Source organism: Ammospiza nelsoni, chromosome 6, assembly GCF_027579445.1.
Source record: "Ammospiza nelsoni isolate bAmmNel1 chromosome 6, bAmmNel1.pri, whole genome shotgun sequence".
Taxonomy (NCBI): domain Eukaryota; kingdom Metazoa; phylum Chordata; class Aves; order Passeriformes; family Passerellidae; genus Ammospiza; species Ammospiza nelsoni.
Window position 1 is genome coordinate 45,458,946 of NC_080638.1, and position 72,089 is coordinate 45,531,034.

Below are 72,089 nucleotides of genomic sequence, written 5' to 3' on the forward strand. Positions count from 1 at the left end.
TGTCCTTCCTCCTTCTCTTGTCCTTCTCCCACTGTGGTCTTTAGAGGGGAATGTGGGTGGGATTGAGTTTAGGCAGGCAGCCTGCAGGAAAAGGCTGTATACACAAATGTGTCCCAGGTGTCCTAACATGTCCTTGCCACACAAATGGTCACACTTGCTGTTGACAGGATGACAAACATCAGCCCAGAATCAGTGCCTGTAATAAGACAATGATGTCACTGGCTCTTCAGACTATTGTGTAAGAGGGAGTGGAGCTATGATGTGAATTCAAACAGCTATATTTTATTTCATAGGAAGATAATTTCATGTAAGAGATATTTTCTCTGTCTTTTTGTCTCCTTTTCACTATTTAATATATCTTCTTTTTACTATTGATTAATTTATAAGTAACATCATTCATATCTATAACTCAAAGTAAATAAACATGTATAAATACAATACATCTGTTCATAGTTCTCTGAGGGGTCTTTTTAAAGAGTAATAACTATCTCCAGCTTTTAAAAGATTTAATGTCTGGCCAAAAAACTTTGGATGTTGACATATGGATGTTGGCACATCTTTTGTTATTACACCTACATTTTCCAGGTTCCATAAAACACTGCCATTCTCTACACACTTGCCCTGCATTCAATTCTGTCTTGAGGGAGAGGTGGGATTTTATAGCATTTATAACACAGCAAGGAATATGGATGAGAACTTTGACAGACAGATATATAAAAATATATATGTTTATAAACACACAAACAAAACAATATATTTATTTTGGTCATTTATTCATGAAAAAAATGACTTCACAAAGGAGTAATATAGAAAATATGCTTTCAAAACTAGTTGTCATTATGGAGTTCATTATTTAACATATTTTTTTGTTTCAGAATGGAGTATATTTACAGAAATATAGCTCGTATTTAACTTGAATATTGCCCCATACAGTAATTTTTTTTTTTAATACCCACTCATTAACTGATTTCCTATGAATGCTGCAACAAAGGAGTTCAGAAAAAAGATGTGAAGGGGAGAAAGATAATAGTCCCACACTCCAGTCCAGAAAAAATATATTGTATGTAGGAGTTAACATGTGCTACACATTATCAGTGTTGCTTTTGTCTAAGTTCAGAGCAGGAACTGCATTTCATACCTACTATATAGGATACAGAGCACAACCCTCTAATGCACATCTATGAAATGGTGGCTTGAACAGAATCCCCACACCATGGCTGTCTGGAATAGTAGGATTGCATTTCCACAGATTTAACTGTCGAAAGATATTCTCATTTTCTTTCAAGTATACTTTAAGGTTTTGATTTCTAGGGCAGATCAGCATACTTTTGACCCCTGTAGGGCACTGCCAGTCACAGGGACACTGGATTCAGCCTGCCTAAAGGTGGAAATTCTGCAGCACTTCAAGCCTTTTCCAGGGAAAATCTTGCTGTGTGTACTGGTATCTTAGGAGTGGCATTTAAATAAATGCAGACACAGCTAGAAGCTAGCAGAGTAAATAGGACTGGCAGGAAGAGGGAAATGTATGGAAAAATGCTCTGCTAGTCTATAGCCCAGCAGCATGTAGGGAGACTGAGAACAGCTCTAAATGCAGTTACTTACAGCTCAGCATCTCAGCTGTCAGAGCTATGGGTTTAGAGCTGCTGTGTGAGGAATTACATCTCAAAGGTCAGAGGTGAAGATGTTGATTGCAGTATATTGGGAGTATCTTTGTCCCAAAAGTAAAAATTATGGAAAAAAACCCCACAGTCCCTTTTTTCTTTTCTTCCTAACAGTGTATACTCTCTAAATTCCTAACATATATAGCTTTAATATGTAACAAGTTTATTTTACAACATATTTAAGAATCTCTTCTTGAAGATTACTATGCATCTCAACAGCCTTCTTAGCAACCCAGTCCAGTTTGCAGAATCCACAAGAATAAATACAGTTTCATTAGAGAGCTAAAGTCCTTCTGGTGTGCTTGAAATTAACTGCCAGAACTATTTCAGTGTATGAAACTGAGGTTATAATCAGCTTTCTTTCCCTGTTTTGAGAAATGTTAGCATTTTCTACAGAATATATTTTATCCAGTTCATAGAGAATCTTTGGAACCAAATATGCAAAACTCACAAGTTTTCAGCTAAAAAAAAGAGCAATGCCAGCTCAAATTTTTTGATTGAGATAAGAGAACAGGGTTTACCAAAGTGTTTTGATTTTACGTTTTTAACTGAAAATGGAAGATGTATTTGGAAAGCACCACCTAGACCACTTCTGTCTTCCAGAGACATTCTAAATTATCATCCACTAAAGAAATGATAAGGTATCACACTCCTGAAAAACTCTGGTGCAAAGTTTTTACACACTTGTAGGATTTTCTATTTATGCATAAGAGCTGCACAGCTGTGAATTTTAAGTTGAAGCACCAAATTACGCTGACTTTCCATAAACTATTTTCTAGTCTGTTGTGTTCTGATAGAGGCAATCAAACCAGATATCCTTTCTGGACAAAAGCCCAACCAGAACCGCATTGGCTGACAATAATTCACAGGTTTCCAGTGTACACTGTCTCCTACACACCAGTTTCACTAACAGCTTGGCATGCATTCAGTAGTGGCATCCTTTGAAGGGGCAGAGACTCATAGGAAAATTTTTGTGCTAGATTCTGTTTCCTGAAACTGCTTGGCTTAAGGGATCAGTGCACAGGCTTCCTGGAGTTTCCTTTAATTGTTTGTGGAGATCTGTGTCACAGCTACTGAACAAAACCTCTGTGAAACAGATAACTTTTATGGGCTTTGATTTATTTTGACATTTTATTTTATAATTTATATGCGTAACCAACCAATTAGATTTAACTCTGTTGTGACTAGTCTATGTGTAGTGACTTCCTAGACCAAATGTGACAGGCTGTCACTGCAGACAGCTACCAATCAGTTCTTTGGCAGATCCGTCAGTAGCACTTGTACTTTTGATACTGTGATTGTAGACATTATATCTGTACTGCAGTCATGAGTGAGTTCTGTTTCGTACTTAGTTTGGAGAAAAATTTATTGAGTTGTCAATGTTTTAATCTAAATGTACCATATTAATGTCAGCTCTATAAGGTGGGACTGGTGTTTAGAAAGAGCTATAATTTTTGGGAAAGCCTAATTTGCATAGTCAATATGCCATCAGAACAAGATGTTACTACTGCATCTTTCTTCAATGTGTTTAGAAAACAGTTTGCAGCAATCATACTAAGCAATAAGGGAAATCTTTCCTCTTGTTTGCTTAATCCCACTCTTTTTGCAATGGTCCTTTGGGTCTTGTGCACAGGGACCAAAATCCATGCTAAATAGCAGTGTAGAAGTGAAATAAAGGAGGAGGATTCAGATTTAGCCAGATGTAGGGAGGGATGCCATACAAAGATTTATGTAACTAATACCCACATATCTCCTCAGCTGACCATTTCATTATTCTTCTGCCAAGGCTTTAAGCTCCTGACATACAGCTGGATATTTCTAAATGTTTGAGATTATGTTTCAAACTGCAGCTTTGCAATCTTTTTGCAACTTTTTTCAGCTGCCTTCTCTCAGTGCAATATTGGTGGAATAAGTATGCCATCAACATTTTAAATTGCTTAAAAAAGAAAAGATAAAAAAAAAAAAAAACAACACAAAAAGAGGTAAAGGTTTCACCTCTTCAAAGAGCAGATGATTTCTGACTCATACCACCATGCCCCACTGACAATACTTCAATTGTTTGGAGAGGGTTTGGCCAGCCTTCTAAACAATGATAACCTACCTTTACTAGCATCGAGTAGGCCAGATGTGAATTGAAGTACCCACTAGAGATTACTGCCCTAATCTCTTTTCCCCTTGGATGATCTGCTATTAAAGCACTTAAGAATGGTTCTTGTCACCATAACTCACTGGCTTACTCTCAAGGACCTGTCATCGTCCCAGAGTTTCCAGCCAACTTTCCTCTTGAAAGAGAAAAATAGACGGAAATACCTGATTGAAGTTTAAATTCAGCCTGAAAGAGGTGACATAAATGTTATTTTTGTTTAGTTTTAAGAGTTGTCTACTTAAAGAAAAGAATATATCTCATAATTTTAAGCTCTTGTGAATGTGAACAAAATTCTGTTCAGACAAAATATGATTAATATGATCCTGTGTCTACTACATATGAAGAAAAAGTTTCCATTTACTCTAATGTCACAGGATTAGGTTTTATTTCTCATTGACCACCACTGATTTAAAGATAAATTCTGCCAACTTGACTAACAAGGAATTCATCCCTATGAAAAGTCAAACAAGTTTTATATAAGCTGCTAAGATAGAGCAGGTAGGTAGCAATAAACTCAATATTGCTGTTCATTACAACATCTAAAGAAGTTCTCCATGTTCCTATCACAGGACAGTGTCTACTTGGATAATTATTCCTATGCAGCATAATAGACCATGCTGCAAAGATCCCTGAAGTGATGCTATCCTGATCATATGTACATGATAAGAAACACATTTCTGCTAGTAATTTATATCTGTCTCTAAGCAAGTGTTTTTTTAACAATCTTTCAACAAAAATACACTCTCTCTGATTCTTTTATATATGTAGAGAGAGGTGTAAATATTATTTAATCTGTGAGTTTGGGTTAATTCTCCAGCATATTATATGGCTGTTATATTAAAACCACCTGTGCCTGATTAAAGAGTGGGAGAAATGGTGACCATCATCCTGGCAAAAACAATACATAGAGGACTAAAGATAAAAAAATTATATATATATATACTTATTCAGATGAGAAACGGGCAGAGAAATCCAGACAGTAGATATACAAATTAAACAGGAAGCATCTATTCAAAAGTGATTACATAAATTGCTTGCAGACAAACTGTTACACTCACAATTGAATATCAAAATGTTTAAGTAGGAAATATATTTGCGGTACACTATTAGCTAATTCAGAAACAGAAAAAGAAGATAAATTTAAATATTTAGTAAAAGTGGCTTACTACTATGTCATGATTTTGTTAATGCTTTTGCAAGCATATTTCCAGTTCTACTTTGTGATAGAGAGAAATCTTGCTCTGACAGGCTCTACTATAAAATGATTAGGACTTTCCTTCATTGTTATTGATGGTATTGAGTACTTTAAATTTTACCTATTAATGGAGACTTACTATGGGTTTTTATTTCCAGCTTCATGGTGTCATTACAGTGTAATGGCTTAAGGGGAAGAAAGTTAACATTGGAAGAAAAAAGGTTTGTTTCACGCACAGAATGATTAGGTTGGAAGAGACCTTAAAGGTTATCGAGTCCAACCCATGTGCTAACACCTCAACTAAACCATGGCACTGAGTGCCACACCCAATCTTTTCTTAAACATATCCAGGGATGGTGACTCCACCCCTTCCCCAGGCAACCCATTCCAGAACGTTTGGTTGTGGGTTTTTCTGACAGATAAAAAAAATAAAGGCTGAAAAAAATGAACAAGTTGTAATGATCTTGCTGAAAGAATATTTAATCAGAAATACTGTTTATTTTCTCTCCCCATAGACCTTTATTCTATTGGTTTTAGGTTCCACAAGTAACCAAATTGCCAAGAATGTAGAGGACCAGCCTTTCCAAAGAGTTCTCACCTTTCCAAACAGTTTTGAAAATTGGTAAGAGTCCTGAAGTGGTTATCTTCAGTGCATCAGTTCAGTGACAGTGTTTTGATGCATCATCTTTGATATTTCATGACAAGTTTATATATATGTATGTATATATATGTGTGTGTGTGTGTGTGTATCATAAAACTTGTTTTCTCTACCACAGATCCAGATATGAAAGTCTTTTGAGCAAGAACTGAAGAATGTAGGAGTTTCCAGTAGCAACAGGAGCAATTCCCTCTGTGCTGAAAACTTGTGCTTTCACTAGAACTGAATGTATCGTCTTCATACTCAATATCAAGAACATCCAAAAAAGCCCAAATTTACGTCACTACAAAATAGTGTGAAGCTGAATGTAAGTAGAACCAGTCTTTCTGAGAATAAAAGAAAACAAGATGTTAAAAGCTAATTTTTAATTAGTGACATACAGCTAAACAGTCTATTTATACTTGTTCCATGATATTTGACATTGGCTTCCTTGGACACAGGACATCTGGGTTAATATGTAGCCATAAGGATTGCTAAAAGAATCCTAATCTTTATGTCTAATTTGTCAGTTATGTTATTTGAGACTTAAACATTGCTTATATTATTCATCACAGGTATTGAAAATAATTGAAGTATTTCCAAGGAAGTCTTGAGAACCAAACACCAAATCTTGAGGACAGGGGAGAGTTTGCAAATTTCAGGGATGCAGCATAAAGCTAATGAGCAAGGGATTAACCATTTTAGAGTGCAGTACACCAGAGAGGGCAAGAAGTACAGGAGAAAGCAAAAGTCATTACATGTTAAGTATTGAACTAGTGAAAGTTGTCATATGATTTCTGAGAGAGATGCATCTGCCATATAGTTAAATCTGTGTGCTATTGTACATTACTCATGCAAATCTAAGTGGACATAAATAAAATTCCAAATTCTTTGTAAGACTCATTTCACAGAATTCTTTTTTTCCTAAGCTAAAATAGTCATATATTTTGTTAATCTCCTGTCATTAATGATTACTTCAGCACTCTGGATAACATTTAAAACCAGGCAGTTTATGAAATAGAAGTGGCATTACCTCTTATATGGGGATGAAAAAACCTCCACCAATGATTAATTAAAAAAAAAAGGTAAATGGGTAAACAATGCAAATACAATTATTTTACCCCAAGAAAATTCAACTAAGTAGAGAGAACTAATTGCTTAGAAATAATTCATATTTATATTGCTGTATGCCAGGTATTCCCTACAATCCTGAATCACACTTTGTATTAATTTTTTTGTGTTAGTCCAGCCTTGAAAAAAACCTATTTCAATTTTCCATGCTATATTCAAGTTTCATATTGAAAACAAATGTGAACCTTCTTTAGAATAACAACCTTATGTTACTTTTTCCATAAGCTTTTTTTTCCCTTTCCCCTTTTAAGTCTGCAATTCTTTCTGGCTGATTTTATTAAGTGTGTGAAAAGGTAGACAGGCTGCCCAGGTCTTGGAAATTAAAGTTCCCTAAGTAGCTCAGGTGCCTGCATGAAATCCGGAAGCGTGACAGCTAACAAAGAAACAACATGACAGAATCATCCCACGTACAGAGAAAAATTGAGGACATCTTCATCTACTGTTATCTCTGTACAGTGGATTTTGAAGCTTGTTTATTATGATGATAAAATCAGGGAAATTATTCTTAAAAGCTGGGCATTCTATTTTGCATACTGCAGAGAAAGGAAAAGTCTCACAATTCCTTTTATGGTAGTCAGCCGAACTCAGATCCTCGGCCTTTTGAGTTCAGTGTAAACTGTTGAAAGGCAAGTGATTTTATTTTATTTATTTTATTTTATTTTATTTTATTTTATTTTATTTTATTTTATTTTATTTTATTTTATTTTATTTTATTTTATTTTATTTTATTTTATTTTATTTTATTTTATTTATTTTATTATCATCCTTTGCCTTGTTATTTGTCTTAAATGATTCATACATTCTAATAGTGTTCACAAAAGTGAAAAATTACAAAATTGTATTTTATGAAAAATGAAAAACCCATATGCAACAGTTTAATAAATAAACAAAACCAAAAATATGTTCAAAAACATGAACAAGCTTCAAGAAAAAGTAAGTTTCTTATATTTTTTCTCTGACTTCTAAAAGTATTATTAGATCTTTTTCTCCATGTGTTTCACCACTTCCAGCCAGTATATATTTTCATTTTCAGATTGAGTCGTTCTGGCCTGAGACTGCCTCATTTGAATTGCAAGCTTCTGTAGAGACTTATTTACTTTTTTCCACCATTAGGTTTGATAAATGAAAGTGATTGAAATAATTCAGTTTCAAGTTGTGTAAAAGTTAGTCTGATGATTTACTTGACCTCCCAGTGCCATGCGTCATTTGAACGTCACTTGTTCAAGTGCAAGTCATTATTGCATGTGAACATACATACAAACACATAAGATTGATTCAAAATCACCAAATCCAGCAGAGAGATAGAGGTGCATTTTAGATGTCCTATGATCAGGGCCACAGGCCTGTTTGTGCTGGGATTCCAAAAAGGGTCATATCTTTATGTGGAGGAATCCCTTTTTCATTTAAATGAAAATGCATACTGATTCACCATGATTTATAATATTTAGTTCACAGCATGATCTGGACTGTAGACAACAAATCTCTGAAGTATGAATTCTAATTTAGCATTTGTGTACACACACACAAATATATATATATGCATATACACACATATTTTGGTAAGGCAACTGTCTATAAATACAGAGCTAAAACCACTTAGTGACAGCAATAGAGGCATAATAATGAAAAATGACCACTGTCTCAATGCATATTTCTTCATTACTCTGATTATTTCTGTCTGTTTTTTCTGCTTTAGCAGCTGGGCAATTTATATGTTCATCCCTAGTTTACAATCTCAAACCTCTCATACAGTGGATTTCATTGTCATTAATTTTGAATATTTGAATTGTAATATTTATGGGCTCCATCACTGAATTGTAGAGTTGTCACACATTTTATTATAATTTCTTTCACATATTCAGCTACTGAAACTTCTGAATGGTATTGAGAATTAGGATAATGGCAAAATAAAATAGTAATGCTACTATTTCATATGCCATTGTTCATCCCGCTAGAGCTTAAATATTTGAAATATTTCTTATTCAAAGAGGCTAAAGTGAGTTAGAAGAATATTGACTACCTCCCTTTCACAATCTTCTTTTTTATTAAAATAAAGATTAGCACCATCAGCTTTCTTTCTCTTTTTATCTAGGTGGACACGCTCTGAGGAATAGAGCACATCATCTTCACACAATCCTAATTTACAATATATGACAATGAAGATGTGTTTGATTCTTAGAATTACAGGAAATGTTCTTGTAACAGTAAGTGATTAATCCTCTGGTTTCCATTACAGTCTCTTACAGAAACAGAATTAAGTTTTATACATAATCATAAGAAGAGCTGCAGAATTGCCCCAAAGCTTCTCTGAAGTGCCATTATAAAAATTTCCAACAAAGTGGTGTCTGATTCCATTATGAAAGAAACATCACCAAAACTTTAATTATATGGTTTAAAGACAAGTTTTCTACAGTAAGGAGTGAATAAGACTCAATGTGTTTCTTCTTATGCATTATGTATTGTTCCATAAGGCTTATGCATAATGCATAAAGACATACCTATTCATATAGATACATACTAGTTTGAGAAAAGTGAAAAACAATAAAACTGTAAACACATGTTTTTCAAAAAACTTATCCAGATGCACTAACAAAAATTATTAAAAAAAAAAAGTACAGAATAAACACTTTGGTGATAAATACATCTCCATAAGACTTAGGCAGCCCACAGATTATGAATTTTTGAGGCACTTAACAATGGGGAAATTTTACGTATAGATGTTTAGGAATCAAATGAAAACTTCATGAACTAATGATGAGGCTAACAACAATCATAAATTCAGTTTCTATATGACTACAGATTTCACCAAAATTTCTAAAGAAACTTTTATAAAAGCTGCTAAAAACATGAAAGTCGCAAGTGGAATTGAGCAATGCACCTCTGGCAGGATAGCTATAATTTTGATTGAATATGTATTTACTTTTGTCTGAATCCAAATATTTATGTTAGAGAAATGTAAAACCAGTTCCTTTTGGCGTTTATGCAACAAACTGTACTGGAATTTTGAAACATTATATTTTTAAAGTCTTGTCAAGACAAACAGGGACAAGCAAAAGAAATATTCACATACCAGCTGGAGGAATGAGTCCTTTTCCTGCCTGAAAATCCACTTAAGACATGGGGGGGAGGCTCAAATCTCCCCTTTGCTTACGAGGTTATTTTCCCTTTATTAAGATGATCCTTAATTTGGGATTAAATATTTCAGAACTGAGAGTTGACCTCTCCTGATATTACTATTTGTTTTCAGGGAATGGACAAAATTTTTTGGAGGAAGAGAGAGAGTGAAGAATTTCATGGCCTAATAACTGACATTTTTGCCTTGAAGTCCATTTACTTTCTGTTATATTTTGTTAATTAATATAATGGAATTATATTCCATTACTTTTTTTGCCACTGGCATGTAGAGATATCAAGAAGTTAAGTGATTTGTACAGGCAGAGACAAAGCTTATGATAAACTCACAGCTAATAACAATCAATCTCATTCCTACGCATTAAGTGCAGGTAAAAGAACAGCCAAATTGCTTAGACAAATACTAAATAAAGGTCTCATGCACATTAGCCCAAAGCACTTATTAGAGAAAGTCTCAAAATAACATGTTTTTTTCCCCTTTACGAAAATGAAGATGCTATTGACAATAGAGATGCTTTTGAGTCAGGCTTTAAAAACATTTGATGTTTGCCATTATGTCCTGCAGCAATTAAAAAAAAATCATACCAGATCAGAACAAAAATTTGTGAGTGTTAGAATTTAAGTCTGAGATTTACTAAGATAAATCACTGACATTTAAAGTTTTTAAATTAGGTCAGCAATTTAGCAGCTTTAATATTGACTGGATGTTTCCTCACTGATTCTAAAGTGACTGTTATCACTCAAATATCAGTATCATACTGTTCTCTACATGGACTTGTATTTCCATCAAGTTAACTGTTGCATAAAACAAGCATTTTCAAAAATCCAAATGTTGATACATGAAATTTGCTTGCCAAAGTGTGCTACTAAGGTGATTATCACGAGATGGCACAAATTATTAGCACCAGTCTTGCTGACAGACCACTGGATTAGCACATCAGCTGCTGGTGAAGTTCTCTGGAGGGACTCAATAATAACGGCATGGCTGGATGTCTTTTTACAATATGCTCTCATCTATAAAGGAACTTCAAGAGCCTAAGTCCAAAAATGCAGGATGAAAATCTTTACTCCATAGTGATGCTGGAATCCTAAAAGAAACATACAGAGGCAAGCAACCTAGTCCTGAATGAGAGATAATACAGAGATTGAGAATTGAAGAAAAGAACAAATTATCTGTATTTGGTCTGCTAGCAAAATACTGCCAAGATATAGAGACACAAAACGCATATGATAGTTAAAACAAGAAACAAGGGTAACTGTCATTTCCTCAGAAAAAATTTTCATATCAACAAAGGCTCATGTTTTCTTATTAAAAAGCAGTTTGATGTGCACTGAAGAACTAGACACAATGCATGTGCAGCATGATTGCATAATGAAGGTCACCATGCTTTCCTCCGCAGTGACAGAACACTTTTTCTTCTGATCTTCCCAGAATTTAACTGCTGCAAAATAAATTAAATCTCTTCTTCATATGTAAAATTTACTTCCAGTAAAACTATGTGGAAGTGTCTGGAAAATAACTGGCAAAACATGATATATATGCTAAGTTTCAGTATCCATTTTCATTAGCAGCTGATGCACAGTGTAGTTGGAAAACAGGTTAGAATTACAAAATGGTGAAATTACATTTTTTCCAAGTCTGGAGTATTCAAACCTAGTCATGTAGTATGAAGCATGGAAAATGGTAGTGGAATTATGGAAAAATTATTAGTGGTTTATGTAAAATGATAGTGAAATTCAGGCATAAGATTTTGTCTAAATTCCCACCCTATATCTACTTTCCTTGCTTGGGATTAAATTAGGCAGAAATTTCCATTTCAGCATCAACAGTGAAGTTAGCATGATCAATTTATGCCATAAGAATAGAAATTCTCTCTCCTAAGGAAAAACTGTAAGCTTAATATTTTTATTTTTATAGAGGAAACCTTGCATGGAACTTAACATGCTGCTTTTGAGTTAGTTTAATGATGAAAGATTGAAGGCAAATTCTGAGATAAAAAATATTATATTAATTAAAATGAAAGGGAACTTTCGTTCTGAAAATATAGGCTTTTTTGGAGCTATATCTATATGGTCTCAGGTTTTTTTATTTGTACCATTAACTGACAGTAGATAGAAAGATATAGAAACATGACAGCAGGAATAATTTTTAAAAATACTTTTTAAAAGAAAAGAATTTTTTATAGTATTTCCCCAGACAATTCTACAACAAATTTATCAAATCTGTAAATCTTTTTGTTTTAACTTAAAGCAAGTAAAAATAGTAAATTAGTAAAAAGAGATAGCTTACTTTATTTGATTCAGTAGATGAAAATAATAAAAAAATCTTCCTCTTTATAAGAGGAATCCTCCATTATGAGAATATTTTTGTTGCCACTGTCACACTAAAGACTATGGATGGATAATCAAAAAACACCCAACAAAACCTAAACACAGGAAAATAAGGAAAAGTCACACTTATATGCAGAACATTCGATGAATATATGATTATTTAGTAGGTGAAGACTCAGGTTTTTAGTAAAAACATCTTACAGAGCTCATTAATAATATAAGAGAGAAAACAGCTGATGGATTCCTTTGAAACCTTATTAGAACAGGTCAACTCACTCTCCTGAACAAGGCTAGGAAATAGTCACCAGCTGAGTAAAGCTGAAGGCTGACATAATGATGGATGGTCAGATGGCCTCAGCACACAGTGAGTAACTTGTCCCCAAACAGTGGAACTAAGTTCCCAAGCATAAATATATTGACCCAGCCTGCAAGAGAAAAAGGAGAATAAGCCAGTTTAAATTGAAGGCCCTCACAATTACTTTTATTTTGTATATTCTCAGTGATTCTCTCCTTTGAGGAACAGGGAATGTCAATAATAGCAAGACCCATGAAGGTCTTCTGCAAATGTTTTTTTCCTTTTTCTGCCCTGAATGCATCAATGGCTATTTATATTGTATATAATTTTTTCTTATATGCAAAGTTTTCACAAAAAGCCATGATCAAACATCTATCAACTTTTGCAAGAGTTTTGTTCCAAATGTAGTCTTGAAGACCATGTGTTTTCTTCTGTCAGGAATACAATAATTTTGGAGAAAAATGTTTTTCATTAAAATTATAGAGTTCATATTATTTAGCACAATATTCCATTTGTGGGGAAGAGATAACTTGAAGGTGATTATTTTGGTAGTTCCAGAGCATGTTTTTCCATCTATCACTCCCACCTTACTAAGTTTTGAAACTTTTACTCAGTCCTCAACAAAAAGTACATGAAGGGTTCCAGTGTCATGGATAATCTGTTCTTTTTCATAGAAAAATATTAGGATGGATACAGAGGATGAGCTCTATTATTTGAGAAAAATGTAGTCTAAGTTATCAAGTTCTGCTTGCAATTTTGGGTCACCAAAAGCAACAACAGTATGGCCTACCTCTTTCCCAGATGAGGATCTGATGATACAAAAGATAACTTTGGGATTTGCAGGCAGGATTAGTGGAGCTGTGATGGAAAGAATCAGAGAAATTACTGTAGAACAGTTAAAGACAAGTAAAAATATCAAGTCGACTCTTGAAGTTATGTTGAGAGACACAGATGCCTAGAAAATAAGATTTAATTTATTCCTCTGCTCATAGCACATTTTGCTCTTCATTTTATTTTTCAAAACTAAAAAAAGATAAGCAACAAAGTTTTTTACAATCCTTTTTTTTGTTATATTTCTGAGAATTAGACTAACTCTGAAACAAAATCAAGATTTTGAAACCAAAACTTGAAATAAATTTACAGTTAAAAAAAGTCAACCTTATGTTTTTCTCTCACTTTTTCTTATCAAATTTCTTTTCCAAATCTAACTGATTCTGTTATTTGAACAGGATCCAGTCTGACCTTACACAAATGGGACTCTAGAATTTTACCCATATAAAGCACTGCAAGGTGTCACCTTTAAAGAAAATATTACTAAAAGAGTAACAATAGGCCTTAAGTGTTAAATACATGCATATGTTCATATGGCACAAGCATGCATACTATGACAGATGAATACTTTAGGAAAAATTAATTGAATCATTTTTCATGGTTATAGAACTATGTCTACATTATGGGGAAATTTGAACCTTTATTGTATTATCTGGAAAATATCTGTCATTGGAAGTTTTTCCAGGACTCGTGATGAAAGTTTAACAGAATCCTCCTACTTGTTTTACTGTATCAGATCAAAATATCTTTTTCTTTCAGTCTCCTTGAGCTCCTGATCTCTTTCTTCCCTCAGTCAACTACCGTTCCTTGTGACTTAGTGACAATTTTCACCACAGATTCCATTGTGTTTCCTCCTAATATTATATCCACTTGACTTCATCTTGCTAGTAGCCTTTTTGATACACTGAAGAGAGATAGAAATTGTGGCTCACCTTCATCTCAAAGGCTTCACTTGGAGCCATCATCAATATATATTCACAAAACAATAAAAAAAGAGTGAATCAGGCACTACTGAGTAGAGAAATTGGCAGCCAGAAGAGAGGATAAAGAGACTGGAATAAATTGGGTTTTGGGTGTTCTGTTTGTTTGGTTTTGTTGTTTTTGTCCTCTAAAAAAGCCCCTCTGGCAGCCCTGAATGGGATAAATGTTCATTAATTAGCATAGATGATGAGTTCTTGCTTTGGTGAAGGGAAATTCTACTCCTTTAATACAGGCTTGTGATGTTCCCTCCCTAAAGCTACAGCAGGGAATTTGGATTCATCAGCTGTAACTTGTGATGGAATGAAGAAGAGCCTCTTTTAAATGTTACAGAAGTATAAAGTAGTGAAGCTTTGTGGTACTTTAAAATCTGCTGAATATGTGTATTTTTATTTTATTTTATGGGACACAAGGGGAGAGAGTAATTATGATTGTAAGTGTCAACTATATGTCAGCTTATCTGCAACAACATCTCAGTCACAGATTTATAGGTGGTTCTCAGATCGTCCTGAGGTTCAAAATAGCTCTTTGTACTGTTAGAACCTTGAGATGTTGAAGGGTAATTCTCCAAAGTGAGGAAAAACTTATTAAAAAAAAAAAAGTTATTTTTCCCTTGTTAAGAGTACTTTTGAAAACCACCTCAAAACAACATTTAAATTTAGTAGCCTGAAAAAATATTGAGTTTTCTCAAAACATTTTCTGAAATGTAATTAATATATAGACATACTCAGCAGAGATTAGCATGATTAGCATGTAGTGCATATTTTAATTATATCAACCTGAAGCTACTGTTTATACTATGCACAAAAGGTTTTTTGTCTTCATTCCTGAGCACATTCTGGCCTGAATATCTTTCTTAGAATTATCTTCACGTCTTAAATTACTGTGGAGGAGTTGAATGCACTCAGCAAGATGTAGAACTCATATCCACTGCCCATGTTTTTAGTATGATACATATATTAAATCACATTAGTTTAGGAGCCAAAAGATACCTCTGATAGGTTTCTGCTAATGCAAGCTTGATTCCATGCCCAGGTTTTTCTTCAGTGAAGCAGTAAGCCACTGAACTTTGCTTGAACTCAGATTCACAGAACAGTGCAGTACATATTTGATGCAACTCATCCTGTTCATATTCAATTTTTTTTTTTATTCGTTAAAAAAAAAAGAATTCACTTACTACCCAGCTAAGCAAGAAAGACTGTGAAGACTGTGACTGGTTCTGTTATTTGCTCAAGAATCTGAACTCTATTAAGACATGATCCAGGAAAAACTATCTCACAAAATGCTACTCCAACCCTTAACATTTTTTCTACAAACTCTGAAAACCAAGAAAACAAAGACCTCTGAATTGGAAATTTTATATTTTGATCAAGAATAATGTTATTTCAATAGCAAGATGCATGACATTGGCAAGTGCTAAAAAACCCCCATATTATTTTGTCAAGTGTATTAAATTTGATCTCAACTTATTTATTTTAAAATACAATTTATTTCTATAGACCTTTTTCCCCCAAAAAAATCTGGATGTTGTTCTGCAGAAGATAAAATAATTTTTAAAAAAGCAGTTGTTCTAATAAGTAGCAACCTTACTCTGGAATTAACCAGTGAGCTCATATTCTAGTAGACTGTGCTGTGGGATGGACACAACAGACTTCTTATGCATGTTCAGATACCTTCACAAGAGTTATAAGTAGTTCAGCTCATTGAAAACAGGCTAAATGTATTTTTCAGCTTTAATTCGTGCCATTTCTTTCTTCAGAAGCTCATCTGCTTGAGTTGTACAGGATTTCCAAATGCCTGTTTTGTTTTGGTGTTAATTTCTGTGAAATGGTCTCCAGAATAACTTTCTACTCAAACACGGAAAATGTAGTCAGAAGCCATCCAGGGTCACTTCAGTAAAAAAGATGAGAATACTTGGATATTGGTCATCACTTTTGATCCTTATTTAAGAAACACAATTTCTTTACAGTTTATTTACTAAGGAAATTCAAAGTTCAAAACCAAATACAGTCTAGGGTCTTCTACGCGCTTTAAATTATGTGAGTGAACAATAAAAGAATATGATTTAAATAGGTAAATCCACAAAGGAAGATACTAAAAAAAGGCATTGGTGCGCTGACACTTGAGGGAAGGGAAGGGAAGGGAAGTAGGAAAGAAGGTAATTCAGAGCTGATTCAGTCTCAAAGGCAGACAGCTCTGCTGGAAAAACACAGTGTGTCTCCTGAAGTAGAGCTAAATAAGGACTTAACAGACATTTGCAGTTATTTATACTTGTTCAAAATTATGCTTTCTATCATAATTTACAGGATAAGAAGCCAGATTTTGCCCTCATGAGACAGAAGATTTTAGCAGAAAAACACAACGCACAAAATTTATTTCTATTCTACAAATACTGAATTTGCCTTCATGAGCTAGTTGTAGTGGGGCTGAGGTCTTCTGATGAAGCTAAAAATGAATCTGTGTTAATATCTGTTTTATGGCTTTGTAAGTCAAATCTGAACAGAAAGTAAAATAATTCTTTTTATCCTATCTTATTTTTAGGCCTCTTAATTATATCTGTAAATACACTCATATAAAATACCATATTCATCTAATTTTCACCATCCTTTCAGATTAATTAGGTTATTCTGTTTCTTTTTAATTGAGATATATGACTTTATTCTGACTAATATGAACTGCTAAGCATACTTGTTAGCAAACTGATCAATGTAGAGTAAAATAAAAATAATTAGCTACTTAATATTGGTAGCGTAATTGTAATTCAAATAAATTAAATTCACCGTTATTTTAATTCAAAAAATCCCCTAGAATGATTATTTTTTTTATATTTGTACAATCTACAGTGGAAAATGTAAATATTCTAAGTCATACATTAAATTTGAGGATATGTGGAAATTTTCTGTAAATACTTTTGTATTTTGAATAAAAAGAATTAATTATATACTTTGGGCTTTTTTTGTTTGTTTTTGGGTTTTTTCTGATTCAGTATGGTTCAGAATGTTTTAGAAGTCTTTTAAATATTATTAGTTTTGGACTTGACATTGGTTGTTATGCTGATCAGATAGGAAGAGAATTGACCTAAAGGCAAGGTGTAACAAAAAAGCCAGCAAAATTTCATTGTAGTGGAGAAGAAAATACCTGTAGCTTCTATGGCATTTTTACTTAAAGACATGTCATGTGCAACTACTTTCCAAAGAGGAAAAAATCTTCTTTGTGTTTGTAAAATAAAAGTGCAAAACATCCAATGACAACACTTTTTGTGGAGCCAGATATCCCCAGAAATATTTTGATTGCTGACTTTTGTACATAATAACAGTTATCATGATAATGTTATAATAGAAGCTACCTCAATATTGGAGGTAGTTGTTACCACGCGTAGCACAAGGCAATTCTTTTTTTAAAGAAAAAAAAAACAAACCCCACCATTTTCTTTTATTTTTTTTTTTTAATCCTATTCTCCTGATGAATTCTTTGGTTTTGATTTTTGAATTTCACCTACAGGTGAGCTGTTTTCAGCAGCTATTGTTGGTGGACAATGGTTTTAAGGCCTCTAAATTCAAATGCTCCATAATTCTTTTGCAGTGAATGGTGAAAGCACATATTTGGTTATGTAACGTTGATTTGGACAACAATGGAGAACTGGTAGTTTATCTTCACCCAGAGCTGATAAGCAGCTTAAGGTGTGCTAGCAGTTTTGACCAGAAGAATCACAAGACTTTGATGAGGCTTTTACATGTATAGACTAATATGCTTTGGTAAGGTAGAGGAAGCATTGTACAACAGTTAAGCAGGAAACTGAACTAAACTGAAGCCACATCATCATTGTAAACCACTGAATTATTCGAATTCCCTTTCTAAATTTCCAAAAATCACATTTTAACGAAGGAAAAGAAAATGTGAAATTTGAATAGAAGAAATTTTGGATTTATCTTTGAATACAATATTTTCTTCAGGTGTGACCTCTCAGGAATTAATTACCTTATAGGCAATCAACAACTTGCATTGATTACTCAGACCCACTTTGCTCACAGAAACAGATTATCCCAAAATGAATGCGAAACTTATTGAACATGAGAAAACCAAGGCTATGGCAAGGAATGCTGTTGAAGTAGGAATTGGTCCTTTCATTGAAAAAGGTTATACTATATTCCGGCTGAAAGAAGTGTGGCACTTCTCAAAAAATAATTTGCTGTTTTGAGCATAAAAATAAGGTATGTCTTGACCACTGGGTGCCACTATTTTTGCATTTGATACTTTTATTTTGTGGAAATATTTCAAGCAAATTGCACTCTTTTGGAATACAGCAGACAGTTTGAGTTGGAAAAATAATTCATGAAAATAAACACAATCTGGTCATTGTCTCTGATTTTTCCTTAGCTGTTCACAGAAACTGGGAGATGTTAAGTATTTTCAGAGGCTTGAAGTAATACAACAATCAGCTCTTCGTGATTTATTGATTTACTTTAAAGTATTATCACAGAAATGAAAATAATTCCTTTCACCCAATTTTTAGGCAATCAAACTGTGTAATTCAGCATTTCTTTGTTATCATGCTAAGTTAATGTGAACCTATGAAATAGTGTCTCATATTCATTATTTTTTGCCATGCACTGTGTGTTGAAAAAGTCAATGAAAGATACTTACTTGTATTCATTGCTTGGGACTTTTAAATCTAGTGTAAAACAATCCAGTCAAAGATGGCAAAAGATGCTAAAGTCATAATTAGTCTGAGGGGATGAAAAACATGTTGGAGATTTTTAAAAGTATAGGTAAAATCAGTATTTGCCTCCTGTCATGTCCTCAAGCAGAAGAAAAGAAACTTTCTAATCTTTCAAAACAGTATTCAGTTTTTTGCCTGTACATAAAAATCTAGACAAGTCTCTACAGCTTAATGCACAGATCCATGGATTTTAAGGTCAAAAAGAACGACCATGATTATCTTATCTGACCCACAAAATAACTTCAGCTATTAAATTTCACCTTTCATTCCTGCAATGGGGTAATTATTCTTTCCTGCTATGTAAGCGAATGTTATTGAACCAAATGTGAATTGCTTGCTTTGTCCTTGGAAAGACCCTCCAGAAGAGGTTCTACTATCCTGCTATAAACCAATTCAATTTATTAAATTCGTCTGAGTGGCTTGCTTCCTCACAGTGAGATTGCTTCAGTCCTTTAGGTTTCTGCCACAGAATATGAGCAAAAGGATTGCCTATATCCCTGAGGAGAAAGAAAGCCCATGCAAAGCTGGAAGTTATCTGATTCCATCTATCCTATTTCCTTCAAACTATCAGCTCAGCATAGCAGAACTCCGAATCAGACCTGCAATGTCAGAATTTGTCTACATCCATGTCTTCCCACAGTTCAGTGATATTGGCTTATAAAAAATACATTTTCTATTACCAGATGGCTACTTCCAGATTTTTTAGATCTCTGTAATTCCATACATATATTATATGTTTTTTCAGTCAAATATATAGGTAGTTAGGTATACGTTGCCCAAATGTTTTGTTATTGTTTATATAGCTTAAAAGCCCTAAAATTTAAATATATAGAAGACGGATCAGGAAGCTCTTGTTGTTACATTTTATCCTTCTCTTTTAAGATGACTAGTTAAGCAATTTTCCATGAGCTTGACATTTTTTCTAACAAACCCATGAACCTTGGGCTGCTAGACCACTGTGTTCTTGAAGGTTGTTGATCTGACATAGTAGACTTGGTTATTATGAAGGTTTTAATTTTTTCCTAAAGATTTTAAATTTGGCATTTCTGGGATTACATTTGCATGCAAAAATGTAATTTGTAGTGCCATCTCCTAGTAAGTTGCTTGTGCATATATATAATTTCAAACATATGAAAGGTATTAATGAAGTCCATGTTTATGCACTTTAAGCACTTCAAATTACACCTATGCCACAATGCCTTGCAGAGCCAAAACTGAAGTCCAGATATTTATGCACAGGACAAGCAGGTAAAGAATGATGCAGACATTTGACAAGCAACAGATATAACAGGACCTTGTGTTTATTTGTTTAAAATATATAAAAGCAAACACAACCTCTGCTTAATACATAGGCACAGGGAATCTCCTATATCTGCTGGCATGTAAAATACTGGTAAGATTTCCCAGCAGAAGTTTCTCAAGTAGGTTTCTCTAAAGCTGGACACTTGTGCCATTACCTAACTTGGTTGTGAACTTAAGCAGCCAAACTCAGAATTCATCTTTGACTTTTTAAAAAACATAAAAGCAATGCCCTGAACATGTTATTTTTGATAGTTACTCAGTTGTATTGCAGGCAGATAGGTGAGCAAAATCATAGCTACATCCCATTAAATTATGGCAAATTGCATGAAACTAACAAACATTACTCATCCTGACTTAGGAATCATCTCTCTATCCTGATTATCTCTATCCTGATTATCTATAGTGCTCATCTTTATCTTGTAGCTGGACCAGCCAACCCATTCACCCAGTCAGACCAGGACAAATCTGTTCAAGTGTTGTCTTATACTTGTGCTCCACAACTTAAATTTTCTGGTATTGAGAGCAGTAAATCATCTTCATGTGATATTGTTTTTTTAGTGCACACCACCTGGATATTGCAGAATGAATGAGTGGCATCATATTGGCTTCTGTTTCACTTTTAGCTATCCATTTTATCAGCAATTCATGTGAAGATTTAAAGTCACAGAGATATAAAAGTGAAAAATAACAGAACCTTCTCCAAAACCAAAAGACTACTAATTATTTTGGTAATTTTGAATATCAGTAGTCAAACAATCATTCTTCTTCATCTGACAAATAAATTCTTTTACCCTGAATGACTAGAAAAATCCAGTTATACCAACACCAAATCATTTTGGAAGTAAAACTATTGGCTGAGGAAAATTAAGCTCTCAGATTATTGTAATTTCTCCACCAAAATTTATCACAGCTGAAGAAACAGTAAACTAATGATCTCATCACCAATCTATCAGCTTTGCCTTTTTAGCAGAAGTACAAATTAAACCATGTTAGTCAATGCCTTGATTGTAGTGAAAGCTCAGGGCAGTAAAATAATTTCTAAAGTCAGAGGTATTTCTCTCATGAAAAAATATCACCTTTTTTTGCATTATGTAATTTCTACTGTTTATTGTTACTAAAATATTATGTAAAAAAGAGGTATTTACAGAAATAATAATGCAGATGGATAATTTGACTACACTTTTCTACTTATAAATAATTCAGTTACAAAATTTCCTCATATATTTCTGGTAGTCAGTTATGGAAATTATTTTCTATTGCACTACAAATATTGGATTGTACAATGTAAAAATAATAAATAAAGGATGCTTTAATAATCTGGAATAAATAAAGTTAAACCTAGTCCTCCAAAAGTATTGAAAGTGAGGATCACTTTCACTGTTTTGGTTTTTTTTTTTTTTCATTTTCTCACTTGTTTTCTGTATTTTTCAAGAACAGTGATCAAAATTGCCCAAAATAGAACAAGATTTTTTGTTGCATTTCTTGCTGATAAAGACTGAGTGATATTAAGAAACATTCTTTAAATTGAAGGTACAGGCTGAAGTCTAAAGAAAATTTTGAGTAAGTTAGGGATGAGTTAAAACCTGGCGTGCTTATATGTAGTTTCTACTGATGGAAGTGCATCCATCCTACACATCTAGTTGTGAAATCCTGTGAGCTGGACAACCCATTGCTGTAACTTTTCTTTGTCAAATAGTCATAATGGACATTACTAATCTTCTAATTTGCCTTTCAAGGGCTTCTGATAAGCTCACAGGAGCCTGAAACACAGACAATTGTCTGCACTTTGGGCTATTACTGCAAATTTTTGCTGAAACTTTTTGAAGCAAAGCCCTTAGAAATACTGAAAAATGGAAAGGAAAATTTTTCCTCCATTTGGGATCAAACCATGAGGCTGGTTCAGCATGGATCTATTTTAAGAGTTGTGTGTTCTCTGGAAAAACCAGTAGGAAGTTTTAGTAACAATTTATCTTAATAAAATAAAGAAACATTACAAAACTTGATATCTTAATATTCTGAAAATTTTACTCTCTTCTTGCTGTTAGCGAAAGCTATATGGACTGTAGAATTTGACTGGATGCATGCTATAGAGAGTTATTTTTGCTATTTTATCTGGCCATACCATTTATTGTAAAGAGAAGACGACTTTCTACTGTAATTAAGTTGATTTCAATTAATTTGTTCCTTAACACAAACTTCTAACTATAAGAAAGGAGTTAGATTTCTTCGTGCATAATTTCTTTCCCTATAAATGAACATAATAAAATTTGTTTTCCTTATTTTACCTTACTGTTCCTCTCAAACTAGAAAATATTTTGGACAGAGGAGCTTATCCACTTTATGAAAAGAGATGTGTTTTTACTTTAGGCCTCTATTTTTAACAAGAACAGTAATAATCATCATTACCATCCAAGACCTATTATCTTGACCAGGAGCCAAACAAGAAAAAATTTTAATTAGTTTTACTGCCTCCATAAGGATTTCTACCTGAAATTGTTTGTCTATAAAAGATAAAAAGGTTGTAATTTTTTTTCCAATATTTTTCCTCAGGAATTTTTCACCCTTATGAAAAGTAATCTGTTGGGCACATCCTGCCTCTATTTCCTCATGTTTTATTAAAAGACACGGTGGCTTCAGTATCTAGAGCCCCCTATGACTGTGGAGGGAAGAGATAATTCAGCTTTTAGGATATGATTACTTGAGTAAACAATCATTCAGCCTGAAGTTTTCCTCTGCAGTTCTTGCTTACTATAATCCCCTTTATGTGAGCTCAGTGTTTTTGTTTTTGTTTTGTTTTGTTTTTTTTTAATGATTTAGTACTTTTCAGCAGGCCGCTGTGCTTGGGTGCTTGGTGGGGAGAAGGCATCTTGCAGGGGAGGGTGGGCATCAGCCAGGGGGCTCTTTGGCGTGCCTGGAGCCTCCAGGGCCAAGGAAACCACGGCAGATTTCCATATTGTATTTATAAAGCTTGCTTGTGTGTTTAATATTCACCTCTGATGCCTACTCATACCAGCCCTCGCATAAACTGCTGCGGGTAATGGAATGGGGTGATAAATACAAGGGCCAAGGTTTTTCACTTCCACATAGAACACAATGTTGTGCTGTGTTTTGCTTGGTGTACTACATTTTTCTTACTTGTAAGCTGTTTTTCCGGGCTGCTGACTGTTCATGCCTGCATCAATCTGAGGTAATTCCTGAAGCGAGGTTCTGCGGGTGAGTGTACATTTACGAAGGATGAAACATATTTAAACTTCAGTATGGCATTTCTTTTCCTTTCAGAGTCAGTAAAGTCCTCTAGGAGAAAAAGAAAAAAATAAAATACATCACAATTTTTGTGTGGCACTTTATTTCTTTTCTATATATGCTCTGGCTGTTCATAGTTCTGTTGTGTCAGTGAGGCTATGGAATGACAACACTGATATATTTCTAAGAAAGTATTTTACTTCTTTTTTATTATTACTATTATTGGGGTTTTTTTCTTTCCTCCTTCCTAGTTGTGCTAAAGTGAGCCATGCCTCAGCTTCTCTTTCAGATGCTCTTTCTGCAATGTGGGTGCACTCTTGGTCTGTTGATGACAGAGTTTGCAGGGGCTGCCTGCTGCTTAGCCAATGGAAGAGACTTGTTAACAGAGCAGTTTCTTAGAGAAATGCTGAGGATGATTTACAGCCCATGAAATATACTCTGAACAGACATATAATGCAAGAGGATTGTGGTTTTTGACAGATCTGATGCTGTACCATTGAGGTGATGGGAAACTTTTTTACTGATTGAAGAGAGAGACTTTATTTTTTATGTGAAACAGAGAAGTCATGACATAACTATTTACAAAATTTCACATTTATCATCTTTAGTATATTTTTATCACTGTAAAGTAGTGTTCTCATTACTGTTTTTACTTTAATTCTTAAATAACACTTTTCTTAGGAAAAGTACTATTTTAAAAACACTTATTTGGTTCTAATTCATAATATATAGAAATAACACTCAAAAGGAGTCTAAATATACATATTAAACTGTAAGTAAGGATTACTAGTGTAGTACTTATTAAAATAGACTGCCATCTATAGCTGTATTAGCATTGTTTATACATCAAACAAAATTTATCCTGATACCAGAATATGGATTAACGGAGATCCACTAAAGGCTGGGCAGTTGACTATATTTACATAATGTAGGTATCTACTTCTATGAACATCTGCTTTGTATGCTTACAATATAGCTCTTTTCATTAAAAAGGCACAAACTAAACCCCACTTTTTCAAAAGAACAGATTTTGAAAACTATATATTTAAATGAGGCATTTTGAGAAAAAAAAGAGGTGGAAATTTTTCATTTCATTTATTGCTTCTAGTGATTTAAATTGACTTGTTATTGTGGTATGTCTTTTAGCCTGAGGCTCTTTCTCTCAAGCCAGACCAATAGTATAAACGTTAAAGCACCATTTGTATAGCTAAAATTTAAGTCACAGAGGGTCATGCAAAAATTAAATTAGTGCCACTGTTAACAAATCCTTTCAACAGAAACTTTATTCCAGTGCAGTTAAAGACATTAATCAGGGAACTAGGCACAGACAACTGTTTCCAAGGGAGAGATGCTTCTAATCATGTCCTCCTCTCCCTCTGCATCATATGGTGCAAGAATTTCAGATACCATTGCCTGCTTATTAGTTTGGAAGCTGATGATGAGAACTTAAGACTATTTTTGGTTGTGTTCTGTTGTGAGGTTTTAAGAAATACAGAGGGAAGAATGGCTTAGTGTACTTGTAGAATAGCTAGAAGTAAAGAGAGGCTGAGAAAACAAGCTTACCTGCAGATGCGAACCATTCACATTTTTTAGTACTTTGAGTAAAATCTTTTACACCTTTCTGTCAAAGATGATTAAAGATTTTTCCTGGGTGATTTACAGGGGCAGGAAGCAGTTTTCCCAAAGGATAGCATAACAGAGCATGTGTTAGCAAGCAGTGGAATTAATGGGAAATAATTAAAGAAACTAGATTTTCACAGAGAACTGGATACTCTTCTTTCTCATTAAGATAAAGGTCATTATCAACATGGAGACAAAAGACTTTGTCAAAACAGGAAGACATTCTTGCAGAATGTAGCATTTCATTAACACTTTGGTTTGTAATATCAGTAATCTGATTATGTATCCTTTGGCATGCAATACACTGAAAGGTATAGGAGAGGTGATGTGTTCTATGGACAGTTCTAACTCAGTTTGGGAGCTAGGCAAGTGTTCACCTCACCACTCCCTTCTGTGTTGAGTGCTGCCAAATTCATACGAGGTTTCCTGTCTTCAGGTCAAGGAAATTAAGATGGCTGTGTTTGTGCATAAACGCAAGGACATTTATTTGTTGACTACTACATAAATATGTTTCCAAAGAACAAGGGAAAACCAGAAGTCAAAGAGAGGAATTAAGCAATCAAACTTCAAATCATAATTTCGATTACCTCTCTATTATATGCAGTGCTGGGATGTTCTGGTTCCCAGCTGCAAGAGATGAGCATTAATGGAAGGAGTTCATAGGGCAGTGTGTTCATGCATTTCCTGAAGTTGACTCTTCAGGGCAAAAAGTTGGAAAGAATTTGAAGCACACATCATTCATTCTTTTATTTTGGCTGTATTACTGAAGATGGAATTCATATTTATTTTAATGAAGATATTTGTGGCTAGTAACTTAATAGTCAGTAGAGAGAAAGAAACCTCTTCAGATGGTATGGCTCACTGAATTTATGACAGAGTTGGATGAAAGATGTGAATATAATAGCCTTGATTTCAGTAGAAGGAAAATCAAGCTTTGAAATGTAGTGAAAGGGGTGGGTGTGTGTCTGTTGAAGACACAGGTTAACAGAGCTTCCTTTCACTCAGGAATTTCCACAGAAATAAACTGAGAAAAAGAACAATGAAAACATAAAGGAAGAAATGGTCTTAGTATAATTATATTTTTTATTAAAGGAGTAAAATGAAAGGCTAAGAGTAACGCCAGTTATGAGAGAAAAGGATTAGATTCAGTGTCTAGAATATTTTAAATGTCACCTAATTCTGTTGAAGAAGGAAAAAAATGTCTTCCATCTGTTCATTGTTTAATTTAATGCTTCTTTCAAAAATCAAGGCTATTGGTTTCTTTTTGCAATATTTATGTAAAATATACACACTCCTGGCTGCAAAGCTGTAAAAATCTGAAAACATAATATAAAACATTCCTCAATCTACTGTATCAGCTTGACGCAATGTAGATGCACCCATACAGCTGGCACTCCTTTGAAGCCAGATTACTTCTCTGGCACTGGAGGCACGAGTAAGTGTTGTTGAAAATGAGTAAGGGCTTCTCCAGTGTATCCACAATGACTACACCATATGCATTCAGTAAAGTTCAAGGAAGATAAGCATTGTCAAGTGTTAAATGCTGGAGAGAACGTGTTTCATTCATGTGACTGGGAGTAAGACACCACTCTGTCATTGTGCCAAAATGAGAAAACTAATAATTTGTGTTAATTTGTTTACAATGGTTGGGAATGAACTCAGCTGAGAGAAAAACAAGACCATGGCAACAGAGCTGTTGTAACAGTACTCAGAAAACAGATATGAAGGAAATACAGTAGCTGACGTTTACAACTGAGTTATGGTTCAAGGTTCTGGGACATTTTTTTGCCTCTGTCATTTTCTTGAAAATTTTCAGTGGCAAACTAAAAACAAAATGGCTTTCCTGTAAAAGCATTTTATAAGAAGTACACAGCATGTAGTAAAAAGTTGATTTAAGAATGTTATTGTTTGAAAAGAAGGTAGAATCACAATAAAAAAGACTAAATAAGTGAAAGCCAGTGTATGAGTACCATACTTATTTCCCTCCCCAAAAAAGGAGTATGAATAAAGCTAGATGCAAAAAGAATTTATGGTAAATTGAATGCTTTATTTTAAATCTTCTCTGAATTTGATTTTATAGTTCTTGATAAACCAAGCAACTCCTACTTGAATCAGATGATGATGGTTTAAATAGCATCTGCAAACCCCAGTTAGTCCAAGCATGCCAGCCCACGGGTCCTATCCTGACCTTAAGAAGGCCTAACCCAATGGCATACACATTTCAATGCTTTTGTTCTATAACCACCTCAGCTATGTCTAGTCTTCAAAGCTCCACATAGTTATCTCACAGCTTATTCTGAAAAGAATCCTAATGCTGCCAAATTCACTGAAACTAGCCCTGTGTTTTCTTTCAGACAAGGAAAATCTTCAGAGCAGAAGCACTATCTAAAACTCAATCATTTTTTACTGCTCTTTCCGGACTCATATTTGAATCACATTTTCAATCCAGCTTCACATTTCCTCTTACATAATACTTCCTTCCTGTCCCATGTTTGTACTTTACCAAGTAGTTATTGTGAATATAAAACCTAAGTACAGGCAGCTTTGCAGGAGTTTACTTTAGCATTAAATCACCAGCTATCCTCAACAATGATTTCAACCCTAAATATACCAATTATTGCTAATCCCAGACAAAACTTAATGAAGTAAAAACTGTGAAGCAAGCCAATGGTAGAATAAAAGCCTGATCTAGATGTAGAATTATGCTTCCATTAGAAAAGGGTCAGGGTTATGACTTGAATTTGGTTTCATAAACCACTGGTCTTGAGAGCGTTAAAAAAGGAGGAAAATGTAGTGTTGTCTCCTTCTTTCTTACCTTGTCATTTCCTCAATTGGTTATGCTATATTTTTTATAGCTGATCTTTATTCTTTCTTTCTTAAAATTTACATATTTCCTTTCCCTACGGAATTATGGTTATTTTATGCTGTGGGAAGCTCAGAGTCCATAAAGACCACATTCTATGCCAGTTTTGAGAGAGAGAAAGATCAAAAATGAATTCCACCTGATTATTTTATCATTAGTTCTATTCCGGTGTAAGCATTTCACCCTCATTTTTATGCAGTTTTTTTCAGTCATTACCTTTATCTTATTTAGGTATCAGAAAACTGCCAACAGTTTGAGAATTTACATAGTGCAAGACTACTTTGCATCAAATGTTATGCAGAATCATGAATTAATGCTGCTTGAAAACTAACTGGAAACATTTTTCTGATGAAAAAACTGTCCTGGAGTGCTGTTACACATTCCATTTCCTTACACACTGTATAAAAAAAAGAGGGAGCAAAAAACTCCCAACCTGGCTCACAACCCCAAAAAAACCAAACCAAAACAAACAAACCAAAACAACAACAACCATACCCCTCCCCCCAAAAAACCAAACAAAATCCAAAAAAAAAAGCCACTAAGCCCCAACAATAAAAAAAAAGCCTCCTGACAATTTTTTGTCTTCATAGTTAAATGAGGAGACTTCCACACCAAAATGAAAATTCTATATTCCTCCTTTCAGTCAGGCAATTGAAAGGCCGAGGAAGATCCCATGTGATGTGACCTTCAATTATTAATGTGATGAGAAAAGTAGATAAGGTGAATAAGACATGGCTAGTGGATGGTGATAGAGCAAAGCAGTTATTTTACATTGTTTATACATGTTTTATTGCAGGAGGGAAGCGGGACATAAGCCTGGTTTTGTCATAATACAATTGTTCTCATAATTTTGATATTTGGGCATTTATTTGGAGTAATGCAATCAATTAAGAAAAAGAGAAACTGAAGTTCTGCTTTAATGTCATTGTACATTGTGTATTTCAACAAATGGCAGAAGATATTTCAAAAGTCTGTGTGAATGTCAGACTTCTTGTATTCTAATTAAAATTCCTATCCAAACCACACAATAATAAAATCTTAGAGAATTGTTGAGAAATGTGTGTGCTCTGAGTGTGTGCTCAAGTGACTGGTCCTGGCTGGAAGTGGGGAGGAAGGGGAAGAAAGACTTTGGATATGCACAAGAATTTAGAATAGTTTATTCACTCAATGTGAGCCAGAGTTGATAAACAAGAGATCCTACTATCAATGGCTCTGTCATTCCACCGTGCTTGTCTGTTTTCTACAATTTTTTTTTACTCATGAAAATGTTTGAATACCACCAGATTCTCATACCAGTACTGAGCTTTACAAACAAAGGTATTCAGATTCTGGTCAGGATTAAAGGGAGGACAGAGGCAGGTGGTTTTATTGTGTGGCCCAGAAGACCAAGACAATGAAGCCCCCAACAGACAGAGAGGCACAGCCTTGTGTTTTCAAGACCTGGCCCTCATGGGGGACTCCAACCACACCAGCATCTTTTGAAGGGACCTCAGGGCAGGACACAGGCAATCCAGGAGGTTCCTAGAGTGCATTGATAACAACCTTCTTCCCAAAGTTACGGAGGATGCAACGAGGAAAGGCTGTGCTGGACCTTGTTCTCAACAACAAGGAGGAGATAGTGGGGGATGTGAAGACAAAGGTAACTTGGGCTGCTTTGACAATTCAGCAATGAAGTTTGAGATCTGTGAGGCAACAAAAAAAGCTCATTATCCTAAGCTTCAGGAGAGCAGAATTCAATGATCTCTTTGATAGACTGTCATGGGATGGAGCCCTGGAGAGAAGACGGGCCCAAGAGAGCTGGGCGATAGTTGAGGATTCTCTCCTCCAGAGTCAACAGAAATGTATCCCTACAGACAGAAAATTGGTAATAGAGCTCTTGAACAAAGTTAAACACAAACAGGTAGTTTAAAGATGGTGGAAGTGGTGAAAGGTATCTTGGGAGGAATACAAAGAAATTGTCTGAGCAGCCAGCGAGCAGGTAAGGAAAGCTAAAACAGTGGCGGAAGTAAATCTGGCCAAGGACATCAAGGACATCAACATAATAATATTCTTTATGTAAATCAGTGAGAAGAGAAAGAATAGGGAAAATGTGGGTCCTGGACAGAGAAGTCATGATAAGTCAGGAGAGGGAGAAATCTCAGGTACTCAACAGCTTTTTGCCTCAAACCATTCTATGATTCTATAAAGGATAATTTATTCATGGCTACGATACTGAAGTAATATAAAAATTGTCATATATTTTATATGCTCACCAATACATGGGTGACAACTTCTAACAGATTATTTAACTAAATTTCACATTTTTATGTGTCAAGCAGACATATGTATGAAGTGCATAGATGCTTTTATTAAGTAGCATTGAATAAACTATAAATTATTTTTAAAAAGTAATTTGAATAACTATATTACCAATAAAATTATACTGTAAAGCTTTCCTTCAACTTATGTTTGTAAAAGTTAGTAGATAGATTTTGAAAATGGTGTAAAGAAAAGTTTACAGCAACAAAAATTTATACCCTTTGCGTCTGATATCTTTCACAAATTTTTGTGTGTGTACACGTGCTTTCTGTTACTCTCAGAAATTTGCAAATCCCTGGTGACCTGTTATTTGTCCAGTACTTACTGGAATAGTCATAATCTCTCTATTTTGTTCGGTGCTCTAGCTTTTTTTTTTTTTTTTTTTTTTTTTTTTTTTTTTTTTTTTAACTTTTTAATGAATAGCTACCCTCCATGGTTTATATTTACTGTTGCTGTTGCTCTCCTTCATGGTCATGTACAGTCTCCTAAGTCCAGGAAGCAATTTTCTGTGTGAATGAAGTTTTTCTTAAATGTCTGCTGGGAAGGTTTTTTTCTGTGTAGTATTGGTACCTAAAGAAAAGGTATGAATCAAAGCTGACTGCTTTTCCACAATGGCACTGCCATTCTTGTGGGGCTGTGTACTGAAGGGTAAAAGTTTGGATCTCAGATCTGTGAAGCATTATGTCCTAGTCTCTAGGCAGTTACCCACTGAGTATGTCTCAAATTAAGGTCAAAGGTGTCTCAAAGAAGTTGTCTGATGCATTGACCCTAGGGAACAGGACAGATTCTGAAAAAGTCTTTCAAGAGCAAATGTTCTTAAAGGAAACATTTGAGCTCAAAGAATAGTCCTTTGTTTCACACGGAAGTTTGTAAGGGGTCCTAACAGATACTGGTTGGTATGGGACCAAGAACAAAAGAGCAGGGTTTCAGATGTGTGGTTTGTTTTGTTTATTTTGTTAGTTTTCTGGTTTTGGTGGTTGTTTTTAGGTTTGTTTTTTTATCCACCAGCATTTATCCAGTAATTAAGCACATAGATAATGGTTTTAAGTAGCTGAAAGGAAGATCTGTGGGGTGGACTCTGTGACATTGTTTGTGTAATGGAGAGATGTACCTAAGACTTGGCTCTCCGTGCTGTAAAAAAACTGTTTAAAAGTGGAAGCTCTCATGGAAGTGTCACTGTGAAACACTACCTTACTCTCTTTTTCTTCTTTGGGTTGAAACTTAGGAGCAGGTAATAGAGGAGTGAGGCAGGGCTCCCAGTGAGCCTGTGTAGAGAGGTGGTGTTACTCTGCTGGTAAGGGAACGTGCACACTTCAGGTGCACCAGGTCAGGCTGAGGTGTGCTCAGCTCTCTGTGAAAGGGGAGCTGTAGCACCAACTCTATCACCAAGAGTGCTAGTACAGTTTAAGATGCTTCTGCGGGAACAACAGCAATGTTTATTAACTTTTTACAGATGCCCTGCATACTTTTAGTCTGCTGTGGTGAAGTCTGTGGTAAAATGTAACATCTGAAAGCAAACATGCTTCGCAACTGCAATAGAAAACACTTAAATATTTGCCCCTTTTCCTCCCTTTCAACTAGCTATTTTTGCTTGTGTCACTTTGTGTTCCCTCCCTTCACTTCTACTTAAAGAAATAAAAACTATGCTTTCAATTAATTTATATATTTACTATTTATTTGTCAAACTGGATCTTTTTTTTCACTGAAAGATTGGCATGACAGGCACAAAGTAGCTAGAAATCCATCAGCAGTAGCTCTGCAAGCCATACAGATCTTTTGTTTGTTTTATTTGAGGGCTTACCGTGGGACCAAGTCTAAGGTTAACAAATTAGTAGTTTTAGTATTCTCGCCACTGCCTGTGTACGCAAAATATGATACCCTGTTGCGCTCAGGAGAGAGCTCTGATTTTGCAAATTCTCTAATGCTGTGCTAGCTTTGATGTAGAAGGGTAAATCAAACTGACATACTCAGCAGAAGTTTATTACCATTTGTAAACCAAGTATATTATTAGTGTTAAAATTTATTTTTTTAAATTTATTCTTTCTTCTTATTCAACCCAACTGGTCATTCCTCAGTAAAGATGAACATTTCTAAACAGAAGCACTGAAAGTCTCCTGTGGTGACTCTGGGCGCACCCTGGGTACAATAATTTCAAAGATACTCAAAGCCCACAATATTGTAAAAGCAAGTACAAAGAAACCAATGTGAAGAGATGGAAAAATAAAGTTGAAAAATGTCTGATTTGACATGTTTTCTCTTCATCATTAGCAGTACTGTGCTGTCTGTCAACTGGAGAAATCTCAAAGCCCTGGCAGTAGCACTAATTTAATCCGGTGGTAATTTATGTGCCACTCAAGAAGGGGTCTTTTTTTAACATGAAGAAATTACTCTGATTATATAATTGAATGGCAGGATTCATTACTGGGAAATGCCACCTGTGGAGAAAGATTTGCTCTAAATCCATTTCAACTATGGAGCAGCAGATTAGTGCAGCATAAGTCACTCAAGAAGCCATCATGAAAATTATAGATGGAATAGACCCAATAAACTATGTAATCCAATGCCATCAGAGCATGATTGTTCTTTATAATGTATTTTGTATTGCCAGTGCAACATGAAATTACTCAGATGATGAGTATTTACCTACTTTTATAGGAAATAAATGAAATGACAATATGCTAATGACAGATTCCGACTGTGGCTGCTAACGAAGTATTATTAATATTAGGATTAGTGTGTTTTCAGTGTAGTGAAGCTAAAGGAAATAAGTTTCAAATATTCTGTATAGTTCATTCAAAACAAAAGGACAAGGAAATACTCACTGCTGGCTCTTTCTATGATAAGTCCACAATTTGCAGGATCTGATCTATATGCAAAAAAGCATCTGTTTCTACCTAAAATGATAATGCACTTTGACTAGAGAAAACAGATACTTTAATTCTTCACATCCCTCTCTTTGTTACTGAAGTTACCCAAAATTATGATTAACAGTCATCTCTAGGTGAAATTACTAAGAAATTGTTTATTACTGTGACTGAGGGTTAAAGTGGGATAATCTGAACAATTATTTCTTCTGTTTACATTTAGACTTTTATTTATCCTGCTGGGTTGAGCAAAATAATCTTCATTATCGTTTAGAACCTTTACTAAAGATAGTATTGAAAAACAATTATTTGAGTGACATCTCTGTATATTTTCTGTTAGGGTAAAAAAGGAGATGTAGAAATGTTGTTTTGACAGTTTTTAAATGAAGCATTTCAACCTTTTTTTACACAGGTGTACTTTTCATTTCAATGTGACTGAAATTAAAAAGAAGGCTAGAAAAAAGCATTAACTAACCTGAAATAAAAAAACCCTACATTTTTGTTGAGCAAAATGCTTCATTCCATTTCAAATATTTTTCCCTTTTGAAAGAACATAAAACTTCCCAAAATATTTGTTTGTTAAGTTCTTTTTACTTTGTATAATTCCTCAGCTATTTCAGTTAAATGCAAAATGAGTTGATTTTTAGGTCTCCAGTAATTTTAGCCAGACTGTAAAACCCATTGAGAGGCCAATGGTATAAGTAATTTTATTTTAACCTTTAACATGTTTCATAAAATTACTATCTCAAGTCATGCTGCTTGTCTCACTCTGAGCTGAGGAAAAATGTGATTTATTTTTCTACTGTAGAGCTTTTTTTAAAGTCTCATAACTCTAAGGTAGTAATCATTCAAGCCCTGCTATTAGATTAATACTAACTGCACATTTTACAGGTTGCAAAATGGAGTCAGAAGAAAGCAGTAGTCCAGGAGAAATCAATTTATATCTTGTCTTTGCATTATGCGAATATTCCCCTTAATTTCTGCAGCTTCTCATTGCACATGTGAAAAGAAAGGGTATTAATCTAAAGTTACAAACTAGCATAGAACAAAGAGAGTAAGAGGTCAGGTCTCATAAGTCTTGTTGTTTTTAAATACTAGATCAAACTGGAAAATAAACTTTATTTAAAACTACGTCACAGTGGACAACTTGATGATATGAGTCATGAATAAAAGGTCAGAGTCACTTTTTATAATTATCTGTTGGGAAACTTAATTGTATTTTGAATAAATTTGTTAAAATTATAAGGTATATAATTTTATATAATATATATAAAATTATAAGCCTCAAAACTTGAGAAAAACTAAGTCATGGAAGCACAATAGTAATGAGATCCAGTACTGAAAAAAGTCTGGCATTTCAAAGACAATTAGATTTTCTATCTTTTTCTATCTTTTTTGACCTACAGGCAAAAAAACAATGCAGCTTAGAATGGCTTATAGCAACACTCATTTTGAAAACTCACTTTATTTTTTCCTAATTTTCATAAAATTTTAAAATTGAAGGAGAAGGGATTAAGATAATTCATCTGAATAATTCTGCTGAAGTGTTGCATAACTTTTTTTCTTTTAAATGAAGGGCTTTGAGGCAAATTTGAGGCTATGAAGTCCAAATACTGTCTCTAGTCTCCCGATGATTTGCTTACTACTAGAAAAATACTATTCTTATTTTTTGTTCTATGTGGTAAAAGCATATATTGCTACACATGACTGCTTGTAACAATTTAATATAGATAACTTCAGCTATGAAGAATAATTGGTGCAATCTAAAATGTCAGCCTAGTGGAGAAATTTATGACGAGGTGCTTCAAATGTAAAATAATGAGCCAAAATCAACCCCTCCGCCAAATGAACTCCCCTCCCTGACATTACCTGAGAACTTTTTAATCATCTGCAAAGGAAGTTATTGACCTGTCTCCAAGACATTGCTAATTAGTCTAGAAAAGTGCTAGACTATGATACATCTCAGATGGGTTGTTAGAACCAAGGCCGTTGGCACTGGCCCAGATAAAGGGAGCTCTTGGAGCACTCCTGGCTCCTGAATACTCAGCCCAGTACAGCAGTGGGCAGCACAGGTACCTGAACGAGGGGCTCTCAGAAACACCATGGTTACTGACGAGGTGCTGGAGCTCTGGCAATGCACACTTCAAAGGGATGCTTGAAGCTTTAGGTGTCTTCACAGTAAAAAAAAATTGTGCCTTCAAAAGAATGGTATTTATTTGGAACATGCACAAATGTCCTCAAATTATTACCGCACCTGAATGGGCGCAGCTGGCGAGAGAAAGACGGTGAATCTTGTATCTTGAATCAGAAGGCTTGATTTATTAATATATGATATAATACATTATAGTTATACTAAAAAGAATATAGAGAGAGGTTTGCAGAGAAGCTAGGCTAGGCTAAGAATAGATAGAAAAGAATCTACAACAAAGCTGTGGCCAAGGACTCAGTCCCCTGGCTTGCACTGGTGATTGGCCCTTAATTATAAACATAGAAAATGAGCCAATCAAGGTGTTCCTGTTGCATTCCCCAGCAGCTGATAATAATTGTTCACCTTCTCTTCGGGGGCCTCTGGCCTCCCGAAGACGCAGAAATCTGAAAGAAAGGATTTCTGTGGAGAAATGTCTGCGACACTCAAATCTACAGAGGGGATGGGTGTATGTATATGAAAATAAAGACTCATTAGTCTAAAGTGGGTTCATCTGGCAAATTTTTACAGTGTTGTATTAGTTTGACAGGATCATCTTCCCATAGAAATTCTCAATATGTAAGATGATCATTTAAAAGCTATAAATGCATTTTAATTCTTCAGACAATTCCTAGACCTGAAAAACCTTAGTCTGATTATTAAACAGATGTGACATCAGCTCCAGATGCTGGAATCTGGGCTTGGCTCTTTGTTTCCTGCTTGAAGGGGCAATGGGAATGAAACTCTGAGACAGAGAAAGAAGGAGAATGAAGTTTATCATAAATTGAAAAAACTAGCAAATTTCTGAGATCATTTGTTCCCTTGCATTTTATGAACTTAAACTAATAGCATTATCAATTTTAATGACACTTTGATTAACTATAATCAAATCTTGTTTTATTTTTTATTTAGAGTTGCTTATTATGCATGTTCTGGTAAAAATAAATGAAAAAAATTATAATGTCTGAGGATTCCTTGTGGAATATTAACTTTGGGTTTTTTAAAAATCATGTTGCTGAAACAGCACATGCTGAAGTTTAAACTGTAGAAATTACTCATCAAAGTTGTTGTGTTTCACCTTTGAACAAAGTAATGGAATAGTCAGATTCATGTGAGAGCAGTGAAATAGAATCCAGATCTAGAGAGGACAGTTACTTCATAGAGATGATCTGAACACAGAATAAGCCCTTTAGTGATTGTGGAGGAGCTACTTGCCTGCTGAGATTAAAGATAAAGCAGAACAAGAGTGTTCAAGGGCTCTAATGGAAAGTTTGCTGACTTGATCTAGCTCCAAATCACTATCTACCACTCACACTGAATACTGCCTCTCCCAGCTAAAGTCAACAACAGCATTGCTTCCAAGCATGACATCATTTTCTCTATTCAGAAATCCTATTTTTAGTTATTTATTTGATGTCAATGGAGATAACAGGAATTGTCTTTGTCTAGTAGATATCTTTGGGAAAAAACCCTCAAACCCACAATAAAGCAAAACATCAAAAAAAGGAAAGATTAGTTAAATATAGCTCCAAGATATTGCTCCACCCCATCGTCATCCTGCATGTGTTTATTCTTTCTCCATTGTTCCTTAAGTATCACTTTTCTAGCTCCTTAGAAGTAAAAAATGCCCTTTGGGGAAAGTATAATATTTTTGTTTATATTTAAAATTTCTAAATATCGAGGCACATTTATAAATATCTGTCTCTCTATGTCTGTCAAAGTGAAAAAAAATCAATAAAATTTGTCTCAGATGACTATTTTTGTACTTTATTTGTATTGCCCTACATCAGTAGTACATCAGTATTATATATATATATATATACATATACAGATGTATACACGCATATAAAACTAGAATGATTTTCTGATTGTTTTAATTCTGAAAGAAATTCTTTGCTGCAGTATTGCCTCCTGTATAAGTTTCCCCACTTCCAATGTAATTAACAATTTAATCTGTTATTTTTCAAATTCAACTTGCAGGCTGGTGTAGTTCTTAAATATTTTTAATTCTTCGTATTAATATTTTTAATTCTTTGTATTAGTAAGTTTGAAGGTTATTTTTGATCTCTCTGGGAGTGTTCCCCAGATCAAAATGAAATACCTAGCTGTCACTTACCTAGGTCTACTGAGGGCTGCATGGTTTGTCCTGTAGCAGAGGGCAGATGTAAGCAGAGGCTGTTAAGAAATTAGCAATTGGTGGCGTTTCCAGCACACATTTTGGACAAGATCCCAAAGACCAGCAGATTTGGAATCATTTAGAAAAGTATGCCCCATTTTCCCTGAGTACCTTTGACGCCCTTCTCCCTGGCACATTGACCTTTTCATGCCCCACTTCAGGACACCTCATGGCTCAGTTATGTAAGCCTATTTCACTAAACTCAACATTGCACAGCTCTCATCACCCCATCTCTACTCTGCTGTCTGATTTTGGCTGGAAACTATTTCAAATGCTGAGGGGAAAAAAACCCAAAACCTTTAGTCGGTCTTTGGCCTGCAGATAGTGTAAAACTTACTTAAGAAATACAATTTGCCAGTTAAATGATACAATATTAGGTCCCCACTGTAAGCCTCATGAAACCTCATCCTGTTGCTCTAACACAGAGGTAAAACCATAATCAGTCATACAAAGACCAGGCATTTCCTTAATCAATGTATTCATTAAGTAGAGCATTTTCTCTTTATCAGAAAGAGAAGGCTAAACTTCTTTTTCTCCATGAGAATAATAGCAATTAGAGATCCTCCTGTTCTCTGAACCTTACTTTCCCATTACAAGGCTTTATTCTTTGAAACCCTTATCTCAGAACATGAGCAGGACATAACTGGAGATGCAGAGACAGAGAGCCTACAATCACTGATGGCAACAAAACACAACACCACCTTCCAAACTGCTTCAAAAATACACAGGAAACATTCTTCAAGATCTTTGCTCTTCTCCTGACTGATACAATGCAATAAGACAGGAACAGCAGGTCCTGCTAAACATATGTTTTCAAAGACTTTTAATGGAAACATTTCATTCTATGCACATAGTGTTAAGTGAGAACTTTCATGAAAAAGTAATGGGAACTAAAGCTGTAGTCAGCTCTAGGTCAGGGAGCAACCTCTGATGAATGAGTCTCTGTAGGCTTTCACAAGCACTAGAAGACTAAAGTTCACGTATGTATTGGGACCAGGCAACTTTTATAGACAGATAACTTGTTAAGGATGCAAAGGTGTACTGAATTGAAGCATAGTTTTACAGATGAGTTCACTGGGTGGTGATAATGTTTTGAAAGTCTTGGACCTAATCTGCGAATTGCATATTTTCAGGTTTCACCCACTGATGAATATTCATCTGCAATCTAAATATTGAGGGACTGATTTACTTTTGTTTGCAATTAAAGAAGAAAAATATTGCATAGGTCACAGGTGGATATGAGTTAAAGAACAGTATGTGAAGCTCTTTATGAAAAAAAAAATGCATTTAAGAAAATTATTGTTGCTTTCTTGCCTCAGTTTCTGTTTCTCAAAAGTTCTCTGTCTCAAAGTGATCCTGCTTCTTTGATCCCTACAAATCATCTGATAGGAGTCACCACTGTTTTTTGACTGTGCACTTGACCACATCTAAAGTGCAGCATTTAGACAGGCAGCAGGAATGTTTTAGCACAAACAAGACCCTCCAGTGTGGGAGCCACGTGGAGCTGCCAAACCCATCTCCTTCTCGTGGCCTTAAAAGGATGTCAAGAACTTCAAATAGATGAGATGTTGCTGCAGCCTTTTCAGGAAGAGCTCCGGCTCCATATACCCCCCAAGGGCAGGTATGAATCGTATCTTTGTAAAACACAGGTGGCTGTTCTGAAATGTGTGGCTTCACAGAACTACACTGAAAGCAAGTCTTATCCTGGCGTGTGTATGTGTGGAATGTAAGCAGAGATGTGTCCTTCCATTTGCTGCTTGGCTTATATTCCTCAGGCAGAATAAATATACAGGTACTGTGGTTTGTGCAGCCTTCCTGAGGGACAGAAGGGAACAGTCAAAAGGACTGTTCTTTCATCTGCACTGAAATGACTATATCTTATTTATTTGCATTAGACCAAGGAAGGAGGTTGATTTCTAAAGTGCTAACTTCATCTCACAAATTAGCAGACTGTTTATTCCCCCCTTTATTTGTCAAAGGATATGTATGCACATGTAAAGTGCTGACTTGCTGACTGTCTTAAACTGACCACAAGGATATGGTGTCAGATTCATATAAAAAGTAACAGATTTTAACTTTTTGTGAAAGAGTCTGTGGCATTTTGTCAGATGAGGAAATCACAAGAACAGACAGGTGGAGGATAATGGCAGATTGTTAAAGATTTGTGTTTAAAAGCACAAAACCACAATTTTACTATCAGATATGCTTTTTTTCTATGTATGCTATATCATATTGTTGCTCTATAGTAAATACTAAAGAATATTTCATTTTAGGATTTTCAACTTGGATGTAATTTGAAAGTTATTTCTTTTTAATATTTTATAATTCATGCCAGTTGAACTTGACTGCGCATATACCTGCTGAAAACTGAAACAAAAAAAAAAAAGAAGGCAAATTCTTAACTGAATAACTTAGATGCTGAAATATTTGTAGCATAATATTTTTACTGTCACCTCCCTCAGCTGCTTTTTATCCATATCTAAAGCACCTCTAAAGCTGTCAAGAGAATTTTGATAAATTCATCTGGGATTGCATCAGGGTTTTAGTTCTTATCCTCCAAGTCTGTAAGTAACTTACTTAATTTAGAACATTGAAGTATTTTTGAAAAATTAGTTAGGATGTGTATATATGTTTTTAACAAACCCTCTACTACAAGTCTGCATACAGCAGCAGACTGATTTCCTGTCTCTCAGATTTAGACACTCAAACTGTCAGGGCCACTAGTGAAATCACTGCTCAACAGCTGCTGGAAGGAAGTTCTGAATACCAACTTTAATTAAAAACTTTATAAATAAACAGTGTCAAGGTTATGCACTTAGTGAACAATTCTCTGACATCTGGATAAAAAATAATACAGCATCTTTTTTTTCCCATATTGAAGTCGTTAAGTAAAAGAACCTGAAATATATTTTACCCAACTAGCAATGCTAGTACCTTCCAAACTAGTAAATTCCACCCAGACTCTTTCATTTATGACAATGACCAATATTTTGAGGAAGTACTTATGGAAGTTATTTCCAAGAGCACTGTAAAATGCATTGCTGTCTATCAGTGATAATCTAAAATGAAAAGGCTTGAAGGACAGACGCTTACCAACAGAAAGAATCTATTGAAAGGACTAGAAAGATCTGGAACTTCTGTCACTGCAAGCAGCTGTTTTGTCCCCCCACATGTTTCATTCACCAAGTACATTGCAGTCAGTGGCTGTGCAAACAGCATGTGGATCCCTGAGTCTCAGTGCAAGGCTACCTGAAGTGAGAGAACACCACCTGAGGAACCAAGGGCAATGGTAACTTTTGAAACTCTTCCCACTGCATATGACGTACACACACTGTTGTAGTGCGTTCGGCTATTTTATTTAATTGCTCCCCCATTTGATGTATTGCTCCCCCTATTTTGTGTAAAATGGTTCTGCCCTCCCCAGTTTTCCCGCCACGCCCTGCCAGTTATGTTGTTCCCTTAGCAACCCTTGCTACGTGTATTGTCAATCTTTTAGGTTATATAATTCCTCCTCCCCCTTTTTCCCTTATATGTATGCTTTTTCTCCTCCCTGGGTCCAGTCAATCACCCCCCCCACTCCACCTAGTGTTCCAGAAGCTTCTCCTCTTTGGGGGTTGTGGTTGGCTGTGGTCCCGGGGGCCCTCCCATATCTCGTATCTATTGGGTTCTCTACTATCTCATTTGTGTTAAGTTCATCCCCTCTCCTCACTCTATTGGTCTTTTGTAAACCCCTCCCTTATCCGCCCCTTCCCTTGATAACCCTACTCCCGACTCCATTTTGGGGTCACTCCGTGGTTGGCATCGTGGGCTTTCCAATAAACCTGTTTGGCCCCCCGGCGAGTGTCCAGCTCCTTCCTTCTCGTTGTTTAGCAGCGATCCAGTCCGCAGCCAGCACAGCCCGAGGCCTTGGGACGCCGAGGGGCGCTGGCAGGTTATGCAGCTGGGTGTCGGCCTTAACCTCAGCTAGCCGGACGCTGACCTTGAAGGCCAGATACACCTCGCCGCACACATACCTTCAGATGGAGGCCTTAAAATAATCTGTAATTCTCACAAACCCGTTATTCCTTTTCTGTGGTATTGAGAATTTTTGCAACTATAGTTACTGTCTAAGACGTTTGAATCTAAGACAGCAATTATAAAGGAATAAAAACCCACAAATTCTACCTAACATAGGCACATATGGCTCAGGAGAGCCAAAGTGATTAAAAAGCAGCCAATATTACAACACTATGTAAAGTATAGAAAGGTTAGCTGTATCACAGGTTGGTGCTGATCTATGGAAACCTGGATGACCTGTAAGCCCATGTATCTCTATTTGTGTCTAATTCCTCATTTAAATTATTTCAGGGAACAGAAAAGCATAAAATAACTTGAAAATCTATTTTGGTTGTTTTTTCTTTTTTTTTTCTTTCTTTTTTCCTTTTTTTTTTTTTTTTTTCTTTTTTCTTTCCTTTTTTTCTGTAGTGGTGTGAGAAACTAGAGTATAAGAGAACGTAGTACCAGATTTGAAAATATTTGGTAATCAGCAATTTTGTGCATGATACCATTCATTTCTGAATTATCTGATTGAAGAATTCATGCCAATATATTTAGTGACACAAAGAAGGATACCTGCCTGTATGAAATAACCTTTGTAAGTCAATTGAAATCATATAAACAAAACAAAAAGGAAATCCATCAATAATTAGATCCCAGGATTCAAAACAGGCATACTTTGTGGCAAGCTTCTATTTCTGGAAATTCAGTAGAGAAATGGGGCTTGGATACAAAAACCTATGAAGCTGATATGGCCAGGCTGATAGAATTGTTTGATTCTCACTGCCAGGACAATTAAGATCTTTGCCAGGACAATTGAACTCCCAGAAAAGATTGACTTTTCATGTTCTTATGATCCTCTGCCAAACTATGGAGTAGTGTCTGCTTAGTGAGAAGCCAGGGGAGTGTTTGAGCTTGTGGGAATTGATGGCCAGGAGCTGGGGTGGGCTCTGCAGTTGAGAGATCCTTCTGACAGCAGCTGGACATTAGGTCAGCTCATCAATCCTGTTTAAACATGCTTGCAGGTGTAAATTTAGCCATATAGTTTTGTCTGCATAGTCGGTCTTTACTGAAATGCATACTCTGATGCATTTTTCTGTCTCTTTGTTTGTATCTCGAGATTTTATTGATCATTTTCTGTCACTTGCAACAAGAGCTCTCAGGCTCTTTGAGGTGTTCCAGATCTCCAGCATGCACCAGTTTGCTCCTTGGTATTGCAAGGAATTATATCAAGCCTGAGTAAGGAATTATATCAAGCCAAAATGCTGGCCAGTGTCAAGGAGTGAATAGTTTTTAATGGTTTTAAGAGATGCAGTCTTGCTTTGCTGTGAGGACATTAATGAAGTATCAGAAATCTCTACTCTCCAGAAGGACTAAGGCCCCAGTAAAACACCAGCTGGAAATATATTGTCGCTCTGTGACTTCAGGACTGAGCCTGAGAGAGCTATAAATCAGCAGTGTCAGCTTAGTAACAGCTGTAGGAGGTTGAGAGTCCAGAATTATGTTCTTCCCTAGGTCATATTCCTTCCGGGACTATGAATAAAAATGGCCTTTGGTGCCAGTTTATGCTAGCAAATTAGTTCATCACCAAGTTGTTTTCACTCTCTAAGGACAGATTTTGGGGCCCAGAGTCCAAAGCAGTATGTTTGCTCTGTCAGCTTCTAGTGAATGTACCCCAAACTCCACAGATTTGAGGTGGGTACTCAGTGAAAGCTTTCCCCCGCCACAGAAAGGAGCACGAGTGACTCTTCCAAGGAGCAGTGAACAGGATCCTACTGTACCTCACACATCTGCTGCAGATACACTTGCCCCTCCTCACAGCCCATCAGTCTACTTTGCTTAACACCTAATAAATCATAGAGAAACATTCCTTTGCACCTTTTGTTTATAGTGTAATGCCCATGTCTTTGGTAGTAATCTCCGGGCAAACATCTGTATTCTCAATATCAGACAATGGATTGCTTTTCACACATTTGTGAACATTTTTCGTCTAGGTAATATCACATAAACGTAATTTCTTTTTTAGTTACCTGACAAGACTTTTTACTCAGCAGTGATCTTCAAATCTGTTTTTAACTGTTTTTTTAAAACTAAATTCTATTCACTTGTCAACAGATGTCATATTGATATTTTAATTGCATTTTACTTAACTACAAATAATCTCATAACAGTTTTCAGATGCTGGCTTTTGAATACTTTTCTTTCCCTCCTTCATTGTCAAAACATTAAAAAAGTATTCTGAATCTTTAGCTTCAACTCTATTACTTTCCATGTATTATTCTGTCTGCTGAAAACATTATTGTCTCTTGGTTTTTATCACCCTAAGAGCAGTGTTATACACAGATGTTCCATCTCCAAACCACATACATATATACACACAAAACCTGTGAAAGAAGGAAACTAAGATATATCTTTGTATAAGGGGTAGAAGTATAGGTACTTCTTATGCAGCTAATTCAGATGAGCAAGATGTGACTGGAACACAGGGACAAGTATCTAGAAAACTCAATACATTTTTATGCAGATTTTTAAATCTTTTAAAAGACCTTGCTATATAACCTCAGATAGGGCATAAATCTGTTCTCATCCTTTCTAAGAAAATATAATTTTTCTGTGTCTAAACTCCTTTGCCTTCACTGAAATACATGAAAAAATCAGATAAAGACCTGTTTTCACCAGTGTTTTCAGTAGCAGATTTTGTTACTCTCATTCTTCATGGCTGACAAAAGTAAGGCTTACCTCCTGCTAATATCCAGACATACTACTGATTTTGTGGCAAACAACTTGTATAAATCTGTGACAGACTTTTCAAAGCATTGACTATCTCAATAGAAAGATCAGTAGGAACTCTCTGCTGTTTGACTACGAACCTCTGCTCTTGAGGGTGAAAATGAGTGTTATCGCAGTAAATCAGACATGCTGAAGCAGTAGTGCTGAGGCTTTTTATGTTTTTAATGTTTGACAGGTTCTCAAGGAGTCTATTGATTTGTGACATTAAAGTGTCACACACTCCCCTCTTCATCCTGTCCATTCTAAAATGTCAGCATTCTCAACATATGTGTGAAAGGAAACACACAAATGAAAAAGCTGTATGGTGGGATGGACATTCTTGGCACTAACTTCACCTGTGTACTTCAAAAAAACTCAGAATCTCACATTATCAGTCCTCAAGACATAATGACATATCTTGTCCTCTCACAGTAGTTTTTATCATACTACAATTAAAATCAGTGGGAATTTTGGTGTAGACGCAAGGTAAGGTGTAGCCACATCCTCGTAGAGCAGGGACGGCGTAGTGCATTCATGGAATGCACTCCTCATCCTGTGCTACATGGGCAGCTGGAGGGCTGCATCTCTCTTCCCTTCTCCTCCTCCACTGCTTCTCCAAATTCAGTCGGACAGCCCATTGCAAAACTCCCAGTATGAACACTTTAGGCAAATTATTTGCAAGAACAGTGTGGCAGTGCCATTCTGAGCTGAAAGAAAAAGTTTTCACACAAAACACAAAGTAGAGAGACAATAGAGGAAGAAGGAGAAAGAAGAAAATTCAGGGAAAATTGTGAAAATGTTTCAGTTTGATTTTGGAAAGAATCTTAATTTCTGAGTTTTTGTGAAAATTTCCTGTTCAATCTTTACCACTCGTGTCTAGAAATAATATAATATGTTATAATATTTATGAACTTATATTTTTGTGAGAGTAAATTTAAATTTTATCTTTTTTCATGATGTAGCTGAAATAAAAAACAACTTTTTTTCATTTTCTTTTGCATTCATTACACTAGTTCTATCTTTAGCAAAAAATGATAATACACACCTTTAAAAAATCACATAAATGTTTAAAATTAATTTTAGCAGCTGGTGTGTTGCTAATTAGAAATATTATAGTCTAATAAGCATTCATAATTTGAATGCCTCACAAATTAATTTGTGTATCAACTCAAACTTTATTTAGAAGGTTTATATGAATTTGGAATTAACTTTGTTATATGAACTATTGACTTCCTGTAGTCATTACTGAACAGTTCTGAAGGTCGCAAATAATTTAGTAAGAAGTAAAAACAAAAATCATCTTAAGTGGCAGATTTATCTGCTTGGTAAAATTTACAAGAATAAAGTGGAGGAGAAAAATGTGATTATTTCCCTTATTCAAAATTGTGTCATGCCATTTACCCACTTAGTGGATAAACTGGGTAGTGGCAACAGAGAAAACCAAATTTATGCATATATGAAAGAACTGTTTAAGGTTTTTAAAAGAGAGTGAAAAGGGGAAAGCACAGATTATATAAAACATAATTTTGTAATAAAAACCAGGGAAGTCAGTAGAAGATAATCTCATCTATGCTATATTCAAATAACTGTAATAGTTTTTACTGGTACCTGCTCATTCTTGACATAGCAGTGAATCTGCATCTGTCTGCTTTGTATTCTGGATGGAAACATGAGACTTTCCATATTTTGATTAAGAGCTTGGATAGACTACTAGAGTACCTTGTCTGCATGAGATATGGAAACACCTATCTAGAATTTATATTTTTGCCCTTCTTAAAGAAATTGATTTTCTGGGGAGATATGTTTTTATGCTTCAAAACAGAAAGATGCCTGTAAGCTAATATGTACATTAAACAGCTAAAAAATTCCAAATGAACAAACAAAAAAAAAACCCACCCAAAAAAAAAAAAAACCAACCCACAAAAAACCCCAAAACAAACCAAACAAAACAACAACAAAAAACCCAAAAAAAACACCTCAAAACCCCCTAAAAGCTCAGTATTGTGATTCCAATTAAATCTGCAATTAACTTATTACTTTGTCTATTACTTTTTCCTAATATTGAAGATACCAACATTTTCCTTGCTATGTCTTCACTGAAAAGTTGTTAGAAACCACTAGTACAAATTTGATTCTGCTTTTCTTAAAATACACCTCAAATTCCATAACAATACTTTGTGCTACATCCAATCAGGTGAGCAGGAATTTAACATTTAGATGAAGGTGTTACTTCATTTTTCCAATATATAGCAAAGGCCTGTTTCTTGAGACTTCCACAAATTCTTCAGCTTTTCCACAAGTTTCAGCTAATTTTTAAAGAGTAGACATATTCATTCACAGATTTATTAGCTAAAAATGTTAACAGTACAATAAAGAAATTTTGAAACTACCTTATCTCCTCTCCAAGTTACAATTTGTACATCCAGTATAGATATTACAAATTTAATTACAGTTTTGCAGAGTACTTTTCTCTACCCAGAATAACCCGGATGCTTCAAGTCAGATATTAATCTCCATCACACTTTTTTCTACATTCAGCTGGAGACAGAGAATATGTCCATTTTCTGGGACAATATCTTTTGCTTTTCCACTATTTGAATAGCAGGTTATTTTGGAATACATGTATATGCTGATCTTCCCTGAAATTTCTGTTGTACCACACTGCAGTTTCCACAAACTGTAACTTTTTCTTAAAGTCAGTTAGCTGCAGTATTATTGGGTTCGCTTCTGCTAAACTTAGCATGTGGAACATATGGCAGAGAAGAAGATGCCATGTAAAGTCTTGGGCAGCTTCTGTTCAAAATTCAGCTCTGCTTTCCGTTCCAGTCTTGCTTTTCTCCACTCCTTTCTTATTCTGTTGAATTTTCTAAAACAACTTAGATGCTAAAAAAGCAATAATGTTAAAAATTAAATAATAATTTAAAATAAATTGACAAGGTTGTATAAGGCCCAAGAAAGGGAAAGAAGGGTGACAATTTAGAAACAGATTAATGGCAGTGGGAGAAATGGGACCATAATAGAAGGAGTGAAACACAGCATTAATCATGTTTTCCTGTTGTGTAATACTTGACTGTTTTGTCTATGAACAGATGCCCTTGCTCTTCACAGCAATGTTTCAAACATAAACCCCATCAGTTTAGATGGATTCTATCTGGACTTGCAAATTATGTTACTGGAGATCATTCTCCTGTTTTCCTTGGTTTCACTTTGCTGTTTGCTTTCTGAAAGATGCATAGAGAGTCCCATGTGAAATCTTCCAGATAAAATCGAAGACAGCCCAAAAGATGCAATAAAGCTTTGCTGAGCAATTCCTGTTCTCACAATTACAGTGCATTTTCATTAAATGGATCTCCTGAGACAACTTCTCCAGGTGCAAGATTGCTGTAGGTTTGTGGCTCTCAAAGGTGCTGAAATTCTATACCACTTTATTATCCTCTACATCATACTATTTCATGCAGCTCTTCTGTCTCACATATTCCAACAAAACCTGACCAAGAAAGAAGCTGGCACTTTAACAAAAATGTCAGCGACACACACAAAAATGTACAGCTTATAGTTCTGAGGCATTGAAATATTCTTATTACGAAAGTTCCAATGCAAAAGTACTATCCTTTTAGAGAAAACTGCTTTTCCTGCAGAAACAATGAGGTATCATATCTAGGATATACAACAAATTAGCAAATTTTACTGATCTCTGAAAAAAACCCAAACAAACCCCAAAACTTTTCTGAAGATGTGGAGTTTGGAACACACTATGCACAGTAAAATTAAAAGGTTTGCTTTATAAACACCTTTAAGATATATGCAGAGTTTGGCAATCCCTATTTAAGAACAAGAATTTTAAGAAAGTGTACACAAGGATAATGAGTGTGTTGTGTTTCAGAGGGGAAAGAAAGATTTTCTTATTAGTGGACAGCAGAACAGTTCAAAACTAAGAGCAAGAATAAATGCACCTAATTTCATAACATTACTGTTAGGCAATGCAAGAGATATTAGACTCCAGTGGCATCCTAGGATATTCCGCTCTGGACATATATTTCTTTCTGCACCGTTCAACTTCTGTAGCTGAAAGATTCAGATTTTCATTCAGTACCTGTCTTAGGTATTGCCACCTTTGACATGTAATTGGGATTTTTTTTTTAGTTAGTTTTATAATCATTAGTCTTGCTTATTTTTTGGGTACATTAATGTTTCCATATTCCTGTCTCAGTGTTTTTGTGACCGTTCACCAAATACTTGACTTTCTCATGTTTTCTTGATCTTATTTTCTTTATAGAACTTTACATTCTCTCAAAGTGCACTATGCAGTTTCTTACACTGTGTTTCTTATGGAGGATAAGTTAATCTTTATCAATGCACCATTGAAGTGCAATGTATTAACATACATTGACTTTTGTATATTATCTATTTCTTTTATTTGCTTTACTTTTGTCCCAAGAAAAAGCATCCGAATTATTCTTCAGCAAATACATTTAGTATGATTAATATAATTAATATAAATAATAGCAATAATATTTATTCATATAAATATTAATTGTATGGACATAAAAGGTTCAAATAAGGCTTTCAGTACATTTACATAGAATTTTAGACCATTAAGCTTTTGCAGTGCTTCTTTAAAATAAGAATAAAAAGACATTGCAAGTGTCTATTTTCAATTTATTTGTTTTTTTTAAGATAGAAGGTTTTTAATTAGATAGCTATTTTGAAATGTGTTTAATGAGAATTATTTTCATTTATACTCATTTATCAGTAACCAAAAATGTATACAGGAAAAAGGGATTTAACTAATTATTTTCCTTTCTTCATTGTTAGACTGACTTTATGTATTACATCCTGCACCTCAGTACAAATGTTTGGAGATAGTTCCATGCCTGACCTGAATTTGGAAAATACTTAGAGTTAGACTGTAACCAATAACTTTGCAGTTAGCAGTATAAAGAAGTTTCTAATTTCTTTTATGCTTTTGTCTGAATTGAGCACCTAGCCGTCACAGACCTAATAAATGCAAGATAAAATTAGATTTAGCTTCTTTTATGAAGAGGTTTATGCCTCTCAAAATCTGAGAAAATCTGTGATTCTAGAGCTATCCAGATGCTGTGTATAAGCAGAGACAAGGTAGACAAAAATTTTTTGAAGTATCCAATCAAAAATATAATTTTTTAATTAATAGAAACAGAAAAATTAATTAAAGATTTAAGAGATGCTTAGAATGGCCACTGCAATCATGATCTCAGGGAAGTTTATGATTCTGGCTTAGTGCAGTGAAATGTAGGTTAATCAAGGATGATTCTTTATGAATGATCCTGGGTTAAAAAGATGTATAGTATTCAAAGACCAACATAAAAACACATTATCTATTCATCAATATCTGTAGATAGGATGTTATGAGGTCTCTGTCGATTGGAGTAACAGCCTGCTACTAGATACAGTGCTAACAAACAGCTCATCCAGCTTTAATGCCTATGATATTGTGGCTGAACAGGATGGTATGGGAGATTCCTGCCAGGCCATGTTTTGGCCTGTATATCCATGTTTTTATGTCTATATATTTCATACATACGTTTTATACAGCTTTTGTTTATGACGAAAGCACAGTACACCCAAATTAGCATGATTGCTGTCAGCAAATGCAACATCAATTACAAAGGTATAATATCAGCAATGAACTTTCTTTTGGACAATCTTAAATAGGTTCAAAATCTTAAATTAAAAAAAAAACACAACACTTTCTGACAGTGTGCAGTACCCTAAGGGCTGTAACAGTTCTTTATAAATGCCCTAGTGAGAATAAAGATTCCTAAAGGAAAAAAATAATCCAGCAGGAACAGAGATCTTGTTCTTATATCAGTTACCTGTTTCATGATACGAAAGAGAAAACAGGAAGAGATAGTTTGCAAAACAGCCTGTCAGAAATGCAGTGAGCTCTGCCCAATCCCAAAGGCGTACAACAGGCACAACATTAAAAGAACAGCCTTGGAAGAAGGAGAAGGGTCATAAGGACTGAAGGAAATTGATTAAATGGTTTAAAAATATGGATTTATATTACATTCATCAAACCACATAAACAATTATGTGAATACCTTCCCTATACATTAAAGGGATCTAAATCTGATTTAACATAATCAGCTTCCGAGGCAAAGTAAGGTAAATTGAACTAGGACTATTTTAATTCTGAAATGAGGTGTTTGTACAGCCATATAATGATGCAAATGCAATCTAGTTACTTAAGATTCATTTTCTGAATTACACTGATGCAAAAATCCTAAGAACTGAGTGCGTTTTGCAAGAAGTGCAACTCTACTTTTCTAGCTAACAATCTCCCAAAGCATCTATGCTGTACTCAGTACCTGAGACTCAATGCTTCAACAAAGGCGAAACAGACTAGGGTTGAAATATTCTAGCTAACACATGGTTTGCTTTGGGCTGTCTTCCTCATTTCTTTTAATATAGCTATTTGAAAATAGAGGTAGAAAAGAGAGTGGGAAAGGCACATTAGATTCCAGAACAGTCACAAAATGAAAACCAGTTATTTATGAGAAAGAGCTGACAAAGGGTTTGGCCAGCTAAATATTGTCAGTCTTTCTTAGGCAGCTAGTTTTTCCCAAATAGTGTATGGAAAGATTGCATGTACCTCATAGAACATCTCCTGCAGTGATCAATACAAATAGATACTTTCCATTCATCTTAGAAGCAGCTACATGCACTACTGAAGGATAGAACAAATCCCTTAATCTTGCCCTGGTATTAATAGCCTATTAAGATCACATTACAAAAGCCTAGCTGTTATCAATGTCAGAAGGAAACTCTTAATAATTAATTGTTTTAAAACATTACAATAGGACTTTGAATCAAAAAGTTATGAATTTTATCATGAAGAGAACTTATTCTGATCTCTTCTAACCTTCCTCTATTCCTAAATATTATATTATATCAATGAGACAGGAGTCTCATATTATTTTTTAAGTTGAGCTTGTGAGATTAGTATTATGTGTTGATATTATTCCTCCTCAAGACAGTCCATTATTTCTGGTTAATTTTAATTAAGCCAGCAAATGGCCTTTTATCTCTGTACTTTCAGTAGCTGCTCCATGTTAACATTTGTTTGAGTTTACATTTAATAAATATCTTAACCCTTCAGCAGCAGCTTGAACTGGAGTGCTGGCAATGAAGATGTATGGAAATAAGGACAGGAGAAAAGGATTAGAATGAAATGGATTAAGTTGGCTGAGAAATCGGAAAGGCTCACATTACAAATGATGCTACAAGAATGTCAGGGCTGAATAAATACCAAATTGATTTAACTGAGTTACTTCTTTAAGGTCACACCCAAGAGATTATATTTATGGCTTTATGCCACACACATTCTATTTGGATTAGTGAAGAGTAAAGCAGTGCCCTGGAGAAAAAGAAAATTTCCTGTTAATTTCTGTATAATGGCAGCAGTTCCTTTGGATAATATGCAATTCTTATGTTTTCCAAATAGAAGAGATTTTTGAAATCCCATATTAAGTGACTAGCTCTTATAATACTGCACAAAATTACATATCACCTGCCATCTGTCCCCCACTTAGCCAACTGGAAAGAAGCTTTTAAATAAAATCTGGTTACTGATGATAGACTGTGCACTGTCTAGTACCCTCATTAGTTCCTAGAACCTGCATAGTGACTTGAAAGGAGAAAGAGTTTAATAATGATGACAGACTCTACTGAGATAACTTGCTTATTTGTGGTTGAAATTTTACATTTCCTCCTGTCAAGATTATAATTCAAGGAAAGTCAATGCAGCCAATTTATGCAGCCGACAGTTATTGGATATTGAAAATATAATCCTCAGAAGTATATAATTATTTCTTAAAATATTCTCAACTAATAGGGATTTTTTTTATTACCAAAAATATTTTGATAATATGAAGTAATTTAATTTTAAAGAAGCATGGAAAAGCATGAAGTTACTTTGAGTTATATATAATTTACTATGATTTTTACAACATGTATAAATTAAGAATATTTGATGTTTTATGCATGATTTTTAGTTGACTTTTCTCTTCTGCTTTTACTTTCTTTTTTCAGAATGTTTTATTCCCAATTGGACAAAGGTATTATGAAGCACTGCTCTGAAATTCACTGGGAGGCAGAAATTTTAAATTCTTTATTCTTTACTTTCAGACCATGCAATTTCTCATACTGCATAGGGTAAGCAAACAATATCTTCTTGATAGTGTCCTTTATTTTTAAAAGGGATTGGTTTTAGTTTTGTTAACAAATGCAAAACTTAATTATAAATCCAAGGTGTGGTTCACGTATGATACAGTACCTTTTCTTTCATGTTACAGAAACCACTTAACAGTTTTTGCTCCTGAGCATTGCTTTAAAAGATACTAAAGACAATTTACCTATCAATCTGCTATGATGGACCTTAAAAGTAAAAGCAGATGATACTGCAACTGAGCCCATTGACTGCCACCAGCTAAACTACAATCTCCAGTAAAATTTCCTGTTTTACTTCATCGTTTTCAGCATTTATGGAGGTCCTTTGACTTCAGCAGGTTGAAGTTCTAAATAATGATTAAGTTTCAGAAATCTTCTCCATAATGTTTAGTTTGTATATTTTGAAAGTTCTGTTGCAAAAATTCTTGCAGATGTTCTGTGGAACTGCTGTAATGTTTCCATCTCTTCCTTACCCTGTCCTCTAAAATATACCTCTGCCAAGGTGAGTACAGAAGTATGGGGTTTAGGGGAAATGATTGAACTTCTGAGTAACCTTTATTTTTTCCATAGGTTCTGTGTTACCAGAGAGAAAAAAATAAACTTGGAAATGAGTCCCTCAGAAGCAAAGGCAGATGATCCTCTCTGTGAGTCTAGTAGGCAAACTTTATTTTTCATGGAATAACACAACTGTTCTTGTACTCTTGTACTTTTCTCGGAAAGGAAACAAACCAAAACCTCTTCACAAACCTGCAAGGGTTTCTGAACTGCATTTCTTACAGTGACAAAACAATGTGCCTGCAATTTTGCACTGAAAAGGTTTCCTTATTTAACTATGTGCCATTTATGATTAATAATTAGCGTTGGTTGCACCCTAAAGTCTTTGTACCTATTAAGCCTTTTATGAAAAGATTTAATAAGTAAAATAGATTTTATTGTGTCTAATTTGAAGCAGATAGGCTTTAGGGTTTCAATGGTCAAAAATTTAATTTCCTCAGTAGATTTTTTTCATTTTGGTCATGCAATTTATTGTATGATACAATTCTTTTAGGAATACTGTCAGACAAGGTATTACTTATATAATTATTCTGTAAAGTACTTTGAAATGTGACTCTGGAATTTTTACTTCCTTTATTTCTACTGAGATTCTTTAGCACCAACTAGAGCTTTGAGTTTATTATGGGTCATAGAATGCTTTCATAAATAAATAAAATGTGGTTCTTTTGCTTTTCATTTACAGTGCAGCAGGATCCAGACAAGTTTACTGAGTCCTTTACGTTGAAGTTAATGTCTCATTTTGATTGTGCATGCCAAAATAAAAAGTTACTGCATACAGAAAATAAATGATCTCTTTCATAACAGTAAAATACAGAGAGATGAGAGCCTGTGCTGATTGGGCACTGATGCTGCTGATGGCTTCAGGCATTTCAAATGCCAGCTTCCAAGCCCCTGGTTTGGATTAGACCTCAAGTTTTTTAAATATCTATATAAGACTTTCAAAAAACATACCCAAAAACTCCTGGAAGAGTATGTAAGTTATAATTACACCTCTCTTAGAACTCCTTTACTCTTACCAAAGCAATGAGCTAAAATATAAACTGGGATAATTTCTCTTATTCACCCAAATCTTTCTTCCTTTATTTGCATATTCTTTTAACTTTTAATTCTTCTTTTGTTGTATCAGTTACAGAAAGAAAGAGTGGATATTTCAATGGTCTATACAGGGTTTAAACTAGACAAAGTGTTTCAGGGTTATGTGACCACACCTACATTTTGCCACTTGAAAGTAATTTATACTTACTTTGTGATATTCTGGACTATTTGAGCCTTGGAGGAGAAAAAAATTAAAAAAATAAGAAAGCAGTGAGGGCACAGAAGGCATTTGATGTCTTTTTTTACACAAAACTCATCCGGAAGAAACCTGACTCTCCAAAATTAATTAATATTGGCACCAAGTTCTTTGATGTGAATTTCTGCACTTCAGTGTTTCAGTGTTTTTGTGACCAAAGGTTATATGACCAGGCTGCAGCTAAACTTCATCAAAATAAAGGGAATAAAAAAGAAAAGAAAAAAAAAACAAAAAAACAAAAAAACAAAAAAAAAACCAAAAAAAAACCAAAAAAACCCCACCATCTTGAGTTAACCCTATAACAGGTAGATACTTCATAGAATCATAGAATATCTCCAACTGGAAGGAACCCATAATGATTATCAAGTCCAACTCCCAATGCTTCTTTGCTCCAACTTTTGAAGAAATTTTGATACCAAAATAGAAAAAAAAAACCCAAAGGAGTCATGACTTTTAATTGACTTCTCAAATACTTTTCAATTTTCTGTCGTAAAAAATTGCTTTCATAGATTGTGGACAGCTAACTAATTCTCTTAATATTACAGAGCAGTGCCTTCTGAATGGTTAATGGCCAGAGGCTGCAGCCTTAAAATTGTTGTTGAATGACATCACTGAAGACTTATCAAAGGCCCACACACTTCTTAAGTAGTAGCCAAGGTCAAGTGGGAAATGACACTGGAAGTGCCTGTGACAGCCCATGGCAATTCAAATGACAATTGTCACTGTAGCTGGTCTATGCGCTTTGCACAAATAGTACCAAGCCTGGCTTTCTCTCAGGCAACAGAGGCAGTGGATGGAACATCAGTGGCCATAGTCTTGTTGCCTCTGCCAGCCTCAGGGACTGAAATAAAACCCTGAACACCAACCCCCATTTGTACCCCACTGAATGTTTTTCTGCCATGCAAAGAAACAGCCAGAGCACTGTCTTGTGTTACCTCAAAAATGCCTTTGTGCAGAACAAAACACTGCCAGTGCTACTGCATATTCTGAATCCAGTGTCTAGGCCTAGGTTGAAAGAGTAGATAATCCCACATGTAAAACCAAGTTAGGTCATCATGATCGTTATCGCCCTCCATTGAATACCAGAGGAATAAGTAATGAGCAGGCACTTGTTGCAAAGTGCTAGGGAGACAGGTCTTTTATATTTTATGTGCAATAAAAGATGTGACTGGAATGCAAGACAACATTGGTTTGATTCCTTGCACCTGGAGTTTGGGAGTTGTTCGTATCTTTCTCCTTTTTGTGTCAAATGTAGGTCTCCTCATCCAGTTTCTTAATTTTTACAATGTGTGTTTTTTCACTTTTTATTTAGCTATGTCATAGGTGAAGGTATTTGAAGTAATATCTCATTGCCTTTGTGATTTATTTACACATGGCATACTCACACCATAGCTGTAATTGTCTGGAGAATAACGGTTCAGCGCATGAAAACTCTCAGTGTATGCCATTTGTTTTCATTCTGCATGGGATCTAAACCAAAACAATCCCAAAACTTAAAAAAAAAAAAAAGAAAAGAAAGAAAGAAAAATGTGTCAAAACAGATGTTTTAAGAAGGGGAAAAAATCCCAGGGTCTTTAGCTTTTCACTGTCTAACTGTCTCAGTGTCAGCAAAAGCAATTAGTTAAATATGTATCTTAAAGTTTGCCTTGCATAAAAGAACAGTGAAAGTAAAATGCTTCTAGTAAAATATGCCAGTTTTTGAAATTAATCGATAAATAATTAAATCAATATATATTATTGCAATGCTATTATTATGTATGCTATAAACACTTCATAACACACTCTCATATCTTTCCTTCTCAACAGATATAATGCATCTGTTTCAGAAGAAACACATTAAAGCATTCACAGAAACAAAAATATATTTGTTTCTGTGTATAAGACAGTATAAGACAATCATTTACACTTTGCTATATGTCCAAACTTAGCACACATATAACATGTAAAGGAATTCATCAGCTCATTTCCTTTTTCCTGACAGACTCATTCTTTGCAGTGACTGCTAGTAGGAATCACCTAAAGGATGTAAGGCAGAACAATAGCAGTAAGAAGGTTAGTCAAACTCTGCTGTAAAGACCAGCAAAATGTGTCTTAGGTACTTAATCTTACCAACCTCACAAGTCAAAGTCATATTGTGCATAGGTCTATGCACATATATGTGCAAAGGTCTATTATTTGATAAGTGATAGACATTGAAGGAAATAATTTCCTCATTACTAGCCAGTCTTCAGAACATGTCTTTATGAAACAATATTCATAGGAGTTCTCTGAAAATATGTCACCCTTTTGTTTCTCCATCTAAGATGAGTGTTTTTCTTCCCTGGCAGCAGCAAGAGGGGAGGATCCACTTCATAGATCTACAATGTTTTTGAGGACTCTTTCCAGGAGCCACCAACCTACTGTACTAACAGAAATAAAGAGAATAAAAATTGTGTCTTGTTTGCTAGCTTGGGAGAATTTCAATGCTCTCTTTTACACAGAGCTAAGCGATAGAAACAGAAGTCCAAGCAGCAAAAAAAATATTAAAAATACTCTAGTACACTACCTACTCTGTACTGAGTTCTGGTCAGAGCAGAAATAAGATACTGCATTCTTAATAAATACTGATTTCTTTATGTGTGAAAACTGTTGCTGTTTGAAGCTGAAGTCTGGTCGGAACACAGTTTCTTTAACTGGTAAAATGGTCTTGGCTTGGTTATTTTTTCCCTTTATACTGAGATACTTGCAATCATGCACTTATTTATATCAGTTCTACTTCTTGGAGAAGAAGAAAAAAAATACTAGTGAACACAATTTCATATCAGAAAGCCAGCAATCAAAACCAGACTTAAAAAATTGCGCTACATAAATCTTTTGATATAGTCATAACAGGACAAGTCTTGTGTATAAACCTTTTGGAATGCAGCAAGTATCCTGCTGATCTGTATACATTACTGGCATTATTGGCACCCTCTGACACAGCCTCCACAATGTTTGTCATGTTTCTGCTTGTGTTTTATTACTTCCCATTCCCATCATAGCTAAATAGAAAAGTTTTGAAGAAAAAAGCATTAAAAATAGTTAAATTCATTATTTATAAGTATATAAAAACTCATAAAATGTTGATTCACCTTTTGGTGAAGCTTTCTGAGTAGTGAATTATGAAGGGTTTGGTAGCATAAAGAGAGAGGTAAATTTTAGACTTACCTGAACCAGTTTGCACATTACTTCTCTGTACCTTTGTAAGCAGGGGAAGTCCTTTCATTCCCATATTATGTCCCATAGATACTCCTCTCTTTAAGGTATCTCTTTCTCAGTAGTATACCATTTTCTTCTTTGGTGGGGAAGAAAAACATGCATTTTTTTTTGTCCCTAATAAAATGAGCAAAAATTCAAACCAAGCTTCCACACATGAAAAAATAAAAATATTTTTAATTACCACTTTACAGGCCATATTTGACTATCTGATAAGTTTCTAAACGGGCTGTTGCTTATTATGAACAATATTGCCTGCATTAAGCTTAATTATAACAGAAACACCATTACACTCCTTGATTTTTCCATCTTCATTTTGACTCCTCCCCTTTAAGCAATTGTAAAGGTATCAAATTCAACACTGTTTATAACAGTTGGGTGATTCAGTCAATCATTTCCAAATAAAAATGAAATTGATTGACATTGTAAAAAATAGCAGGCTATAGATAATCTTTACCAGTACAGGAACCTAAACCCTTGTGATCTGTTTTACCAATTAATTATACAGTATTCTTGGTGTGCTTATAGTCAGTGCTGGTAAACTGACAACTTGCCTTTGCCAATCTTTTTCCCCTGTGTTAAAGTGCAGGATCTTTGATAAGCAAAATTACCTTTTTGTTTCAAAGAAGACCTTTGTTTTATCAATAGAGGTTTTGAATTCTCATGCTGATTTAAGCCTCTCATTAAAAGCTTGAGAATGCAAGAAGCAAGGAAAACAGATATACACTAAAAAGTGAGGTGCTATAATACCTTAAGCATCTCCACAGGCTTCACTTCTGGTGAAGAGTAGTTACCAATAACTAAAATCTGGTAGTAGTTTTTTAATGTCTGTTAAACAGATGATATTGGCCAAGTATTTTTGTATAGAGCTGTTGAGAATGAACTTTCCTGTTTGAACTCTAAAAGAGTTTTTTGCAGGTTTTCATTACAAGGTATACTTTTAGGTCATTGTGAATAAAAAAGTCCAGTCACTTAGTTTGAGGGAAAAAATACAATTTGCTCTTTGCTGACTTTTAAGTTCATGAAATTACCTTTGTAATTTAAAGAGTCTCAAGAAATCAGGAGGTTTCAGGTAGAAAGTTCAAGGAAGTGTTTTTTCATATAGAGATAACAATAAACACAAAATGAAGAGCTATTCCTTGAACATGAAAATAGAAAAAAGTAGTTTCCTCTTATCTGCCATAAAAATAAGAAGACTGTTTTTTTTTCCCAGTTTTTACAAAGTAGAAAATTCTCATGAGAAACTAACTCATGGTTTGGGTGAAATCATAGAAGTTTCATCACTGACTTATTAGAAACAGGATTCAAGTCTAGCAAGAAAAAGCAATTTTTCTATAGAAGTACTTATAAAAATAGTTATAATTTTTGGGTCTGTATTAAATTAAATTAATGAAATCTGAACCAGTACAAGATTTTCTATCAGCAAAAGAACATTTACTGGAGTATTTTTAGAATTGTTTTCAATTTTTGTTTGATTCAATATTTATTTTTCCTCTGAATCATGAAGCATAGACTGTGGAATTTCGATGTACTGGCATAGTGATGTAGAAATAAATACTCATAGTAAAACCCAAGAAATTTCTATAGATACATTCATAGCTACACATCTTTGAAAGATAACCAGGCTTGCTTGCTTTTGTAACAAGCACTTCTGGATCCAGTTTTTCCCTGGTTGCACTCAAGAATAGTCTAATTTACTTAAATGTGTTATTTTATTCCTACAAAATAATGTGAGAAATTAATTCTGGGCGTGACACATTTCTCCTTGTGCATGTTGAAAACAATGGAAAAGTCTTGGTGAGTTGAAACACATTGCTTTCCTCACAGGCATGATTCTGTATACAGGTCTCTCAAGGCTGAATAACTAGAGGAGGAGGCTGTTGTAACTTACAATACCTTTCAGCAGCCTAGATTTAAGCCTATGGCTCAAAGACTTGAAGCTATTTAAGCCATCTTTATCCTATTATAAATGTCTGATCTTAAGATCAGACATCTTTTTTTTTCCCAGTATTATACACAGGCACTATGTAGTTACACTGATGTAACGTCTAATAGAAACAGCACTCTGCTGATTTTGAAGTGCCTTGTAATGTCCTCAGATAAGGAAACTGTGCTCCAGGTTGTGTTTTACCTCAACAGGATTTCTGCATTTTATAAAAATGCACAGGCAAAAGTCATAGTATTAAATTAGCACAAATTTTAAGGTACCTGAGACAAAAAAAAAAAGTCGGAAAATAGCATTCTGAAATATTTTTTTCACATTCTGCTAGTAACATGCCGAAGAACCCATAGCAAATAATTTTTAAGGAGAATGCAATTAGTTTAAGTTTTATAAAGAAAAAAAAGAAAATTGGTAACAGAAGTAACTTTTTGTATTACTTACCTAAGTATTATCATAGAATCATTTGCTAGTATTATATACGTTGGAAAAGACCTCTGAGAGCATCAAGTCCAACTATAAATATGAATCATTAAGAGGCATAATTGTCAATAGGATAAAATAAGGTTTTTTCTTTTTGATATTACTCAGCTAAATTAACAGGAGCATGAAGCATTTTACAGTGCAAAATCTTATCATTAAAAAGTAAAATTTTTGTTCAGTTTTAACCCTCATTCTTTTGTTGTTTTTATTAAAAAAACTCTGCTTAGAATGTGTCTGTTCAAAGATTAATATATCTGTCAGTTGAACCAATACTGCAGTAACAAGCATAAGAAATTCAAGGTGGATTTATTGGGACAGTCAAAAAGTGAGAACCATCTTAAAATGCTTAAAGAATGACAGTTATATGAGTTAAAGGATGGGGGGTGAGAGTAAAAAAATACTGAAATTGGCCCCGGGTAAAGACAGGAAAATGGAATCATAAATCATAAAAGACAGCTGTGTTCTTTTATCCATGGATCCAGATGTTCCCACTAAATGTGTAACAACTCCAGAATTATTTTACAAGGAGGAAAGGAACTGTGAATATTTGATTTCTCTCTTTCTTAAACAAGAGTAGCTGGGAATGTTTGATGCCAAGTAGAAACTTTGACCTGTGCTTACAGGAGAGCAGCCCCTGAGCAGAGTTCTTAATCACGACTCCTTACCAATGTGGACTAGGATATGATTTAAACAGCCAGTGCTAAAAGGCTGAAGTTATACTGGGATCTTTTTGAAAACAATGACTAAAACCAAATCTATGGTTGAAACATCTGGGTAATATGAGGCTAGATACCCTCACTGACTAGGAATTTCTAAATTCTAGGCAGTATCAGGGGATGATGGAATCCTGCTAGAATTATAATCAATTTCATGCTGAGATTGGAGGTAGATGAATCTTAGATGGTGAGAAAATGAAATTATAAGTCACTTCAGATATGTTTTGAAGTAGCAGCTCAGGACAGACCATGACAAAGCTTTTTAAATATCTTCCAAATGGAAATTATTTTCCTCTCTCGTCTCTGCCTCATCCTTAAAATGCAATAGCAGATCACGTATCAGCTTATGTTTTCAAGTAAAATAAAGAAGGAAATTTTTTTTCTCTCTTCTAAATGTTTCTTTATTACACAAGAGTAAAATAGAATAATATTTTTTGCTTTGTGTTAGTATCATTCATCAACAGAGTTTTGAATCTTAAAGACTTATACCTATAGCTATTCCATAGTCATCTATAAAGATACCTTATGCTGATAATAAAAAATAGCACACTATTGGGTTTTATTAGGTTATTTCTGTAATTACACCTCTGTGACTGAAGACAGATATTAGGTGATTATCACACCATTGCTTGCAGAAGAGGAGAGAGGAGGATGAGTCTCCATTGAATAATCAAGGATAAGAATGTTCTTGAAAGTACATATGTTATATTTTCTTTTCCATTTGATCTATAAGAACCTGAGATGCTATTTTCAATTTAGCTCAATGCAAGAAATACAGAGAAAAAGAAAAGGCAGAGACATCTACTTCTGAATTTAGAGGGTGCTGTTGAAATCATGGAGACAAATATGTACATTTCCATTTGAAGCCTCATGAAGTTTATCTGGATTGAAGAAATTAAGGCTCTTAAAATTATATGCCATTAAAATTTAATTATATGCCATTTCTAGCACTACCTTCCACAGAAACCTGAGTCCCTGTAAAATTGTGGGTACTTCTCTCCAGTTTGTTTTCTGTCGTTCAGGGCATGATAAAATTGAGAGTGATATTTTGTGTCTGTGGAGGCTTTCTGCATCTTTGCATAGAAGCAACCACTGCAAGGAAGGTAGATCTTTTCAAAATTTATCGTGGATTGAGACATGGACATTTTTAAACATGCTAAATGCTACTGTGTCCTTCATGTGGTTCTTAAAACTTTTCTTCTTTTCTTCTTTTTTTTTTTTTTTTTTTTTTTTTTGTAAAAATAATAGTTTCTCAATTTCACAGTTTTATAAAATATTGAATTTTGTGCTGCTATGTAAATGGGGTTAGTAAGATTTTTTTTAAAAAACAACATTCTTCTTTCTATTTTATATGTTTTCCCCAAAACTTTTAATAAGGAAATGAGCTGGAAAAAAAATTGTGACTACCTTTTTAACCTAAATTATCAATTGAGGTCCTAAAGTCCCACAGACCTCCAGAAGTATTTGGAAAGTTTGTTTTCTTTCTGACAAACCTATTTAGATGAGAGATCAGTGGAGCAAGTGCTCTTAGCAGATTTTTCCAAAAGGCTGAGGCAAGCATGGTTGTTTTTTTAAATGATGACATAGAGAACATGAACAACTTATAAACTTCAAAAATGTAATTAGATCTATAGCTACTTCATTTCTCTTTTGGCTATGAAAACATCAAGACTTTATATGCCTCTTATTAAGAGAACAGTGTCTTGAGGGAGATGCTGTAACAGTTTAAAATGAATCCATATTGCATCCTTTGGTTTAGGTGGTGAGTATTTTTAATTCTCATGTGATTTTAAAATTGCGCCCAATTTAAAAATTCTCCTTCAGTTTTTACATTGCATTCTATTGTTATATTTAAAATACTGGATTTCATTGATTTTCAATCGTTAGTCACTTTTTTATCTTTTCAAGGTATGATCAAATGATCTGCGCTTACTTGATGTTTCTCGCAAGCCTTTGGATCCCTCTTTGAGCAGAAAGCCAGGTATTTGGCAATTAGAAATGTTTGTGAGTTCACTTCCAAAGGCTGAGGAAACCTGCTTAAAGTGAGTAGTGGTGTGATAAACACTTTTCTTAAAAAGGGAAAATACGCAATATAAAGTAGAAGAACAATATACTGTGGGAGGAGTGAATCAGATGCATGAGGAGTTTCTAAATAGTTCTAGCAATCTGCTCAGTATTACAAAAGGTTTATTTAACCTTAAAAGGGATAAATAGAAAACCAAAGACAGATTTTATATTCTGTGGATGGTGACCTGAACATCAAATGGTGACCTGAACATCAAATTTGGTATCAGAGAAAAATATAGGCTAATCTAAACTAATATAGCAATCCTAGTATAACTATGAACACAGAAGGAAGAAAGAGAACTCAAACTGGAATATCGTTACATGTAAGTTCTCTTTAATCTAGACACATGACAATTCATTAAAGATAAGATTTAACAAAGAGGAAGAAGTGGCTGAAAGCACCATATTGGGTGGAGAAGCTACTTGTGTTACTGCCTCTTATCAGTTAGACAGCAGAAGAACATATCCCAACACTTATTCAACCTACGGAAGATGTAGTTGACCCACAGAATCTTTGTGGGTTTTTTTTTTTTAGGCTTAAATATTTCTTTCTAAGTGTTCTGAGTTTCATCCTGAGTATCTTCTTTATCCCTTGGAAAATAAGCGACCTTAAGGAACTTCCTAACCAGTGGAAATTTCACTATAGATTCTGGACTTAAACTTTACACTCTAAAGGATGCAGCATTAGCATGGTTAAAATCTTCAGAAAATCTAGTACCAAATTTTTGTCCCATCTCCTACAAATGGCTTTGAATTTGTGGGACATATAGTGAATTTTTACTTTTTCCAACACTTAACTGACTTATATTACTGATAAACAAAAACAAAAAGGATTTTTTGCCTTTAGGTGATGTACTTTTTTCCTAATGGAAGCTGACAATGAACTAAATAGCTATGTTTGGTATTCTACATTAGTAGAATTATGACTGGTCACTCCACAGAAAAATGTCAGTGTTTTAAAAGCAACAAATGGCTATTTTACTTCTCTTAACCTCAGAAAAATTAGTGAAACCTGGTTGACAAGAGCTGAGGAAGAACTTAGGAGAAAATATTAACATACTGAGAATACTTAAGAATTGTATTAATCTCTTGATAAAAGAATCTAAAAGACCTGTCTTTACTCCAGAATTTCTGGTGGACTCTTACCAACCTTTCTGCCAAAGAAAAGTGCTGATCCTAATAGAGAATATATGGTTAGAATTAAATAATCTTCTTTGGGAAATAAGCCATCTATTTTTCTGTTCAGGATGTACCCTGTAATGGACTTCCATAATGGAATATGCTAGGCTGTATTGGTGTCTTCAGAGAATCAGAAAAATAATTTTATTCTTTGTTTCCTTAAGTATCTTACCTGTTCTTAGGAGGATAATGGCAATCAGGATTTCTGAGACTTTCGGCCTAATTCTACTGCAGCATCTTCAGTTTTATTAAGATAGAAAAATAGTTGGCAAAAAATGAGAATGCAAAGCACTAATGCTTTTTTTCCTACCCTTGGATTTCATTCAATCGATTTATTTTCATTAAGCAAGGACCAGGTGTTGAGCCCCATTTTATTAACCCTTCCATGAAAATGCAGGGAGTTTCTGACCCTGCTGTATATTACTGGAAAGCTGAGTAATTACATGTTATATAATTATATGTCTAGTTCTTTGGAAATGGACCCAGGCAACAGCTTTCAGCCAGGAAAAAAGGAAACAAAAAGAAAAAAGAAAAAAAAAAAACAGAAAAAAAACCCCCAAACCTACAAAAAATTCTAAAAAAACCCCAAAACAAACAGAAACCAAAACACACACACACACACAAGCCCAATAATGTTCTGTTTCTTTGCTCACATTTTATACATATTTTTTTTAATACGTGAACTTAACATACATTAAGCCTTTATCTACTATTTTTCTCCTTTCTCTGTTCACAAATATTTTAAAGTAAGGTTTTCAAAGAAAAACCATAAGAAACAGAATTATTTTCTGCTGACTAGGAAACATATTTTTTTCCAATCTCTTCTCCCCCTCAAGCCCTTCACTGATTATTGTATTGCTAACCTATTCCACCTTTTTGTGTGCTTTAGAGCAATCTGTGAAAATATAAAAAAAACAGTTTCAAATTAAGGTCTTGAAAAATATGAAATTAAGTTTTTAGGGAATACAGTATTGTCTAAAGAAAAAGAGAAAGCATGGAGACAAAAGATGTGGGCAAATTGAACAATGTTGTGGTATGGCTATGCAAAAATAAGTCAAGTTTTTAATTAAATGTATGGGAAGATTTGGTTTGGGTTTTGTTTGTTTTCTGATTTTTGTTTATTTGTTTGTTTGGTTTGGTTTTTTGTGGTTTTTTTTGCTTGTTTGTTTGTTTGGACTTTTTGGTTTTTTGGTCAGAAATGGAGTTTATTGCAGCAATGGAACTACTAGATTTAGTCCAGCGTTTTCAAGAAGTTTAGGATATTTAGAAATTTTCATTTACATTCAATAATTCTTCCTTCTGTTTCAACATCTCCAGGCATGATATGCATAGAAGAAGAAATGAGTAATGTGGATTTGCTTGTACCTTGAAATCTTAGGCTCTCCTTCAAGGAAGAAGCAGAATTGTTTTGTGCCACAATACCAGCTAATAGTGTGCACTCAAGAAGTGAGAAGACTGAGATAATCAAATCAGTTCTGAGAATAATAGGATGCAAAGAGAATTCAAAGAAATTTTTATATCAAGTACATAGAACAACTCTCTTTTCCACACATAAGTGGGTATTGCTTGAATATGTGTGACCAATAGCATTGCATGACCACTCCATGGACATTCTCCTTCACATGTATTGGGTGCCAGAACTGATGTTTTGAAATCTCACTGTATTGTTTAACATGAAATGCTGAGCAGAGCATGTCAACTACTAGGTGACTATGTGGGGACCATATTTCTTTCATAGTTACTGTGCAAATTTTAGAAGCTATCACAAAAAGAATTCCAACAATTTAGAAGCTGATCTTATTATTCATCTCTTCCTTTACTGTTACTTCACTGACCTGAGGCAAGTTTTCAGAATTACCATGCTGGGAAAAGTTTAATTGTCTGTTTGGATACTGAATGGAAAGAGAATGTTTAATTCTACAGTTGCATCATTCATTATAAATATTCTAAATCAGGGAGTTATGGGATTTCATTTGTCCAGGGCCTAGCACAATAGTTCCCCTGATTGTGCTCTTGAAGCATTATGAATTGATGAATAAATGAATAAATATCGTCTCAATGTTTCAGGCAGAGGCATGGAATCCTTTATACACACGTAAATGTGCTATATAGTATTTTCTAGAGAGAATTTCTTTCCTAATGGCAGGTAACAATAGCTTTAAAATAGGAAGATTCATAATCCTTATGGGCTTTATCCTATTGTGCAATTGAAAATGCCATCAATATATAACATCATTAAATAACTGTTGTATTAAAATAAGTGTAATAAGTTATTTTTAATTGTGTCTCATAAAGAATTGTTTCATTCATTGATAGAGCAGAGAAAAGGGAACAATTAGGCAGAAAAAGCCCAAACAAATTGGAATAAGTGAGAGAAATAATGATTAGTGTATATAATGAGTCTATGAGTGTATATATAATATGTTTAAACTGTTTCCTATTCCTGTGGGGTATTTACTAAATTAGACCTTGTCAGGGTCCGTCCTAGTGGACAGATGACCTGATGGTTCGTAGGAATGATCTCAGAGTGCAAAAAACCAACACGGTACAAGGGGGTTTGCAGTGATAATCAAATCAAATGTGGTTTTATTGAAATAACCACAGCAAAAATGCGATAGAGGGATTAAGGGAGAGAAAAAGATAGAGAAAGAGAGAGAGAGAGAGGGAGAGAAAGGGGATATACCTACCAACGCAGAGACGAAGTCCTTTGGTGCGGTCCAGCCGAGGGTCAGCCTGCTACGCTGGGGAGATCTCAAAGGCTCTAGCTAGCTCAGGGGTTTTTATTACAATAGGGAACAGATGTAACAGGTAGTCCATGTTCTCAGCAGTAAATGAGCTTGATAGATGTAACAGGTAGTCTATGTTCTCAGCAGTAAGCGAGAGACATTGTTTTCTTGCTCCAGTGGTCACAACCTGCAGGCAAACATCTCGCTTTGGTCAGCTTGCCTCCCCACACACCTCCCCCGGGCTGGGGGTTTCAGTCCCAGTCCTTGGAAGGAGCAGAGGGGCCTGTTAGGGGTTTCATGTCTCAGTCCTTGGTGGAGAGGCTTCTTACATCTCAGTCTGTCTGTCACGGTGGTTGTAAAACAGGTGAGGGTCTTCTGTGGGAGACCACCTGAGACTCAGGAGAAGTCCAGCCAGGCCGAGAGGTGGGACAGCTTCCAGAGCTGCTGTTGTTGCAAACGGGGTGTGGTGCCCTCTTCTTAGCGTACAGCAAACCCTCCTGTGAAAACAATAGCTCAACACTGAGCTTTCAGGTCTCAGGGCCCGTGGTGTGTGACTTTTCTCCTTCAGAGCCAGATATAGACGGGGGGGGTCTTCTCTTCAGTGGTATCCCAAGGACGATCGTGAGGCAGATGAGGGAAAATTAGGACAGACTCTCACAGACCTAAAGAATCCAGAACCACATACAAATGAAGCCTGCTGACACTGTAGTTTTCAAATGTACTTTTGAATAATCACACAGCTACACTGTACAGAACCGAAGCAGAGGATGTTATTCCTTTGGCAATATGAGCTGGTAAAGCATAGGAAATTTGGGATGATTTTCTGTAGCTGTTCCAAACTTCCTGGTCCACATTCTTAACCTTCCTACAACTGCTTAGGAGCATTCCGGAAGTTCAAAGCTGTTGTAAAATCCACACTTCCATCCTGTTTGTCAGAGACTGAATATCATAATTTATTGCTTAAATATCTTCACAAAGGACCTTTGCCTATTTAAGCAAAGCTGTATTACAAAAAAGCTTCAGAGAAGAGCCCTGCACCCTGAATAGGCCTTCTGACTGATGCCCTGGACTGGTCCCTGATGGAGATAAGATTGTGACTCAGGTCTGGGCTGGGGGGACAAGAATGTATTCACAGAGGGATCAGGCTTAGCACCTTCGAGGTGCAGACTACAGCCCCTCAGACCACTGGGCTATCAGCTGCCAGGCTGGCACAGACCCTCACACCAAAGGCTGGGGAGGATGGAAGGTTTTGGGTGTGCAGAGAAGAAGCCTCTGGTTTGAAACTATGAATGCCCAACCTCTGCTGTGCAGAGGAGCCCAGCTGTGGGGCCCCTTCACCCCAGGAGCAGCTGAATGCTTGTGAAGGACAGCAGAGCCATAGCCCATCAGAGGCCTCCCACAAGGGGGTCCCCAGGCCCTGCACCAGAGCGCTGCAAATGATGCAACAGAGCCACAGTGTTGCAAGGGACACTGTTAAACTGGACCCCTGCAAGGGAGGCACCTGGGTGTTCCCACCTGGCACAAATGTATACTAATCCATGGGATTCTACACCTTCTGGCACAGCTGAGGCAGCAGACCTCACCATCCAGAAGACCAGAGAGAGGGGAAAAAACAGCTGTCGTTGGGACCCCAGAAGGGCGATATGTTTATACATAACTCCTGTCACTCTCCCTCCATGCCCCCATCCCCACCATGAAAAACTTTTCCTATTTTTTCTCTCTTTCTTCTTTTCCATTTATTTATCTTTGCTTATTTTAGTATTAAATAGAATATAGCAGTATATTGGCACCAACATCTAACGTCATTTAGTTTTAATCATGTTTTTTGGGTAGATTTTGAGCATTTCTGGGTCTGATCCATTTTATTCACAGGGGCTTGGTCTCCTTTGGTCACCACTGTTAAACCAATACTTAACAGGTTAAGAAAAGCACAAAGCTGTCAGGTCCAGGGAGCTCTTGCTGCAAAAGGCCTGCCAGGGAGAACATGGAACTGCCCCAGCCTTGCTCCTTCCACACCTTTCTGCTCACCACCCATGTTCTTGGCACCTCAGCAGAAGGCTGCTTTTACTGCTCTGCTTAGGGTTAGGCTCATGCTCAAGGCTCCCTCAGCAGCTTGGCTCAACTTGAACTGTATGCTTTGCTGAAGTAGGCAGAAACCTCTCATAAATTACTTTTAGGGATTCCCTGCTGTGCGGTAGCCCTGTTTCTTTTTTCCTTGAGTACAAGAGATTAAAGGGCTGTGGGGAGTGAAAAAATGGCCCACTTTCTTAGCTTATTTCCAGAGACTGCTTGCCAGTCACTATTAGAGAACAAAATTATTCCCAATTTGCTTGGACCTAGGTAGGGAAAAACATATACTTGAGTCACCATTTCTAATTTTCTTATCTTGATTTCTAGTGTGCCCTGAGTGACCAGTGAAGAAAACATTCTTTTACAGCTTTTCTTGTTCCTTAGCTATTTGTCATGCTCAGACTGGGGTTTCTAAACCTTTGAAGGAAGAAAGGAATTAATCCTTTCTCTCTCACAGTCTTAATTCATAGGCTGCAAGCTGAGTACCTCTAGTTCAGAACATTAATAGAATAATGAATTCTTATTATCTTATTCATTTAATCCTATAAGAAGTATGTTCTGCTAAAAAGAAAGTCAGGAGGTGGCTGGGTAGAAATTCTAAGTGTGCAGTGTAACAGCCTGCCTTCAGCTAGAGGTGTAGAAAACAGAAAAAGAATCATAGTCCTTGGACATGACCCTGAATGGACCTTTTTATGAACCTTATATGTCCCTGTCTTATGTATTTATTGTTTTTTAACTTTCTCTTGAGACTTAAATTTAAGTTAGTTGTTTTTTACCATATTGCTGTTTAATCCTATGAGGGATGGAAAGGAAAACAGCTTGTAAGGTTTGTAATGACCTTGAAAACAGAAACAGCTGCCAAGGTCACATTTAACCTGTTGACTGAGTTCAGCAGGGATCTTTTGGGTTGACCAGTTTTTCCCGTGCTAAAGGTATCAGTCATTGGAAATCCCAGAAAGAAAATGGATTGGACATTTCTCCCTTCCAATATGAAGAAATGTTTATACATGCATGTATTTAAATCTGAATGTGATGTGCATCACAAGGAATATCTGATAAGAAGTCATGCTTACTAAGACTGTACAGCTTGCACTTACATTCTGTGAAGTTCCATGAAAAGTTAACTTTTAATTCAGCTTTGATCTGAGAAGTTTTGTGGTAGAGAGCAGTAAGGTTATTTCTCTAATCCAGAGACTGACAGCACAAAAGAATCTGGAAAAATGCTTTATAAAATGGTCCTGTGGGGATTCTTTCTGTCTGCGCAATCAAATTTGCTCATGGTTTTTAGAGACAAATCATGACTGTTCCACACTCCCACACCCACCCCTTTCACACTGTGAGCCTTGAAATTTAATTGAGGTTTTTAAAATACTCAGTGTTCTTTCTGATTGGTCATGAATAATAAAACAGTTGCAATTAGAATGCAAATTATTATTCTGTTGATGATGAAAGAACCACGGTAGAATCCAGTTTACCCTTGTATTATTTGGACTGCAGTAAAAAAATATATATATGAGAGAAAAAAGAAGATGAGGTATCTATAGGAAAAATTTAAAAAAATAAAAGAAGTCAAGGAATTTTGTTTTCAAGATATATTTTGTATTCATGAATAATTCCAAGCTATATTTTTCTTCTCTACATAATTCAACTGTGGACTGTAAGGGAATCAAAAATGAAATATGTAGGCTTCTGGAAATGGTTTACAAATTTGTCATTTAGTGAAGGAAACCAGTCCAGGTAACACTCTTTATTTAGTACCGCACAATGATTGTGGACAAAAGGACAAGTGTAGGCAGTGGAAAGTGTAGCAGAAAAAAAAAAAGTGGAAAGTGGAAAGGGTAGCAGAAAAAGTCTACTTTCAACCTATTCACTTTTGTGGCTCTTGGATCTTTTGTATCTTGGGGATCTCTGTGATGTTCTTGTCATTTCTCCACCCCAGTGGCTAGGTCATGATCTAACTCCAGGTACAGAACTGTGATTTAATCGTGCTCAGATCCAGATGAGATTTTTTTTCTCCAAAATGAAAATGGTATCTACAATTTCAAAAAAGTAATGGAAATAACAACTACCTGGTACCCTGATTAGCTGTGTAGTCCTCGGCTAGAGCATAATAAGCATATTAAAGGAAGAAGTGCTTTGAAGTTTTAAAACTGTTATTTTAGCCTTGTCAAAGCTCTGGCAGGTGAACTGTACAAAAGTAGTGGCTATTTGCTATGGCTATGTTTTCTTTAAGTATTTTTCTTCCATGATTGTGGGGTTTGCATCTTCATGTCTAAACCAACATTTTCTTTCTTCACAGAAGAAAAATACTTATTTTTTTATAAAATGGAACTCTAAATGTATCATATTAATTGAAATTTCCAAATTTATTTAATAAAATATATGTTTTAAAAATTCAACCATTTTAATAGCATTCTGATCAATACGTTCCCACCCTTTATCTTTGTTATCTGTTCCTCTATACTTTCAAGTTTGGATTACTGCAGGCCTACAAATTATTCCACACATCCTAGGTCTTTACAGATTTTAGCAGCTAAAATTCCATGAGATATATAAATTTAGTTTGGTCCAATGGGAACCACAACATACATTCTTCATTGTATTGATTTCAAATCCATGTTGTACTTGAAGGCTAATGCAAGAATATTGACTTAAATGTTTCAGATTTTGCTAATACATCAAGAAGTTATCAGCTTCACACTTTCCAGTCTGGACATATTTTTCTTTTTCCTTTCACCTACTAAATAGCTCATAGTAGGACAGCTTTTCTCTGTTAAATGCTTTGACAAAGCTCAGAACACCTTTGGGGGATACAGCATTAGTCTTGGACTTGAGCAATTCTGTCCAACGTCCATGTGAACTTGAGAAGCCAATTAGTTTCTCAACTTTGGTTTTACATCTCTAACATATTTATGTCAATTTTAATTCCATAGTTTGTAAATGTAGACAAATAGCTTCAAGACTAATGCTTCTACATAAAAGAATAAGGAAAAATAACAATTTAAATAATGGAGACAGACTCTATGAATTAATGACTTCTCATGAAGAAAGTTAAATAAACCACACAAAATTGACCCTTTCTACCTGAAAGCAGTTTAGATACTCAACAAAAATTTAGCCTTCCATTAAGCACTCTATTTAAAATTATTTATAGTTTAAAAGTTGAAAATTAATGAGGACTAAGCAGCAACATAAGTAAGTATTCT

At 35.0% G+C, this 72,089-nt stretch overlaps 1 long non-coding RNA gene across 1 annotated transcript; it reads left to right on the forward strand.

Annotated features, from left to right (window-relative positions):
* Positions 1-5,574: 5,574 nt before the first annotated feature.
* On the forward strand, positions 5,575-17,214 carry LOC132075064 (uncharacterized). The gene is made up of 3 exons (XR_009418708.1): positions 5,575-5,967; positions 8,863-8,974; positions 16,644-17,214. It is a non-coding gene; the product is annotated as an uncharacterized LOC132075064 (long non-coding RNA).
* The last annotated feature ends 54,875 nt before the right edge of the window (positions 17,215-72,089 follow it).